The 72,089-nt window shown below is 35.6% G+C and overlaps 3 protein-coding genes across 3 annotated transcripts; 1 reads left to right on the plus strand and 2 right to left on the minus strand.

The window, feature by feature from the left end:
- Window positions 1-13,941: 13,941 nt before the first annotated feature.
- LOC141673278 (protein ACCELERATED CELL DEATH 6-like) lies at window positions 13,942-16,478 on the minus strand. The gene is made up of 3 exons (XM_074480012.1): window positions 15,807-16,478; window positions 14,711-15,243; window positions 13,942-14,538 (listed from the first exon to the last, which is right to left on the minus strand). The coding sequence occupies exons 1-3, from the start codon at window positions 16,408-16,410 to the stop codon at window positions 13,942-13,944; spliced, it is 1,734 nt and encodes a 577-aa protein (XP_074336113.1). The 5' UTR covers window positions 16,411-16,478.
- Window positions 16,479-20,428: 3,950 nt separating this feature from the next.
- On the plus strand, window positions 20,429-21,439 carry LOC141673281 (uncharacterized). The gene has a single exon (XM_074480016.1). It carries the CDS (start codon window positions 20,429-20,431, stop codon window positions 21,437-21,439), a length of 1,011 nt encoding a protein of 336 aa, XP_074336117.1.
- Window positions 21,440-25,203: 3,764 nt separating this feature from the next.
- On the minus strand, window positions 25,204-28,967 carry LOC141672452 (protein ACCELERATED CELL DEATH 6-like). Its single transcript, XM_074479057.1, has 3 exons — window positions 28,248-28,967; window positions 27,240-27,778; window positions 25,204-27,113 (listed from the first exon to the last, which is right to left on the minus strand). The coding sequence occupies exons 1-3, from the start codon at window positions 28,936-28,938 to the stop codon at window positions 26,445-26,447; spliced, it is 1,899 nt and encodes a 632-aa protein (XP_074335158.1). The 5' UTR covers window positions 28,939-28,967; the 3' UTR covers window positions 25,204-26,444.
- Window positions 28,968-72,089: the final 43,122 nt, after the last annotated feature.

Below are 72,089 nucleotides of genomic sequence, written 5' to 3' on the forward strand. Positions count from 1 at the left end.
GGTGTGATGAGTGGATTTTATATCTACTTGGAATGATTCATTACAGGCTTAAGTTGGTGTTTTGGACTCAATTTGTTGGTATTTTTGATGGGGTTTTGTGTTTGTGCATTTCAGACATCAGTTAAATGAAGAAAGAAGCTTTTTAAAGAAATATGCTGAAAAGAGATCAGAATTGTAAGCCTAGGACATTCTCAAGTTGTATAGAATCTCGTTAGCTTCGCGTGAGAAGTTGAATCGCCAAATTCTGACGAGTAGAACTCAAGATACAACCAAAAGAAGAAGTGTCAGAATTTTTCCAAAAGGTAGGCGCGGCTGCACTTGAACCAGCACGCCCGCGCCGCTGAAATCACTATTCCAGCACGGCCGCGCCCAAACACAGCACGCCCGCCCCCTGTTTCTGCCCCAGAATCCTGATTTTAGTCGAAATTGAAGATTTTGAGAGTCCTGGTCATCCTGGAGCCTATATATATTAATAATAATACATTTTTAACAACAATGAGACCTGGGAGAGCAATAAGAAGACCTAGAGAGCACGAGACAACTACGAAGAAGAAGACTTTTATTTTCTTTAATTTAGGCGATACTTATATGCTTGTTTTCGATTTGTGTTTGAACCCCAGTACTCTTATATTGTTTATTATCATGCTTTCATTGGAACCCATGGTGATGATGAGTTTGATTATGAACTAATCGTTATCGTGGGGTTCTAGCAGATTTATTTAAGGATTTCTTTAGTTAAATTGTTTTGATACCTTAGTGTGTGGTGATTATATGATAACCTAGTATTGGTTGTGCTTATTCGTCTTATGTGTGTAGCTAACATATAAGATAGCGTGTTAATCTCTATTGAAGCGAAAGTGAATATAGAGATTTAGAACTTGTCATGCTAGCATAGGTTCATATGTTATTGTTATGCATGAGTCGTAGGTAATTTTAACCATCTTACTTGCCCTATGTAATCACGATAGATAACTCGCGCATTAAACCGTTATGTTTTCAATTCTTATAGACATATAAGGACTAAGCATAATTGGTGTCTATTCAACTTCTATCTCTTTTGTGGATGCTTGGTAGTAGGGTATTCGTACAATGAAAGTTGGCGTTTACTAGTTTCGTGTTATCTGATTAGTGTCATCACCATTACGTGCTAAGGTTAAGAACAAAAAGGTTATTGAATGAATTATTTAATGAAGTTAGGATCCCATATTTTTCATATATATTAATTCAACCATTCTTGTTCTCTTAGTTATAATTGTTAGTTTAATTCTTAGTTATAAATAATCTCAACTTGTTATTTATCTTAGCATTGGATAATAACCATATCATTGTTGCATAGGTGCATATTCTTAAATTAACCAAAGAGTCTCTGTGGGAACGAATTTGATCTAAATTTTATACTACTTGCGAACGCGTATACTTGCGTGTATTATTAGCGTGTGTTAACGTCCTAACAATAGGTCAATCCAAAAGACATTACTAGAAATTCATAATGACTGTACCTAGTTCTGAAAGCCGTCTTCAGTACGTTCTCAGGTTTAATTTTCAATTGGTAATACCCGGATCTCAAATCAATCTTAGAAAAGTACCTTGCTCCTTTTAACTGATCAAACAAATCGTCAATTCAAGGTAACATATACTTGTTCTTGCGAGAAAGCTTGTTGAGCTCCCGATAGTCGATACATAATCTCATGCTTATATCCTTCTTTTTAACAAATAATACCGGTGCACCTCATGGAGATACACTGGGTCTAATCACTCCTTTTTCCAATAATTCTTGCAATTGTTTCGCTAATTCCTTCATTTCAACTAGCACCTGGTCTGATACCACTATCTCAGAGGAGCTGATGGGAGGAACTAGAATCTGGCACTGCCTAAGACAGAAGGGGGTCTCCTAGGCATCTGTAATATATGAATATATAAAACATTTTGCAAGGGTGAGCGATCAATCGCTCAGCAGTACCACTATATGAATAACAAGTAAAACAGTTTATGATAAAAAATTATAGGAACAACAATCATAACTCGTTTATAAAAACAAGTAAAATAAGTATAAATTGGATATCAACAATTAGCATGCTCTATAAAACAATTACACCAGTCGTGTGTTGTGCGAATACCAGAGTCCAATTTTAGCATGCTGGTTTCATTTTCGAATCACATGTTCCATTACAGGAACCACAAAACCATTTATCCTGTTACGGGGAGCCAAAATCAAAAATCATTCGTTCGGTTACAGGAATCACAAAATCTCGCTCAGACATACATATTGGATGATTAGTGATGAGACAGCTGATCAGGCTATCATCATCGGACAACTCCATCTTCCATCCCACAAAGTTTGTTCCGGAACTCAGAGACTAGCTAAGTCTCTGTCACGCTAGACTAAGTGGTTTAAATAGGGTGCGCAACCAACTTAGCCTCTTACGACATCTTCCTGGCCGTTACAGGCCCTTGCGCACGCTCATCCAATTATCTGATCTATTTTATCCAGTTTTCAACCACTTATACCTATCTTTTTTTATAAAACAATTCTATCACAACACATTTTCCAAAACCTTTCTAATTTATTCACAATTTAGAGATAGGCATTTTCAGAAGTTACTTTTCCCTATGACATAAGTTAACAAAACATTTTTAAACACAGGGGATACGTAACTCAAAATGTTCTGTTCCAGTACGTAATTTAAATCAACAGTTATTCATATATTACTGAACCATAAAAGATATGGTCAGGGGTACTTGCCTCAATACACTTTAACAACAATTATTGTTTGGCCTTGCACCGACCGGGATGCTCGGGATCTCGATTGGAACCTACAGAACCGAAATACCCTAAATTAGACTACCGAATATGCTTGACATATCCTCGCTAACTTTCTGCCCATACGATATCAAAGCCCAACTCGTATTTATACACATTATTGTATTACACGTAACAATTAGGGTTCACGTCCTTGAAAGTCGGTTCGGTATTCATTTTCGAAAAATACATACACCCGTCATTTTTGGAAATTAGGGTTATTGGGTATTTTCGGCAAAATATTTCACCACGACGTGCAATCAGATTTCGTATAAAGTATATATATATATATATATATATATAAAAAAAAATTCGACGTTCCCGATGATTAAATGATACGTTCATGTATTTCCTTATTTTGATTTCTCGAAAATCGGGCAGTGTTTCCTCTATTTATCGGACTATCCTGTCGAAACATAATTGACGTCAATCACAACAATAATCCACAATTCCGCAATTCCCAAACACTGATACAAATTCAATTATTAATTACTATTATTCATATTTTATGTTTTTATTCATATTTTTATATTTTTATTCGTAGGACTCAAAAATATTCATCACCGTCCACCGTCGGCTCACTGACGCGGTAAAATTCGCGGGTTCCCGTTTATATCAGGCGTCCACCGATTAATTATTAGTAATTTCTACACGCAAAGAAATTGATCTCATGAAATTGCTCAATTATTTTCTACAGAAATAAAAATAAAATACAATTAATAAAATCTCAGTCCTTACTATTGGAACCAGCCCAGATTCGGTGCCTCCTTCTCAGTGTCAACTATATGGCCTAAGTAAGCTTTGAATCCTTGTCTTAACAGTTTCCTCACCTTCAGTATCGAAAGAAATTTCTTTTCTTGCCCCTATCCTTGATAATTTACCATAGTACATGTGATGGCCTCAACCCCGGGGTCAAGAGATCACGTCACTAACACATGAAATCACAAATGTAATACAACTAACTCATTCTTATTTCAATATAAACACAACCCCTTCACAAGATCTTTTCCAGGTTCAAGTATGATTAAGGTTACACAACTAATACAAACCAACTTATTAAAATAACTTAACACTACTAACTTTCTACAACAACTCACAGACCACACCTGATCTGACACCACTATCTCAAAGGAGCCTGATAGGAGGAACTGGAATCTGGCCCTGCCTATGACAGAAGGGGGTCTCCTAGGCATCTTAAATATATGAATATACAAAACATTTTGCAAGGGTGAGCGATCAATCGCTCAGCAGTACCACTATATGAATAACAAGTAAAACAGTTTATGATAAACAATTATATGAACAACAATCATAACTCATTTATAAAATCAAATAAAACAAGTATAAACTGGATATCAAAAATTAGCATGCTGATTTTAGCATGCTGATTTTAGTTCCAGCCACCTCTATAAAATAATAACACCAGTCGTGTGTTGTGCAAATACCAGAGTCCAATTTAACATGCTGATTTTATTTTCAAATCATCAGTTCCATTACAGGAACCACAAAACCATTTATTCCGTTACGGGGAGCCAAAATCATTCGTTCCGTTACGGGAATCACAAAATTTCGCTCAGACATATATATTGGATGATCAATGATGAGACGGCTGATCAGGCTATCATCATCAGATGGCTCCATCTACCATCCCATAAAATTTGTTCCAAACCTCAGAGACTAGCCATGTCTCTGTCATGCTGGACCAAGTGGTTTAAATAGGGTGCGCAACCAACTTAGCCTCTTATGCCATCTTCTTGGCCGTTTCGGGCCCTTGCGCACGCTCATCCAGTTATCTGGTCTATTTTATCCAGTTTTCAACCACTTGTACCTATCTCTTTTTAAAACAATTCTAACACAACACGCTTTCCAAAACCTTTCTAATTTATTCACAATTTAGAGATAGACATTTTCAGAAGTTATTTTTCCCCAAAACATAAGTTAAAAAAACATTTTTAAACACAGGGGATACGTAACTCAAAACGTTCAGTTCCAGTACGTAATTTAAATCAACAGTTATTCATATATTACTGAACCATAAAAGATATGGTCAGGGGTACTTGCCTCAATACGCTTTAACAACTATTATTGGTTGGCCTTCCATTGACCGGGATGCTCGGGATTTCGATTGGAACCTACAGAACCGAAATACCCTAAATTAGACGACCGAAATGCTTGACATATCCTCGTTAACACTCTACCCATACGATATCAAAACCCGACTCGTATTTATACATATTATTGTATTACACGTAACAAGTAGGGTCCACGTCCTCGAAAGTCGGTTCGGTATTCATTGTTGGAATATACATATACCCGTCATTTTTGGAAATTAGGGTTATTGGGTATTTTCGGCAAAATATTTCACCACGACGTGCAATCAGATTTCGTATAAAGTGTATATATATATATATATATAAATATATATATATATAAATCTGTTCGACGTTCCCGATGATTACAGGACACGATCCCGTATTTCTGTAATTTGATTTCTCAGAAATCGGGCAATGTTTTTTCTATTTATCGGACTATCCCGTCGAAACATAATCGACCTCAATCACAACAATCACAACAATAATCCACAATTCCGCAATTCCCAAACACCGATACAAATTTAATTATTAATTATTATTATTCGTATTTTTATGTTTTTATTCGTAGGACTTAGAAATATTTATCACCATCCCCCGTCGCTCGCCGAGGCTCATCGCCGACGACGGTAAAATTCGCGGATTCCCGTTTATATCGGGCGTCCTACGCGCATTTCACCGATCAATTATTAGTAATTTTTGCATGCAAAGAAATTGATCTCACGAAATTGCTCAATTATTTTCTGCAGAAATAAAAATAAAATACAATTAATAAAATCTCAGTCCAACCGAGAAACACGCGCGAATATAACTAGCCGAAAAAACACAGCAGAAATCGGAAAAATCAACAACTCAGGCGGCAATCCCAAACACACACACGCAACATACACAATACAAACACATACGATACACACACACGCACATATATACACACGCAACTGAGCAATCAAGAGTCGAATAAATGGCGGTACCAGAGGCACGGCGACGACTTTCCGGAAAAAAAATAAGGGCAGACGAACACATAGAAACAAAGAAGAAACGGGAAGGGGAGAGAGAATAGAGAAAGAGAAATAGGGAAGAAACAGAAAAAAGAGATTGAGGAGGAACTAACAGAGGTTCGTGAAAGAGATTAGAGAGAGAGAGAGAGAGAATTGATGTTCAAGGATAGAGAGAGACAAGGGATTGAATTGGGGAGGAGATGAGATTGGGTATACTTATTGGGTTTTTTTCCTTATTATCTGTATCTGACACACATTGTTTTGATTACTAACGATACACTTCCCGGATAAAATAAATTGAAATAATTCCAAATAAACTTCAAAATTCCCAAAATATTTAAAACTAATAATATACAAAAAAATTATAATTTTTAAATCATTTTTGGAACGCATATCGGACCTGCATTTTACGATATAATGAACCAACGTGCGGGTGAATAAAAGACGAAAAATTTCCAAAATTTTTTTAAAATTCTCGAAATATTCCAAAGTTAATAAATTATGAATTTCATGATTTTTGAAATATTCTGGAATTTAATACTGAATTTATACTAAAATACAATCAAATAATCATTCAGGGATAAATAATCAATAAAATATTGATTTCTAAATTTTATAAAATCCCAAAAATAATTATTGAAATTATAAAATCATAAAAAAAAATTTAGAGACAATACAAATATTTATGAAAATAAATCTTCAATAAAACCATTTTAAAAGTGAAAACAAAACAATGCTGCTCAATAATTAATTATACAAATAATCCCTACACACCAATAATCATGCATAAATAATAATAAAATAACACACAGTTGACAGAACCCATACACATATTTTTTTTATTTAATTATTCAACCGTTACACTTTTAAATATTACCAAAAATATATGAGTCGTTATAAATTCTATTGGTTTGGTTTAGATTTAATTTGGAATTGGTTTGGAATGGATTGATTATTGGGTTTGATTTGAGATTTGGATTTTGGTTGCAGATGTGGTTTAATTCCAAAGTTGTTTTATTTGGTTATTGGATGGCATGAATGACTTTTGTTTTCTAGGTGATTGATACTATGTTTTCTCTTATTTTGCGGTTGCATCTTTACTCTTGTTTTGCTGTTGCTCTTGTTTTTTGGTGATGGGGCTTTGGATTTGCTTGACTAGGTAAATCTGTTTTTTATTTGACAAACTTTCAATTTACGATCGTGGTTTGAGGGGATGTTAACATTATATAATTGTTGGATAGTTTCAATATTATAATATTCTTTATTATTATTTGGTTGTTGGTTATATATGTCCATTTTCTATTAGAATCGAAAACAAGTTTTATTATAATAAAAACTACTTTATCTTTTCTCCATACACTTTATCAATTATGAATGATTAGTTAATTGTTTTTGACTAGTTGAAGGATTGACGTAGGATTGGATTACCCTAACAAAATTAAATATTACTGATTAGTGACTCCTAAAATGGACTAAATAATATTTTTTTGCATAGTTCAATTTTTAATAAATAATTTGAATGAGTTTACAACCCATTTTATTTGCGGTATTACTTAATTATGAAAATTATTTAAGGATAATGGTTTGAGACCTAACAAGGCCTAATTTTACAAGATTTATTAGAAAGTTTTTTAAATGAAAATTTATAATGTGAGATCTATTTCTTGTAGGGTTAAACGTTAGAAAGATCAAACTGGCAAATGGGTCATTTAATCCAAAAAACTTGCATTCAAATTATTAAACTATTTAAAACTTTTAATCAGATTCCTGCAGTTAGAAACCGTTAAAAATAAATGAATAAGTGAAGTGTAATGCTGATGTGGCTCACATTCAACAAAAACCCGTGTAAATGGGTAATCAAAATAAAAAACTTACAATCAAGTTATTATTTTATTTTATTTTTTTTCAATTAAAATACTTGTTTTGATTATGAGACAACATTAGTTTTATAAGAATAATAATGCATTTAATATATATAATTAAAATATAAATTTTATTGATAATAATTTGCGCCAATAGTGATTGTTAAGAAAATTAAGATTATATACATGAATTTTATGATCTTTTTACTATATCGAGTAAAATTTATATTTATGCAAAAAGAGAAGGTTTAAAAAATTTTTGGCAAAAAAATCACATGATATTCTTGAAAAATAAAATTAAATAATGTATAACATTAAAAAAATTGTTATTAACTTAACCAAAAGAAAATTACATTTATACTTATTGCATATGTTAACATTTGTAATAAAAAAAGAATTTAACTCACGAGTTTTGAATAATAAAAAAGTTATATCGATTTCTTTTAAAAATACGTAGAAAATGACATATATTTTTAAATTTATATACATTTGTGAATTGTCATCCGTTTCTGTTAAAATTAAAGTGAACCTGTGCAAAGCTTGCAATAAGTCAAGCCAACTATTTATAATGAATCGTACACACTGATACAATCTCTAATATAAATCATGTAACCGTATTCACACCAACGAACTAACTAAATACTAATGCAATCTATAATAAATATAATACAATTCATTATTACATCATTCATAGGAAAACAACACAATATTGTTTAAAAATATAACTAAATAACTATAAATCTCACAAAAAATGCTATGCTTCTTGAAATTAAATTGTTACAGAGTTTTTCTTGAAGAGTTTGTCTAATAATCACTAAATTTTATACATTTTTGATAATTTAACTCATTAAAATTGGTGAAAATATTTGTATATATAATAAGTCCATCACAATAAAAATGACCAAATCAAATTTTACCGTTCAACTTATTAGTGCATGTCCTCGACCCAAAACGAAAAATCCTAAAGAAGTAGAGCAATGCTAGAGTTACAAAAGAAAATTACAAAAAATTGTCACAAAATTACATGACATGGGTGATGTGATAAAATGAAAAAATTCAATTGGTCATATTAATATAACTGCAGGGGAGTCCATTTATATTTAGCCAACCAACATTTGACCTGTGACATTTTTAACTATTTTAATAACTCATTTTATATTTCTAGCATTTTCCAAATAAGAATACACAAGTCATCACATTGTGCACTTTTTTTCAACTATTTTCAATAGGTATTTGACAAAGTTGGTTTGATGTTATGATGTACAATGACATGTTGTGTAGCTTGCTCAATCACCTAAATCCCCAAAACGTGTAACACCCACTCCCTCTAAATTAAAATACCCTCCCAAAATAAGCAAAACCAAACTGTCCAACCGCGTATTCTCTCATATAAGTCTCCGTCTTTTACCTACACACACTTCTCAGTATATTTACACACACATACATACAAATAACACCATTTTCTCATTTCCCTCGAAGCTTCCTCCTATATCAAGCACCTTGCTTTCACACCACTATTACCCTTCTTTTCAACTCCCCATTTCCCTATACATATACATACATACTTTTGTGCGTATATGTTTGATAAACCCAGCCGAAATCTACACTTGTCTTTTCATTTGTCAACTTAGAAACTGACGCGTTCACACTTTTTTTCGTTCAGACATTTGGTCGAACATTTCAACTGCAACTACTTTTATTACCAAATTTTCAGCTTTTTTCTATATGAAACTCCCAGCTTTCTTCTCAGAAACTGATTCTTATATCTATAACTTGTTGAGAGATACATCATTGGGTCAAATGAATGAGAATAGTGTGGAAAATAAGAGGCAAAGAAGAGTTAATAAAGGGAGAGATGGAGGTGGTGATGGAGGTGGTGGAGGTGATGATAATGGAATTGGAGGAGATGGGGTTGTTGGGGAGAGTGTAAAAACAAAAGGGTTGAAGGAAATTATCACAACTTTGTTGTTACTTGAGGATCAAGAAAAAGGTGATAACCAAGAAAGAGAGAAAATTAGGGCTCAGGAAAAGGAGGTGTTTGAGGAGAATTTTAGGAAGAGGAGTGAGGTTATGATGGAGTATTATGATAAGGTTCAAGGGTTTGATGGAAATTTGGAGAATTTTGATGGAGTTCGTAAAAGGAAGTCGAGAAATGTTGTGGCTGCTGCTGCTGTTGCTGTTGTTGGTGAGATTGGAGGTTCGAGTGATGTTGCGGGTACTAGTGGTGGTGGGGTTGGGAGTGGAGGTCCGCAGAGACGGTTGTGGGTGAAGAATAGGTCGAAAGCATGGTGGGATCAATGTAACAGTGCTGAGTTTCCGGAGGAAGAGTTTAAGAAGGCGTTTCGGATGGGCAAAGATACGTTTGAGATGATTTGTAATGAGTTAACTTCTGCTGTGGCGAAGGAGAATACTATGTTGAGAGATGCTGTTCCGGTTAGGCAACGTGTGGCGGTTTGTATTTGGAGGTTAGCGACTGGGGAGCCACTTAGGCTTGTGTCCAAAAGATTTGGATTGGGGATTTCGACATGTCATAAGCTTGTTCTTGAGGTTTGTTTGGCTATTAGGACTGTTTTGATGCCTAAGTATTTGCAATGGCCTGATGACATGACATTGAAAAAGATTAAGGATGAGTTTGAATTGGTTTCGGGGATTCCTAATGTGGTTGGAGCAATGTATACTACACATATACCTATAATTGCACCTAAGATTAGTGTGGCGGCTTATTTTAATAAGCGCCATACGGAGAGGAATCAGAAGACTTCTTATTCGATTACCGTTCAAGGTGTTGTTGATCCAAATGGGGTGTTTACTGATGTGTGTATAGGTTGGCCTGGATCTATGCCTGATGATCAGGTTTTGGAAAAGTCCGCTCTTCATCAGAGAGCTAAAGGAGGGCTTTTAAAGAATATGTGGATTGTAGGTAGTTGTGGGTACCCTTTGATGGACTGGGTGCTGGTCCCTTATGCACAGCAACATTTGACTTGGACTCAACATGCTTTCAATGAAAAAATCCGGGATATCCAGATGATATCAAAAAATGCATTTGCACGGTTGAAAGGAAGGTGGACTTGCTTGCAGAAACGAACAGAAGTGAAACTTCAGGACTTGCCTGTGGTGCTCGGTGCATGTTGTGTTTTGCACAATATTTGTGAGATGAGAAATGAGGAGATGGATCCAGAGTTGATATATGAGCTTGTTGATGACGAGATGGTTCCGGAGATTGGCTTGAGATCGGGAAGTGCAATCAAGGCAAGGGATTCGATTGCTCATAATCTTTTGCACCATAACCATGCTGGCACTTCCTTTTTGTCTTGAATACCTGTTGCTACATTCTGTACCCCGTAACTTATACTTTGGTTTTTGTTGTTGCTGTTTTACATCATGTAGGACTTTATTTTGCACTAGAATGCATACACAGATTTTACCTTAGTTCCTATACTTAAATTAACAACTGACTTATCGAAATAGTATTAGGAATTATATGTATTTTTATCATTTTAATGAACATCATTTTATTTATTGATTTTAAATTTATGTCATGTGTGTTATTAGCTGTTTAATCTCTATTCTGAGACATTACTGACTGAATGTGGATACTAATATTGTTTATAAGAAATTTAGATACTCAAGCACATATTTGTCTACATTGAGGTTCAAATTTTCGACCTTTGGGGTATGAGCAGCCTTGCGGATTCTGATATACTTGAGATTTGAGAGCTTTTTATGGGGGTCACTTGGTTGATTTCACAAAATAAAAGATTACTAAATTTGTTTCTGTTAGATTCCAGGTTTTGTCCATCTTGTTGATTTGGAGATACAAGTTATGTCTATGTTTTTGTATAACATCACTATCGGATTCAATTGCAGATAAACAGTTTGCAAATTTGGGTAATTCATGCCTGACATGCATCCCTTTCACACTAGACTAAAATATATTGCATTGAACTTTTTAGATGTTTTAGTAAGTTTAAGAGGGGACTTTGTGCAGTGTGATTTGAGATGGACAAGAAGTGAAGATATTAGATATCTCAAGTCTGTTCATGTACACATTAATATTAAACCAGTTGAATAAAGTTTCCTGTTGGCTAATTCTTTATTTATTTTTAAAAATTGATATTTTTCGTATTTTGGAACTTGTCGGTTCTTGTGAGAGATAATGACTGGATGACTACTTTGATATTTTAATTTATTGAATATATATATTTTTTTATCAATAAAGAAAATACTCTTTTGATGGAACACAATAGTACCAAAGTATAAATTTTTTAATAAATGAGACTTCACATTGCCCCATCTTTCTGGTGTCTTTTCCTTTTGATTTGGTCCTACATCTCTATCAAAAGTCAAGAGGGATTGTTTTTCATGCCACTTTGTCAAAAATAGTGAATGCAACATTTGATCTCTTCACCCACCACATTGTTATTCCTGTCTGATTGATCTAGAACATTCTCCTTATTCTCATCAGCACACAATGCAATGTTTCTTGTCGCTCTAGGCTTCCCAGGTGGTCATGGTCACTTTTCACATACTCCGTAGAAAACTTAATATAAAAATCACAAGAAGTAGCTAGAGACCTACGAGGGAATTGAAGCAGAGTTGAGAAGTACAGTTAAACTTAGGATAACATATTCTGCTAATTAGAAGCCCTCACACTGAATACTACTTGAATCTGAGACTGTAAGTGTAAGTTTTCCAAACTATAACCATGACTACCAAGTATTACAGTGCGGAGCAGATATGTAGTCCTATTCTCTGATAAAATAAATGGGTTAAATGGCATTTTGGTCACTCAAGTGACCAAAAAATTGCAGTTGGGTCATTCAACTCAAAAAAATTTCAGCCACGTCATTTTATTTACAGTGGCATGGTTCAGTGACTTGCTTAAAAAAATTCACAGTGGCATGTACAATCACATGAAACAGTATTTTGGTCACTCAACTGGCTCAAAATTTGTAATTTATTCATTAAACTGAAGAAATTTTCGTTCAGGTTACTGACCATTTCGTCCATTAAAAAACTCAAAAGAAAACTAAATGAGGAGGTTTCCGACAACCCCTATTTTCTCTCTTAAAATATGTTTGCTTATTTGTTCAACCAAGATCAATTAAGAGCTAAATTTTTAATTAATGAATGAAAAAATTGAGATGTAGGTAAAAATATTCATGAGGGAATAGTTAGGGTTTCTTCAAATTTAGGGAATGACTCGACACTATATTATAAGTATTTTTGTATAACTTTCTTAAAGTTAAATTGGAAAGCAAAATAAGATAATTTTTTGACATTTCGACTAGCTCTAAACAGATTTAGGGAAGATAGATTAGAGAAAATATAAATGATGATGTTCTTATACTGGTTATAATTTAAATTTAAAAATGCAGCGTGCAAGGGTTAGCTTAGTTGGTTAAACAGATGATAACTATCCTCTTGGTCACAGGTTCGAAACCCACGGGAGGAACGGAATGTAACGGCGAGTGATCTGAATGAAAATTTTAGGAGTAAAATGATGTGAATAAAAGTTTTTTGAGTGGGATAAGCGAATGCAAGTTTTCAGTCAATTGAATGACCAATACTCCATTTAACCCTAAAATAAATGAAATCCATGAAATGCAGGTGGATGCAATGCAACGTTCTCCAATATAAAATTCTTGAACTTACAGTAATTTTGAAAAAACTTCCTGGTATTGCAGTCACCGGGCACCTTCAGTACCAGATATGAGCATAAACGAAAGTGTGCAAAGTAGATGCTCAAAATCAAGAAGATATGTCAAGGAAGCCTGTTCATAAATAACTTCAAATTCATTTCACCACTTCTTGTGTTCCATGATCATACTCATCAGTCCGAGCAAGTTGAATGTACAATTTGTAGGTAAATATGGTCATCATCAAAATTCATGATTCATGTAACAAAAATAATAGTGTCATTCACAACATAATATAATTCTTAATTAACTACTGGCATCTGTAGTCACAAAAAATCTTAAACATGCACTGAGTACACTTTGAACAAAGAGACTTTTTGCGTTTTAAGTAATTTCGTTAAATAGCAAACACTGCAAGAAGAAAATAAGGGTCAACCATTTATTTATAACTGGACAAGGCTAAATTTTGACTAACAGCAGTCAAATTTGTTTTCGCACAAATTAAATCGGTCATATTTATTTTTTTAGGACCTCTCGTGAATTAATAATAACCTACACATCAGAATCAGATTCGTCCTTGGAGAAGTCCACAAAAAATTTAAAGCATACATAAAAGACAAGGAGAATGAATAAAGAAGAGATGACGCAAACACTAATGGTAAGACCTAATGAGTGAGAAAGCACAGCAGAAGTCCCTGCAATGAAAGCCACCATTACTGCTATAATCGACACCACATTGAGAATTACAGAAGTATAGACCAGGTCTTCTATTACCCCCGTCCTATCATTCAATGGTGCTAAGAAGTAGAAAAACAATGAACAAATTGAGAATAGAAGGGCAATGGTATCGGCTACCATAAATGTCTTAAAGGCCGGCTTCCTTAAAAGAATTGCGGAACCTTGGTTGGGTCCTTCATTTCCATCAAAACCACCTGGCATGGCGAATCCTGCTGTCAAGGCTACTGTGGTTATGAGTGCAGCCACTATCATATGAGTGTTCACCATTTCTTTCAACTCTTTTTTTCTTTCTTCATCATAATCTTTGTCTTCAGTGTCGGGCTCTGGCTCTGGCACTGGCAGTTCGCCTTTAATCCAATAGTCCCAGGTGTGTTGAACCTGGGTTCTATCAAGCGTTATTCCAACAAGCGCCTGTGAGATTGTTCAATCAAGGTATGTGCATGAGACACAAAGTGCATTAATTCGGGATACCTAGCACTACTCATTACATAATTAGTGTATAATTTAAAATCTATAGACATCAAAAGAATGTATTAGATATATTGATATATTAATGATAATTGTTGTCTCAACACTCACGTACCTGATCGATTAGAGAACCAGTCTGTTTTTCATGAAACATATCTTTAGGAGTGAAATTTGTGTCGTTCACCATATCCCAGTCAGCATTCCAGTTACCTGCATTCTGGAGTTCTTCAGTATAATATCCTAACTTGGCAATAAGGTGAAGAGGCGTACTTCCATCAATGTCCCTTTGAGAGAAAAGAGTGGTCTTCATATCTTTTGACAGAATGAAACTGATTACTATCTTTTGCTTTTGTTTCACCGCAATATGCAATATGTTTTGACTATTCCCATCCACACTCTCCCAAGCATCTGGCAAATATTTTAGAAGTTCACTTAACACAACCGTGTGTCCCTTATATGACGCTATGTGAATAGCTGTTCTCTTATATTTTTTATCTGCATAATATGCCACAGGTTTATCTGCATTCACTAGATCTTTAATTGAAGCCCACAGATTATTATGTGCTGCAAAGTGAAATGCCGTCCATCCATTATTATCTGCTACCTTTGGAAGATCTTCATTCTTTTCTAATAGAAGTCTCATGCATTCTGACATCATGACCAACATAATTGTTAAGACAGAAGTCATGTATGCAAGCCAGCCAGGAACATGGCCAAAAGAAAGTAAAATTCACATTTAAAGAAATAGTTAGTTCTGTAAGTAGAAAGTTCACTCAACTAACTTGTGCCTACTTTAATTTCATTACCACTCAACAATTTAAGGTCGTGTTTAGCATTATTATTGCCCTTTTCGATGAAAAAGAGCTAAAACAAATGTTTGATAAAGTTTAAAAGCGGTTTTTCTTGAAAGTGTTTTTGGCCAAACTGCTGTAAGAGAAAGCATATCACCAAGATTTTTATAACAAGTAAAACAACTACTGAGTGTATAAATTTGATTCCTTTTAACTAAATAATTTAATAGCATTTATTTAGTAGGCATAATTATCATATTCAATTTTTTACAGGTATCAATTTAATATTTCATACTAATATTTTTCTATCGATCTCTGTTTCGTAGGGATTACGAGGTTCAATTCTCTATAAATACTAATTTGAAATTTTAATCTCTACCGGATTAATAATAACATAACAATTTTAAAATTAATCCGTACCATATCCGTCGGCACTCATTAGTGCAGCATGCAAAGCCGTTCTTCCATCAGGACCTCCAAACGTTGGCGATTCACAATTGTCGAGAATTACTTTGGTCACACCAGCGTAACACCTAACTGCAGCAAGGTAGAGTGGAGTTTCCCTATACTTATTCTGAGGATATGCATAACTTGGATCTTCCTTTACTAATAGCTTAACCACGTTCTCGTTATTGTATCGAACTGCCACGTGCAAGGCAGTTTCAAGTTCCAAGTTGGTAGCTCTAATCAGATTTTGTAGGACTGTAGATGCTCTGTTCTCTGGATTATTAGGCCGCGGAACCGTAGACTTGGCCTTATTAGTGACTGCTTCAACCACAGCGCAGTTACCCTGTCTTGCTGCTAGGTGAAGAGCAGTCTCACCTCTTGAGTTCATCTGCAATAGTAGTGATTCATCTGCACGTTGTAAAATCTCTTTCACGCACTTCACACTCTTGAGTTGGCATGCAAGATGAAGCACTGTATTATTTGCAGGTGTCAGTTGATTACGTACCAGAAGCCAGTCCTTCCCCTTGAGGACATTAACGTCGTCTTCACCGAGAGCTAAGTACAAGTCACAATCCATATGATTTGTTGTTTATATGATTTTGTATATGATCACCAAAATTGCAGAAGGATGCAAGGAAGAATACTTGCAAATATGTAAATGACCGGTGCTTATACCTAACTAATTAGCAACACTTGATCAATTGGTCTTTAAAAATTAATTAGTATATTAAATGTCTATTAGTAACATTATGATTGATTGATTTCAACTCTTTCACATGATCAGGTGTGAAGTCAACTTATGTTTAATAAGATGTTAGTAATAATTGTATTTAAAAATTTACTCCCAGATCTAAACAGTTCTCTAGAGTAGGGATGGCAAAATAATCCGATCCGACGGATACCCGATCCGAAACCCGAAATTTTGGATTTACCGAACCCGATTTTTTAGATTTGGATTTGGATATGGATTTAATTTTTAAACCCAAAAATTTTTGGATTTGGATTTGGATTTGGATATTAGGTATACCGATCTGAAACCCGATCCGAAATGCGAAACTCTATCCGAACCCAATCCGAACCCGAAATCCGGAAAAAAACCCGAATTATTATATATATATATACATAATATTAGAATTTTATATATTACACATTATAATATTATAATATTATAATATATATTAATAATATACATTATACATATTATTATATGATTTTTAGAACATATATTTTTATATTTATGTTAAAAATTAATTAATTATAAAGTTTAATTAAATATGATTATTCAATCATTTATACGGGTGAAAATATTTATAAGGTTAACAAAATATCTTTTAGTAATAAATCTAAAAAATTGGGTATCAATTGAGTTGATTTTTTATATATTAGCTATACATAAAATAACACAATTAATGATGTGGTGTAGTGGTTGAAGATGACACGTTAAAACTCTTTCTCTATAAATCTTGTGTTCGATACCAATCACTTGCAATATCAATAATTATACAAATTTTCAGATTTCGGATTCGGGTTCGGGTATGAATATCCAATTTAAAAAATTTCGGGTTTCGGGTATACCCGAATCCGATCCGAAATCCGATGGATCGGGTTCGGGTATTCATTTTCGGGTATTTTCGAGTTCGGGTATGGATAAAATTTTCGGGTTTGGATATGAATTCTGCAATACCCGATCCGATCCGACCCGACCCGATTGTCATCCCTACTCTAGAGAGCAAATTGCTGCAGCAACCAAACGGTACTGAACACCACCTTAGTTATTAGTCAAGTAAATTATACTGGTGAAAATAGGACATGCATTAACAAATTATAATACTTACAGAAGCCAACAAAATATTGATGCAGTGGTTGAGTACGTGTTCCCCTTGCGGGAGATCACGAGTTTAACTCTTAGGCGTGCGTGTGTGATTAATTATCAAAGAAAATATAATAATTACTGAAAATTGGAAGAAAGTGACATATATTTGTAAAGGGATTAAATTTCAAAATTATCACTCAAGTGAATATCATATAGCACTTTAGGTTAAGAGTTTGAGCACAGATGTTGCAGGAGACGCTCTTGCAGGCTCTTGGTAAACAGACACAGTGACATAAACAAGCTGACAAGATGCAAATACGTAAAGTAACAATGATCGTGACAGCGTAAACGGTATACCTAACCAGTAATCAGTGGATCGAATTATTTATGTAAAGTTGAAGTTAATTTACATGTTATCTGCGTAGCTAAGCAGTAATTAGTCAACTTACTTAACAACATTATACTTCAATTGTCACCGAAATCACAGTTGTCTTTCTTTCAACTATATGCAGCAAGAGCACTAGTTAAATCTTAACAAATTGTTAATACTCCTCAGTACAAGCAAGTTGAGAGTACAATTTCTAGGTATATAGTCATCATCATCATCATCGAAATTCATCATTCATGTTAGAAAAATAATACTTTCATTTATAACATAATACAGTTCTTAATCATCTGCCAGCACTTGTAGTCACTAAAAATCCTAAACATGCCCCGAGTATACTTATCAAAAACACTTAAAGTCTAGAAACTGAAGTTAACCTTTGTAGAGCTAACAGAGCAGTTACAGCGGACCTGGCATGTGTAGACTCATCTTTGCGCATCCTCCAGGTGAGACAATCCAACATTATTAGCAAAAGGGAACTTCACCAGTGAAGCTACTCTGCCATTATTGGCTCGTATAGTACGCCTTTTGGCATATTTGCATTATCACTTTTGATCTAAACTAAAATCTCCTTGTGACAGAGGGTGGGAAAAAGATCGCTACAAGTAATATTCTTAACACGAGGAAGGGCAATAGCTGTAATATGTACAAACATTTTACTTCAAACAGAGAGACTTTTCTACATACTTGAAAGTTTGTTACATAGCAAAATGTAAAGTAAAATTTAAATATTGTGATTTGCAGCAATCACGTGCCACTTATTGATGTACCTATACAAATTTGGAAAAAATCTAAAGCTTACAAAAATGGCAAGGGGAGAGATTATAAGAGCAATCATACAAAAACGAATAGTAACATAAGATGAGTGAGGTAGTACAGCAGAAGTCCCTGCCATGAAAGCCACTACCATTGCCATAATCGAAACAAAGTTGAACGTCATTGCAACAGTGAGCGTGAAAAGTAATAACCCTTCAGTAATATTGAATTATATCAAGAAGAAGAAAACCAGTGAAACAAGTGACAAAATGAGGGCATATGCATCGGCTACCATAAATATCTTAAAGGAGCTCTTTCTTACAAGTACCGCGGAACCTTGGTTGGGTCCTGGATTGCCGTCAAAACCACCTGGCACGCAAATCCTGCTGTCAAGGATACCGTGGTAATGAGTGCAGCCACTGTCATATTAGCATTGACCACTCTTCTAGCAATTTTAAGCCTACTCTCGGAAGGAAGTTGACTTTCTAGCGTGGCCAGAGATAGACGTTCAACTTCTTCTTCTCGTGCTTTATCTTCAATCCATTGGTTCCAATGGTCTCGAACGCCAATTCTATCCACTGTTACTCCAACCAGCGCCTGGACGATTCATAAACTTAGGGATAATTATATTTTTAAGTTTTATTACTACACAGTTTACTACTACTTACAATGTGAGTGCTAATGGCATATGACTGATATATAAGGAAGATTATGATTTATGAGTTAGCTCATCTAGACTAGCAAAACGTACCTCCTCGCTTTGGATTCCTGTCTGTTTTTGCCAAAGCATATCTATAGGAGTGAAATTTGTATTGTTTGCTGCATTCCAATCAGCGTTCCATTTATCAATACACTGGAGGAAAGGAAAATAAATCCAAACTTGCCAATTAGGTGAAGAGGCGTATTTCTGTCACTGTCCCTGTGACTAGCAAGACCGCTCTGATCATTTGACAAAATGAATTCAGTGACGGACTTATGATTTTGCATCACACTGATATGCAATATATTCTGACCATGTCTATCTGCACTCTCCCAAGCATCTAGCATATATTTTAAAAGTACTTCCAACACCATCATGTGTCCTCATGTGTCCTTTATATGCTGCTACATGAATAGCCGTTCTCTTGTGTTTTTTATCAGCTAGATACACCGCAGATGTATCTAAATTCATTAGAAATTCAACCGACTCGTAAAGATTGTTATGTGCCGCGTAGTGGAATGCCGTCCACCGGTTATCATCTGCTGTCTTAATCAGATCAATGTTCTTTGTTGGGATGGTTAATCTAAACTTATTCACTTTCCTTCCTGTAGATATCTGATTGCCTTTAATTGTTGCTTGGCCAGGGTGTCTGATTATTCTTAGTTATGGAATGATTGCAGGAGAATAAAATAGTAATTGAATATCTATAGGACTTTTGTGATTTGATTTCCTATTTTGTAGGCATCACACCAGACGTGATTTGCCAATTTTCCTATATATGTAATAGTCTCTCATATCAATAAAACACAGCAGTAGTTGAACGTGCATAAACCTTTGTGTTTCTCAGTTTCTTGTTATTCATACTCACATCTGCAGAAGTAGCTCTAATAATCTGGTATCAGAGCCTGGTCAATCTGTGGATGCCAAAGTATATGCCAAGAATGGCGACTGATAAAGGCAAAGAAGGAATAGTTACACTGAATTACCCTATGTTGACAAAATGTAATTACACTGCTTGGGCGATGAAGATGCGTGTTTACATGCAAGTTTATGGTGTGTGGGAGGCAATAGAGCCTAAAGATCCCAAAGCCAGTGTCGAGGATAGACAGGACAAAATGGCGTTAACAACAATCTACCAGGCCATACCCGAGGAGACGTTGTTGTCCCTTGCAGAGAAAAAGACCGCAAAGGAAGCATGGGAAGGCATAAAAATTCTGTACCAAGGTGCAGAGCGAGTGAGGACAGCCAAGATCCAGACACTGAAAACCGAGTTCGAAGCCTTAAACATGAAAGAAAATGAGTCACTCGATGATTTTTGTATGAAAATGAACAGCCTGATAACTAACATCAGAGCATTAGGTGAGGAGATCGTTGAAAGTTATGTGGTTAAAAAGCTTCTCCGAGCAGTACCATCTAAGTTTCTACAAATTGTTTCGACTATTGAACAATTTGGAGATCTAGAGAAGATGACAATCGAAGAAACCATGGGTTCACTTAAGATACATGAGGAAAGACTGTGTGGACAATCTGAATCCAATATAGGCCAACTATTATTAACTGAAGAGGAATGGCTAAGAAAGGACAAGGAAAAAGGAAAGTTATTACTTACCAGAGAAGAGTGGATGAGACGAAGTAACAGGGGAAACACTGATTCAAGCCAAAGATTTCGAAGTGATAATCGTGCTAGAGACAATGGTGGACGTGGTGGACGTGATAGAACAAGAGTCAGATGCTTCAATTGTAGTGGGTATGGACACTATGCCACGGAGTGCAGAAAACCGCGCAGAGATAAAGAACTGAAGGAAGAAGTTAACTTTACCAAAATACAGGATGACGAACCAGCCTTACTCTTATTAGAAAAGGAGGAACAAGCAATGCTCCTGAATGAAGAAAAAATAGTACCAAAGCTGAATAAAAACAAAGCAGAAAACTACACTGAATCAAATGTATAGTATCTAGATAACGGGGCAAGTAACCACATGACGGGACAAAGAACCAAATTCAAGGAACTAAACGAATGTGTGACTGGTCTGGTAAAATTCGGAGATGGATCAACAGTGCAAATAAAAGGGAAAGGCTCGATTGTGTTGAATTGCAAGGATGGCGGTGAACGAATCTTAAGCGAGGTATATTACATCCCTAATCTATGTAATAACATTATTAGCCTTGGACAACTTGTAGAAAATGGTTACAGGGTCATACTTAACGGAGATTATTTGTGGGTATATGAAAGTCAAGGAAAATTGCTTATGAAGGTAAAAAAATCGATGAATAGATTGTACAAAATTCTTATTGAAAGTAACAAACAAAGCTGTATGTTATCAAAATACGACAATCCTTCTTGGTTGTGGCACTCTCGATTTGGCCATATCAACTTCAAGGCCATGTCTCTTATGTCCAAGACTCAGATGGTGAGGGGTATGCCACAAATCGTTCCACCCAAGGAAGTCTGCACCGATTGTTTGATGTCTAAGCAAACACGAAGACCTTTTCCGTCTCACACTGTCTACAGTGCAAAACGAACATTTGATCTTGTGCATGGTGACCTATGCGGACCGATATCTCCAACTATAACTGGTGGTAATAAATATTTTTTTCTACTGGTGGATGATTTTAGTAGAATGATGTGGACCTATCTATTGAAAAGCAAAGATGAGGCTCTCGATGCTTTTAAAAAATTTCATATGCAGGTTGAAAATGGCCCGGAAAAAAGGATTAAAGTACTCAGAACTGACAGAGGTGGAGAGTTCAATTCTAAAGCATTTCAGACTTATTGTGAAGACGCTGGAATTATGCGGCATTTCACGGCTCCCTACTCCCCTCAACAAAACGGGGTAGTAGAAAGACGTAATCGCACTATTGTTGAAATGGCACGTAGTCTTCTGAAGCAAATGGAACTACCATTAACATTCTGGGGCGAAGCTGTTCGTCATGCTACATACCTTCTCAACAGGCTACCAACATAAGCACTTTCAGGAGTTACACCCCACGAGGCATGGTCTGGAGAAAAGCCTCATGTAGGTCACATTCGTGTATTTGGTTGCACAACACACGCAAAGATCTTAAAGGGCCATGTTTCAAAACTTGATGATAGGAGTAAAAGCATGGTGTACTTAGGCAAAGAACCCGGTACAAAAGCCTTCAGATTATATGATCCAGATACAGAAATGATACACGTTAGCAGAGATGTAGTGTTTGAGGAATCGAAACCCTCGTCATGGAACTCTGATACAGAACCACAAGGGGAACAACTGCAGACTTTCTCAGTATTACAACAATTTGCACAACAAGAGAATGAGGCTGTTGTGGAACATGAACCTGTTACACCAAGCGTTTCCAATGTAAGTAGTGATACAGACCAGGACCTGGAGTCCCCCTACTCGACAGGTTCAACATCTGAGAACCAGAATTCAGATTCAGATTCGAGCAGTGAATTTCACAAGTACAGGAGACTAAGTGATATCTACAACAACACTGAACAAATTAAACTCGAGGATGACGAGTTATATTTAATGGGCATTGAGGAACATCAAACTACTCTCAGGCTGTTAAGGAAAACAATTGGAGGAAGGCCATTGAAAAGGAAATGCAAGCCATCGAGGAGAATAAAACTTGGACCCTGACAACTTTACCTCCAGGACATAAAGCTGTTGGCTTGAAGTGGATATACAAGATCAAGAAAGGGCCAACCGGAGAAATTATAAAATATAAGGCGCTTATTGTGGCAAAAGGTTATGTACAACGACAGAGAATTGACTTTGAAGAAGTGTTTGCTCCAGTCACTAGTCTCGAGACTGTTAGACTGTTACTAGCTCTTTCAGCCATGAACGGATGGCAAGTTCACCATCTCGATGTCAAAACAGCTTTCTTGAACGGAGAAATTCTTGAAGAGGTATATGTTACTCAACCAGAGGGTTTTGTTAAAGCAGGCCAGGAGCATAAAGTTTATAAGTTACTCAAGGCCTTGTATGGTTTAAAACAAGCATCGCGTGCTTGGAACGCCAAGCTCAACAAATGTCTCGAAGAATTTGGCTTTAAAAAATGTCCATACGAGCAAGCTGTGTTTATAAAATGTGAGAACAATGAAGTAATAATCATTGACGTGTACGTTGACGACATACTGATAACAGGCACAAATCTTGCAGGCATAGAAGATTTCAAACGAAAGATGAACAGCAAGTTTCAAATGAGTGATCTAGGTAAACTTTCGTACTACCTTGGAATCGAAGTAGAACAAGGAACAGATTGTATAGAGCTTAAACAAATGGGATATGCAAGGAAAATTCTTGAAAAGGATGGGATGTCAGATTGTAACCCCACAAGATTTCCTATGGACCCAAAGGAAACTCTCAGTAAAGATGAAGATGGAAAGCAAGTTGACTCAACCCTGTTCAAAAGTTTGGTTGGGGGGCTGAGATATCTGGTACACACTCGCCCATATATTGCATTTTCGGTTAGAATTGTGAGCAGATATATGGAAAGACCCACATTTTTACACCTAAACGCTGCAAAACGAATACTCAGATATATAAAGGGGACAATCAACTTTGGATTAGTCTACTCGAAGAATGGTGAAAATTCTCTGTTATCAGGATACTCAGACAGTGACCTGGCCGGAAATTTGGACGATCGTAAAAGTACTGGAGGAATGGTTTTCTATCTTAATGAGAATCTTATAACCTGGGTTTCACAGAAACAAAAGTGCGTTGCTCTGTCGTCATGTGAGGCAGAGTTCATGGTTGCCACTGCTGCGGCTTGCCAAGCAATTTGGCTAAGAAATTTGCTGAAACAAATATCTGGGAAGTATGATGGTCCAGTGGTGCTATTTATAGACAACAAATCGGCCATTGATCTTACCAAAAATCCGGTATTTCACGGACGTAGTAAGCACATCGACATCCGTTATCATTTCATTCGTGAATGCGTAGAGAAAGGTGAAATAAGTATCAAGTATGTGTGTTCTGAAAATCAGAAAGCAGATATCATGACCAAGGCACTTACAATTTCAAAATTTGAAGCTATCAGGAAGCTACTTGGTGTTAAGAGCCTGAACAAACAAGTTTAGATTACAGGGGATAATGTTGGGATGGTTAATCTAAACTTATTCACTTTCCTTCCTGTAGATATCTGATTGCCTTTAATTGTTATTTGGCCAGGGTGTCTGATTATTCTTAGTTATGGAGTGATTGCAGGAGAATAAAATAGTAGTTGAATATCTATAGGACTTTTGTGATTTGATTTCCTATTTTGTAGGCATCACACCAGACGTGATTTGCCAATTTTCCTATATATGTAATAGTCTCTCGTATCAATAAAACACAACAGTAGTTGAACGTGCATAAACCTTTGTGTTTCTCAATTTCTTGTTATTCATACTCACATCTGCAAAAGTAGCTCTAATATTCTTTTCCAATAGGAGTTTCATGCATCCTGACATATCATCGTAAACAGATTCATAATATTGTTCTCTTCTAATAGTAGTTTCATGCATCGTTAACAGATTCATAATTAGTGAAACAGACAGAGGTACATACAAGCTCAGTCACAGCAAATAACTTTGCCAAACAAGTAAAAGAAATTAAATTCAAGTTTCAAAATTGCCTATTAGTACTTTTTTCTATCCTGGAAAAAACAAAAGTTAACGGACATAAGCTTGTGTGCATGTCATGAGAAACATCATTTTATCTGAATTAGAATACGAGTACAAAAATTCCATTGCAACGCAACATTAAAGAGAAATAAAAATGAATAATGATCAACACTAAAGCAGAATGACTGTAATAACAAGTGCTGAGGAATTGTGAGATGTATATTGTAATATGCGCGTGCTGTACGTACCGGATCCTTGCTTATTCATTAGTGTAGCATGCAAAGCTGTTCGTCCATCGGGACCACCATAAGTTGGCGATTCACAATTGTCAAGAATTAGTTTGGTTAAACCCTCGTAACACCTAACTGCAGCCATGTAAAGTAAAGTGGAGTTTCATTAAACTTATTCCGAGGATATGAATAACTTGGATCTTCTTTTACCAAAAATTCAACCACTTTCTTTTAATTGTGTGAAACTGCAACGTGCAAGGCAGTTTCGTGTTCCATGTTGGGTGCTCTAATCAAATTTTGGAGGACCGTAGCTGATATGTTTTCGAGATCACTAGGTTGTGGAACCATAGACTTGGCCTTTTTAACGAGTGCTGCAACCGAAACACAGTGCCCATGTCTTGCAGCTACGTGAAGAGCAGTGTCATTTCTTGAGTTGGTCTGTAATTGTAGTGATTCCTGGACACCTAGAATCTCTTCCACACATTTTATGCTCCCGTATCGACATGCAACATGGAGCACCGTATTATTTGAAGGTGTGAGTTGATCGCGGACTTCAAACCAGTCCATCCCTTTAAGCACATCAATTTTATCATCATACATGTGTCTATCTATGTGTTTTTGGACAAGGTATTAAATTCTTTGGTTGTCTTTGACAACATATTCATAATTTAATTATAAATCACCTGCAAGCATTTGTAGTCACTAAAACTTTAAACACGCTAGAGTATACTTAATGGAAACACTTGAAGTGAAAAGTTTGAACTTAACATGGTAGAGCTATTAGAGCCGTTAAAGCACACTTGCAATGAGTAAATTCATCGCATGTGCTAGGTGAGACAATCCAACATTACCAGCAAAAGGCCAAGGCGCCCTTCAGCAATGAGGCTACCCTGCCATTCTGAAATTTTGGTGGCACAAATAGGTAACAGAACCGTATGACATGAAAAAAGTATTTAAATCTGACAGGCCATTTGCTGCGCAAAAAGACTGATGAACCTGGTAACAGGCTGCAAGGAGACTATTTCTTTCTCGTACAACTGAGCAAACAGATTATCTGAGAGCAACAAAACAGACCTTTTTAGAGGTATCCTTTTTCGATTGTTCTGGTCATCACATCCCAAATCTGGGTATTATGCACTACACATCCCAAAGTTGTTTATATTCCGCATAAGGGCCAGGCAGATTATCTACAAACCACGGGTGTAGCCGCTCAGGTAGGACAGATATCATTCTCCACATTATTCTCCTCGACATTCTCTTTAAAGGTATAATGCAAAAGGAACTGAGAAGGATAAGGAATAAAGAAGAGATGATTGTAACAGTTATAGAGAGACCTGATGAGTGCGATAGCACAGCAGAAGTCCCTGCAATGAAAGCCAGCATCATTGCTGCAATTGAAACAACATTAAGCACTATAGCGCTGATGAGAAACTTAAAAATTACTCCCGTCTTAAGTTTGAATGATGTCAAGAAGTAGAGAAACAATGAGGATATCGAAAATAGGAGGGCAACTGTATCTGCTACCAGAAAGGTCTTGAATGCAGTCTTTTGTGAAAGAACAGGGGAGCCTTGTAAGGGTCCTTGGTTGCCGTCAAAACCACCTGGCATGGCGAATCCTGCTGTCAAGGCTACTGTGGTTATGAGTGCAGTCACTATCATGTGGGTGTTCGCCATTTGTCTGTATCTCGTGACCTCTTCTCTAGGAGATTCTTCTACTGGATCATCTCTTTCTGGCCTTACATTAGATATCCATATGTTCCAGTGGAAATTAACGAGGCCTCTGTTTAGTGTTGCTCCAACCAGCCCCTGATTAAAACGATGACATGTGTTATTTGGGAACATTTTTAGGATTACTTTAGGTATATGTAGCACTATGTAGCACTCTTCTGAATTTAATACAAGTTATGGTTACGTTATATGTAACTTACGTACCTCGTCGATTAGGGTAGCCTTATGCTCTTGGTAAAACACTTCCGGTGGGGTCAAATTTGAGCTGTTTACTACATCCCAATCAGCATCCCAATGCTGCAATTCGGGAATGAAAAATTTATATTTGGCAATAAGGTGAAGAGGGGTATTTCCTTGGCTGTCTCTTTGAATGAAAAGGGTATTCTTGATATCAAATTTTCGAATTGTTTCTGACAAAATGAATTTGATCACGTCCTTTTTGTTTTGCATCAAGGCGATATGAAATATATTTTGGCCATTTACATCTACATGATCCCAAGCATCTGGCAAATTCGTTAAAAGTATCCTCAACACCAAGTAGTGTCCTCTGTATGCAGCTACATGAAGAGCTGTTCTTTTATATTTTTTATCCACTTGATACGCCACAGATCTATCTACACTCAGTAGATATTCAAGCCATAAAAACATATTGTTATTTGCCATATAGTGAAATGCCGTCCACCCATTATTATCCGCAACACTTATGATGTCTTTGTTCTTTTCCAGCAGAAGTGCAGCGCATTCTGATGTTTCTCATGAAGAATATCATAGTTAGTATAACACAGATGTATATATTAACTAAATGAAAATACTTTCATTCATCAAAATGAAAATATGAAGCCGGGGTTAAATATCAATTAGGTGACTGATTGTGTCAAAAAAAACTCAACTAAGTTAGTCATTCCAAATTTGACTCAAAGTGATCATCAATTAACTTAATTTGATCATTCACTTAAAGTTGATAATTGAATGAATTAAAGTATTCCGTTAACTTCAATTTTTTATTTAATCGAAATGATCAAATTAATTTAATTAATAATCACTTTAAATTAAATTTGTAAAGAGTGACTTTTTTGGATGCAGTGATTCATCTACTTAATATTTAATATTTAACCCTACGAAGTAGTTGAGAGTGATTCGGTAAGTAATTAGCATCAAACACAAATGAACAAAGATCCAACTTTAGCATGTAAATAGAAAACGTGTACGTACCTCGGCCGCCCTCATCCATTGCTGCAGCATGCAAAGCCGTTCGTCCATCAGGACCACCATAAGTTGGTGATTCACAATTGTCAAGAAGTAGTTTCGTTACACCCTCGTGACGCCTAACCACAGCCAAGTAAAGTGGAGTTTCGCCATACTTGTTCCCAGCATATGAATAACTTGAATCTTCTTTCACTAATAATTCAACCACTTTCTCATGATTGTATCGAACTGCCGTGTGCAAGGCAGTTTCTAATTCCTGATCACTTGCTCTAATCAGATTTTGGAGGACCGTAGATGATGTACTTTCGAGATCTGGATCCCATGAAGACTTGGCCTTAATAATGAGCGCTTCAACGACACCGTAGTGTCCTAGTCTGGCTGCTAGGTGAAGAGCAGTCTCACCTCTTGAGTTGATTTGTAATAGTGGTGATTCATGAGCATCACAAAGAATGTCGTCCACACATCTTATACTCCCATATTGGGATGCAAGATGAAGCACTGAATGATCTGTAGGTGTCAACTGACCACGGACTTCAAGCCAGTTCATACCCTTAAAAACATCAATGCTGTCATCAAGGAGAGCTAAACACAAGTTACTATCCATATCATTCATTGTGTATATGAGAATTATAACTTCTACGTATATGATCTCCAATAATAATGCAAGGCAAGGCGAGGAAGAACAATTACTGTACATTAATTTATAGACTGGCTCGATCTCTTCAATCTAGATGCACACAAGCAAGGTGCATTTATGTAGATGACAGTGGTTGTTAAACCCTAACAATTACTTCCAGAAGACAAGCAAGAGCAATGCATGGGTCCTAAAAAGTAACAAACGATTACATGCATGCTGCCACGTATATGTTCCGTGGACATTACGTGTTCATGCCAACTCTGTGCAAGGATGACCGATGTCAAGGCCTTGGCCCATTTACAACTAGGAGCTCCTTGTTTTCTGGACCCATTTATTACATGTCAAATAAGCTTCAAATGATACCGGTCATACTGCTCCAAAATATAGGGAAAAATTTGGCGTAAATGAGCCAAATTGTTCGTAGCTACTCGAGCTCGACTTATAAAAAATTCGAATTTATTTTGAAAATAATCGAGTCAAGCTTGAGTTAGAGCTTTTCGAATTTTTAACCGAGCCGAGTTTGAGCTTTAAATTATTCGGCTCGTAAGGTTCGCGAGCCTTATCGAGCCTCTATTATTTTTAATTTTTTATTATAAATATATTTTTATGTAAATATTTAATATTTAATATTTATCATATATTATTTATTTTTTATCGAGCCGAACTCGAGTCGAACCGATCATATTTCGAATTTTTGTTAATATTCAATGAATTAATTTGAGCTTTTGAGCCGAACTCGAGTCTACTGAACCTTTTACGAGGCGAGTTTCGAACTTGAAATTAAAGGTTCGGTCGAGCTCGAGCTCGAGTTCGAACTGTTTTAATCGAGCTCGAGCCGAGTCTGACAGTATTCGACTCGGCTCAGCTCAATTACACCCTTAGGGTCAATTTCTGTTTTTTTTCAAATTTAATAAAAGCAGGGAAATTCGTCACCAAAAATTGCCAACCTATTTAAATATAAATTCGACTATATTCGGTTGAAATTAATAAATATGACTGATTTTTATTGAATTTATATTTTTCATATATTTTAAAAAACTATTATGAATTATTTAATTATCAATCATGACAAACAAATAAAAATACCAAAATAACATACGTCATATGTAAAGTTTTAGTTTCCGCAAAATTTTACATAAACTTTTCATATATTCATAAAATATTGAATTCTCATTAATTTAATACTTTTATAAATATTATTTTAATTTGTAAAAATGTTTTAAAAAATATGATTATGAGAAAGGCATATTACATTTAATAAAAAATATTCGAGAAAATAATTGTTGATAGAAAAAATGAATCTTGCTAGCTAAATGCATAAATGATATAGTTGATGACGATATGCCATTTAGGGTTTGGAGTTTGGATTACGGTTTAAGTTTCTAACTATATTGCATTTTTTTATTTATATCCAATATTGTAAAAAGTAAATAGTGTAGGTAAAAATTCAATTAATTCATATATTTAAGTGTTAATTATTTGACAAATATAAATCATCTACACTAAATTCGACCACAAACTCTATTTGGTTGAATTAGTAAGCTAAGTTCGGCTAATAAGAATCAAATATAAACTTAATTCTATTAAAATTGGTTGAAAATAGTAAATTTGACCATTAACTATCAAATTAAGTAAATTTTAGGAGAAGGCAATTTTTTGATGCCATTCATCATGCTTGTATTGTATTGGTTCACAAGCAATGATCGCTATTTTATAAACATCTCAACCTTGTTAAGTAACATAATATTGTTATTGGATAGTATCACTGTTTTACACTATATGAATATCGGATAAAAATGATCAAAAAAATTTAACTGAATTTAATTAAAACCGACCAGATCCAATCATTTTTAATTAAAGTCGACCGAATTTCAAATTGTCGTATTTAAGTGAGTCGAAATTAAATAAGCAGTCGTACTTAGCTATCAACCACTTTCAACCACTAATAATTCAACCACTTTCTCATGATTGTATCGAACTGCCGTGTTCAAGGCAGTTTCTGATTCCTGATCAATTGCTCTAATTAGATTTTGGAGGACCGTAGATGATGTACTTTCGAGATCTGGATCCGAGGAAGACTTGGCCTTAATAATGAGCGCTTCAACCACAACGTAGTGTCCTAGTCTGGCTGCTAGGTGAAAAGCAGTTTCACCTCTGTTGGTCTTAATCTAAACTATTTATTATTTCCCATATTTTATTTTAATTATTAGTCTGAGTTTAGTGGCTTAGTTGAACTGGTCTTTCACGTTGTTGAGAGATTGTAGGAGGAGTTCTAATAAACGTTAGGTGGTAGAGTATTTTCAGGAAGTCAGGTGCTGGTTTTTAGCCATTATCTTGTAAGCCAACTTCTATTTAACTTGTACTGTTTCATGGAATAAACTAAGAACGTTCAGAGTCATCTTTTGTTTGTCCAGTTTACTAAACAAACACCTATATCTATATTTACTTATATGATTAGATTCTGGGTTTAAGCAACATTTTGGTATCAAAGCAGGTTATTGCGGTGAATGCCAAAATATATGCCCAGGTCTGTTGAGATGGAAAATAGTAAAACAAAAGATGAAACGTTTGGTTTGAGTTATCCTGTGTTGAACAGAGGGAATTACACAGCTTGGGCAATCAAGATGAAGGTGTATATGGAAGCACACGGAGTGTGGAGTGCTATAGAGAGTGACGACCCAAAAGCTATGACAAAGGACAGAATAGACAAGATAGCGCTCACTGCAATTTACCAGGGGATCCCAAAGGACATTTTGTTGTCCGTGGTAGATAAGAAGACTGCGAAAGAGGTTTGGGAAGCCGTAAGAACCATGTGTTTGGGAGCCGAACGTGTGAAGGCTACAAGAATTCAGACTCTTAAGGCAGAGTTCGAAGCATTAACTATGAAAGAAGCAGAGCCTCTTGATGATTTTTGTATGAAATTGAGCGGTTTGGTGACTAATATAGGGGCTCTTGGTGAAGAGGTTAAAGAGGCATACGTTATGAAAAAACTATTACGGGCAGTCCCCACAAAATTCTTGCAGATAGCATCAACTATCGAGCAGTTCGGTGACATAGAGAAAATGACCATCGAGGAGACAGTTGGTTCACTGAAAGCTCATGAAGAACGATTACGGGGTCAGGTTGAGACTGGTGGCGGGCAACTACTACTGACTGAGGAAGAATGGTCAAAAAGAGAAAAAGAGGAAGGCAAGGTACTATTGACAAGAGAGGAGTGGTTGAGACGCTCGACGAAAGGAGGGACAGATGTGTCTTTCGGACAAAAACCTCGAAGCAATAGAGACTTTGGTCGAGGTGGTGGACGCGATAAAAGCAAGATTCGATGTTTTAATTGTCAAGCTTATGGTCACTATGCTATCGAGTGTAGAAAGCCAAGAAGGGAAAGAGAACACAAAGATGAAGTGAACATAGCCTAGATAAAGGACGACGAGCCTGCCCTGTTGCTAGCAGAAAACACAGAAGAAGGCGACAAGATGATGTTAATCAATGAAGAGAAAGTACTACCAAAACTCAGTCAAAGCGACGTTGGTGCGCAAATAAACTCGAACATGTGGTACTTAGACAATGGCACTAGCAACCACATGATGGGGCAATTGAAAAAGTTTACAGAATTAGATGAAGGGGTGAAGGGACAAGTAAGATTCAGAGATGGGTCTGTTGTGCTCATAAAAGGGAAGGGAACAATCTCATTGAAGTGCAAGAAAGGAGAAGAGAGACTGCTAAAAGGTGTGTATTATATTCCTAAGCTATGCAACAATATAATTAGTCTCGGACAATTGTTTGAAGAGGGTAATAAAGTTATTCTGAATGGTGCAGATCTCTGGATTTACGATAGAGGAAATAATTTGATTGTGAAGGTAAAGAGGTCCAACAATCGTTTGTATAAAATCATCATTGAAAGTGGTAACACAGAATGCTTACTGTCTAAATATGATGGAGAGTCCTGGCTTTGGCATGCCCGTCTTGGACATGTCAGTTTCAACGCTATGAACTTGATGAGTTCTAGAAAAATGGTACATGGCTTACCAGAGATCAAGATACATAATGGAGTCTGCACAGGATGTTTGATGTCAAAACAGACCAGGAGCTCTTTTCCGCGACAAGCAAGCTATCATGCAAAGAGGGAGCTGGAAATTGTACACGGTGATTTATGTGGACCGATTTCACCTGCTACTAGTGCCGGAAACAAATATCTCTTCTTGCTGGTAGACGACTACAACCGAGTAATGTGGGGTTACTTGTTGAAAAGCAAGGATGAAGCGTTCGATGCATTCAAACGTTTTCGAGCACAAGTAGAAAATGGGAAGGACAAGAAAGTGAAAATCTTCAGAACAGACAGAGGTGGTGAGTTCTCATCTAAGCGATTTAATTCTTACTGTGAAGAAGCAGGTATCGCGAGACAATTCACAGCACCATATTCACCTAGCAAAACGGTGTTGTAGAGAGGAGAAATAGGACAGTGGTGGAAATGGCAAGGAGTTTTTGAAAGAAAAACAACTACCTTCGATGCTCTGGGGAGAGGCTATTCGTCACTCGATTTATGTCTTGAATCGGTTACCCACTCGAGCGGTCTCTGGAGTGACGCCATATGAGGCATGGTTCGGGAACAAACCTAACATTGGACACATTAGAGTGTTCGGTTGCTTGGCTCATATGAAACTCCCACCTGCTCACACAAAAATACTTGACGATCAAAGTAAGTTGGCGATGTGGTCTTTGAAAAAGATAAAGGTTGGCCCTGGGAGTATGAAAAGGGAATGAAAGAAGAGCATATGGAAACCTTCAATATTTTTGGTTCAATAACAGGGGAGTCAAGTGACAATAGGGAGGTTGAAGAATCATATAATTCTCAGAATGAAGGTTCAAGCTCAGATGGAGATGTCTCAGGGGCTGCCTATACCCCAAAATCGCAATCAATAACACCACAGTCCTCTTCGACAAATTCATATGCTGATACAGATAGTGAGCCCAGGCATTACAGGTCGATAAGAGATATTTATAACGAGACTCAAGAGACTGTACTGGAAGTTGAGGAGCTGATGTTCATTGGAGTAGATGAGCCTACAAATTATGTTAATGCAGCGACTGATTACAACTGGAGGCAGGCCATGGAGCGAGAGATTGAATCTGTTGAAAGAAACAATACATGGCAGTTAACCGAGCTCCCTCCTGGACAAAAGGCTATAGGACTGAAATGGGTCTTTAAGTTGAAAAAGGATCCAAGTGGGAAAATAATTAAGCACAAAACAAGAATTGTGGCTAAAGGTTATGTGCAACGTCAGGGGATAGATTACGAGGAAATTTTTGCTTCGATCACGCGCCTTGAGACTGTCAGAATATTGCTGGCTCTCGCTGCAAAACAAGGCTGGGTAGTGCATCATTTAGACGTGAAATCAGCGTTTCTGAATGGAGAAATTCAAGATGAGGTTTACGTTGCCCAGCCCGAGGGTTTTATCAAAGAAGGCCAAGAACAGCTCGTGTATAAGCTAGTGAAAGCACTCTATGGTTTACGACAAGCACCTCGTGCTTGGTACGCCAAATTAAATAAATGTCTTGAGGAATTTGGTTATGAAAGGGGCCCCTATGAGCATGCGGTATACACTAAGAAAACAGGAGATGAGGTTCTGATTGTCGAAGTTTATGTCGACGATCTTTTGGTGACAGGCACAAGCATCTCGAGTATAGATGAATTCAAGGACCAAATGAACAAAAGATTTGAGATGAATAATCTCGGGACATTATCATACTACCTGGGTCTGGAGGTGAAGCAAACAAGGGATAGTATCGAGTTAACACAGACTGGTTACGCACGAAAAATATTGGAAAAAGCTGGAATGTGGGAGTGCAACCCTACAAAACTTCCCATGGACCATAAAGCATTATTGGCAAGGATGAGGGAGGAAAACGTGTAGATGCCACTCAATTTAAAAGCATGGTCGGAGGCTTGCGTTACTTAACTCACACGAGACCTGATATATCTTATTCAGTGGGAATTATAAGTAGGTATATGGAGAAACCCACAGTGATACACCAGCTAGCAGCAAAGCGTATCTTACGTTATGTCAAAGGTACTATGAATTTTGGGTTGGTTTATACAAAATGAGGAGGTATTGAGTCATTAACAGGTTACTCAGACAGCGATTTGGATGGTCATGTCGATGATCGAAGAAGTACTGGTGGAATGGTGTTTTACTTGAACGAGGGATTAGTGACGTGGGCTTCACAGAAACAGAGATGTGTGGCTCTCTCGTCATGTGAAGCGGAGTTTATGGCAGCAACCGCCGCTGCATGTCAGGCAATTTGGCTAAGGAATATGGTGAGCCAAGTGACTGGTAATCTTGTTAAACCAGTAGTGCTGTACATAGACAATAGGTCCGCTATTGATTTGGCGAAGAATCCAGTTTTTCACGAATGGAGCAAACACATTGATATCCGCTACCATTTCATTAGAGAATGTGTCGAGAATGGTGATATTATCATCAAGCATATTTCTACAGACTTACAACGCGCAGACATTCTAACGAAGGCTCTGCCAACTGCTGGTTTTGAGAAGATGAGATCGTTGTTGGGTGTGAGAGAGCTCCAGGTGATGGTTTAGATTAAAGGGGAGAATGTTGGTCTTAATCTAAACTATTTATTATTTCCCATGTTTTATTTTAATTATTACTCTGAGTTTAGTGGCTTAGTTGAACTGGTCTTTCACGTTGTTGAGAGATTGTAGAAGGAGTGCTAATAAACGTTAGGTGGTAGAGTATTTTCAGGAAGTTGCTTTTTAGCCATTATCTTGTAAGCCAACTTCTATTTAACTTGTACTGTTTCATGGAATAAACTAAGAACATTCAGAGTCATCTTTTATTTGTCCAGTTTACTAAACAAACACCTATATCTATATTTACTTATGTGATTAGATTCTGGGTTTAAGCAACAACCTCTTGAGTTGATTTGTAATAGTGGTGATTCATCAGCATCACATAGAATCTCGTCCACGCATCTTGTACTCCCGTATTGGCATGCAAGATGAAGCACCGAATGATCTGTGGGTGTCAACTGACCACGGACTTGAAGCCAGTTCATACCCTTAAAAACATCAATGCTATCATCAAGGAGAGCTAAACACAATTTACTATCCATATCATTCATTTTGTGTATGAGAATTATGACCTTCTATGTATATGATCTCCAATATGCAAGGCAAGGCGAGGAAGTAGAATAATTACATAAATTTATAGACTCTCGATCTATTCAATCTTGATGCACACAAGCAAGGTGCATTTATGTAGATGACAGTGGTTGTTAAACCTAGGAGCAACTTATCCAAGCTTTAAATTGAAATTTAAGAAATAAGGATCAAAAGCATATATACTTTAATAGTCTCTCTTAAATCACTAAACACCATCTTTTTAAGTATTCTCTAAATATTATTTTAGACTATATTATGTATATCACTCTCTCTTTCTCTCTCTTTTATATTATATTTAAATTAATATATTTTTAATAATAAAATATTTTTTAAAAAAGAAGTTTAAAATATATTATTAAAAATAAACAATTTTTTTCATATCTTAACTTATTAAAAATTATTTTTTTATACTATATGTAAGAATTAAGTTAACATCCTCTTCTACCAACTACTTTTAGAAGACAAGACTCAAGAGCAATGCATGGGTCCTAAAAAGTAACAAACGATTACATGCATGCTGCCACGTATATGTTCCGTGGACATTACGTGTTCATGCCAACTCTGTGCAAGGATGACCGATGTCAAGGCCTTGGCCCATTTACAACTAGGAGCTCCTTGTTTTCTGGACCCATTTATTACATGTCAAATAAGCTTAAAAAAAAGGTCTTTCTAATAAGGCCCAAGGGCACACAATAAGCGCTAATTCTCGTGAGTTTAGTACATTTTTATTGGTGGAGTTGTTGTAAATGCAGGGATCCATCAATATTTATGATTAAAGAACCAATCAAAATACACCAAACTCATGGGAGTTAGTGCTTATTATGTGCTCTTGGGGACATATTAGAAAACCCGTAAAAAAAATTTTAATTTTGGATATTTACGAGAAAACACCAAACCAACGTATTTAAGCAACGAAAGTTATTTTTTATTTTTGATATTTAAAATTCAAAATTCAAAAAAAAAAGGAAAATAGTTAATTGAGAATAGAGATGCACAAAAATCCCGGGCCCGAAAATCTGACCCGACCCGATCCGGTCAAAACCCGGTCAAGTCCGGCCCGGTCAAAACCCGAACCGGTCCCGGTCCGGGCTTCGGGCCTCGACGAGCCCTATATTTTTAGGCAAAACTCGGCCCGACCCGGTTAAAAGCCCGGGCTTCGGCCCGGCCCGACCCAATTAAAAGTCCGAAAAAGCCCGATTATAACATGATTATTCTAATATATTTTCTTATATATTTATAAATTCACATTTACTATAAATATAAATAATACTTTAAACACATATATATTTACATATTTGTGATTAATAATATTATTTATATACTTTATTGCATACATAGTGAAATAAGATATAATAAGCACACTATATATATTTGGATATCATTATTATCATAATAATGATAAAACATATTATTCTATAAACATGTTTATTTTTTGCCGAATTTAAATGTTTTCAACGAAGTAATGTTTTCATAAAATATTCCATGTAAACTAATACATTGTAACGATGATCTAGTTGCTAACATATGTATTTTTCGGAATCTCTAATAATACTCGATCAGATTTAAATTTGAAAAAAACTCGGTCCGATCCGATCCGGCCTGAAAAAAAAAGTCTGGTTAGACCCACCTCGAGGGCCCAGACGGGCTCTGACATTTTCGAAAAGCCCGGCCCGGCTCGGCCCGGTCAAAGTCAAAGCCCGAAAAGTCCGGCACGGTCAAAGCCCGAGTTTTTTAAGGTCCGGTCAAAACCCGGCCCGGTGGGTCTTTTGTGAATCTCTAATTGAGAAGCATCAACTCAATCCTCCTCGCTTCTCTTTCATATATTAAATAAAGCAGACTCCTGCACAATATTTTAAAATTGTTATTTAAAAAAATACTATTACTATTATTTCAACTTAACTTAAATTGAATTTTTTTTTGTTAACTTAAATGATTTTTTTTCCAATAAATTTGAAGCTAAAAAACTAGTTTGGTTTTTCTAAATTGTAATTTCTACTGAGTTGGCTATCTAATAAATATATTTCAATATTTTATTTTCTACTACTTAAAAAATTTCATTGTAATACATTTGAAACGGTGAAATATAGTTTTGACTTTTACAAGTTTCCTTTCAACATATTCAAAACTAAAAAGGTGTAGTTTTTATTTTATATATAAGATATAAGATATAAATATCCTAGAAAAATAGACGGGGGACAATTACTTGAGGATATATTATCTAATATAGAATTTCTAGACTACCTTCCAATGACTGTAAAAGAGCTTGGTAACATCCAATATAGAATTTATAAAATTCCTCTCTACTGAAAAAGACAGTTGCAAAAATATATTTATCAAGGAAAAAATATTAAAAAAAATAAAACTAAAAAAAACTATAATACTCTGACAATCCCTTTTTCCTAACAAATAGTATATATATAGATCGATGATTTGGAGTAAGTCTGATGTGAAATACACTCTCTGCTAGCTACATTCCTTTTAAGTTGTCCATTTTGCAAAAAAAAATTGTTCCTAAATAGTTGTTCTATTAAATATTTTAAAGCAAAATTTTCACATATTTTCCTAAATTATTCATGCACTCTCCAAATTCCATTATTTGACTTTTCTTTTATCGTAGATAACCCGCAGCTGCTATCTTCGGGTGCGTATCGGGTAAATCCTACGGGCTCACGCAATAACCTGCAAATCACGTGAACCAACTATATTAACCCAACTTATTAATACCGTCTATTTTCATTATTTTCATTGTTCAACTCTTTGACCTAAATCCTTTATGTAATCGCATTGATCTATGCAGTAATCATAAATAAGCATGAAAATAGATTTTTTAATTTAATGTAATAATCATAAATAAGCATGAAAATAGATTTTTAATTTAATGTTAATAGTATACAATATGTGCGATGTACGGTCGTTTTTATCATTATATATACTAAATTATAATTGTAATAATATATTACCTTGCAGGATTCGATTTTATATCATTTAAATAATAATATTTAATATTATACATAACAGTTTTCATGAATTTAATATAACTGCTCTAAATTGTGTGACTAAGGATCAACAACCAAAATTTTAATATTTCGTTTTTAATATAATAATATAAATTTAATATGGGTTTTTGTAAACTACACCACTAAAAGGGGAGGAAGAGATTTATTTTTTTGCAAAACGATTACTATCACAGGACAGACGGAGTCAAAAGAATAAAAACCAGAAGGTGCACGACAATCAATGCGACATTTGACAGAACTTCTATTAATCACACTGTGATAACGGGACATCACGAGATATATGTTATAAATAAAATATAAACTATAGAGTAAGAAATGGAGAAAGAAAGAGAGATCTTAAAAATATTATTACTTTTTCTGTATTTGTTCAAGTACAAATGACTAGGCAAAGTTTCTATTTATAATAGAGTTTTATCAACTATACTAAGAAAACTTAATTGTTAAATGTGAGTTTTTCAAAGATTGTCTGCCTCGTTAAAACCTTGCAAAGAAAAACTCGGTTGAATAAAAACCTTGACCAAGGAAAAAGAGTACAGTCTTCCCCTGAATAAAATATATCACATATTGACATCTTGATGTAATATGTTCTTAAATCTTCGCATTCCGATGTTATTTCGTAACTTTTCAAATGTTCATGTCGGTAGTGACTTTGTAAGTATATCCGCCAGATTATCACATGATTGAACTTGTTGTCCCTCAATATCTCCATTCTCTTGTAATTCGTGAGTGTAGAAGAATTTTGGTAAGATGTGTTTTGTTCGATCACCCTTGATATATCCTTCCTTTAACTGTTTAATGCAGGCTGAATTGTCTTCAAACAAAATAGTAGGTCGTATGTGATATTTGATAATCCACATGAATGCCGAATATGTTGGATTATAAATCGTAGCCAGACACATTCCCTACTTGTTTCATGGATTGCTAGTAACACTACACCATATATGGCCTCTCCCAACACTTTTTTTGGTGTTACAAGCAAAAATGTTACCTTACATCCCCCAAAATTGATCTAAGCTAACATATTTTTTTAGCGTTGCAGTAAAGATTATAAAGTGTTACCATAGACATGAGTAAATTGCTATTGTAACATAAAAAAAATGTTAGCATTGATATCAAAAAATGTGTTACCATAGAACTGAAATTTTAGGCGGTTCTTTTTTTTCCCCTTTGGATAGCATTTAGGCGGTTCTTTTTGGGACCAAATTTTTGGGTGGCCCAAAACTAACTAATAGCCCGCTCATTTATTTTGTCCTAAATATTAAAAACACATCTAAAAAATACACACAAACACTCTCGTCACTCTCTCACACATCAAAACACATACAAATAGTTGGGTTCATTGCTATTGTAGAAGATGAATTAGGGTTCAGAGTCTTCTCAGTTGGGTTATAGTTGTTAGGTCTGAACTGGGCTTGAAGTGAATTAGGGTTCAATAATTGGGGCTTTTCTCAGTCGGGTTTAGGGTTTGATTAATTGGGCTTTCTTTTCAATCGAGCTTTTCTCAGTCGGGTTTATTCTTGTTTTATTCAACATTTAGTCAAGTATGCCCTTATTTTCTTCTCTTATTTGCTTGTAATAAGGATTTGATTTATGTGCTTTTATTTTTTCTTGTATGCTTTTAGTTATCTTGTGTGTTTTTCTTTATAGAAGATGTACCGCGTATGAGTGTGTGTGTGTGTTGTATAGTACATGTTACAGGTTTGGAAGTTGTATAGTACTGTTGATCAGTACTTATACTGGAAGTCAGGACTTAAGGATATCAGTACTTATATTATCTAGGAGATAATCATCAGAAGATAGATATCAGAACTTAAGTGCTGAAGGACAATCAGATAAGGACAGTAGCTGATTAAAGGAAAGAAGATCGAGATAAACATAAGAAGAGATATGCATGAAGAAGGAATTCTGTGAAGAATGGAATACTTGGAAGAAAAGATATCTGATTGATATATTTTAGGAAGCAGGATTATATTTCATATCAATTAGCGATTATCTTGTAACTGTGTAGTATATAAACACAGACATAGGGTTTACACTATAAGTGTTATCATTATTAGAAAATATTATTCATTGTAACCCTTGCAGCTCTCGTGATATTTGTTCATCACTGAGAGGTAACAGTTCCATACTGTAACAGAGTTTATTGTTTCAATAAAGTTTGTTTTCTGTTACTTAAGTTCTTAAAGTTCGATTTGAGTGTACTATACACTGTATTCACCCCCTCTACAGTGTGTGTGTGTGACCTAACAATTGGTATCAGAGCCTATCTGTTAACATACATACAGTTAAAGATCCAAACACAATCATGTCGGACACAGAAACTCCAACTAAGCCTACCACAACTGAGGAACCACCAAAGACACAAATTCAGAGTCGGTATGAGACCATCGGAGTCCCCATACTGAGACCATCTGAATATCCCATATGGAAGGTAAGGATGACCATGTTCCTGGAAGCAACAGATCCAGAATACCTTGATAGAATCAAGGAAGGTCCTCACAAACCAACCAAACTCGCTGTTGCAGTTGCAGGTGAAGCAGCAAAGACCGTACCAAAGGAGAAGAGTGATTATACTGCTAAGGACATAGCATCAATTGCTAAGGATGCTAAGGTACGACACTTACTGCATAGTGCCATTGATAATGTAATGTCAAACAGGGTAATCAACTGCAAGACTGTTAAGGAGATATGGGATGCTCTGGAAACAAGGTGTCAGGGAACTGACACAATTAAGAAGAACATGAAGACAATACTCACTCAAGAGTATGAACACTTTGACTCAAAGACTAATGAGTCATTGAATGATTTATATGATAGATTTGTCAAACTTTTGAATGATTTGTCATTGGTTGATAAAGAGTATGATCTTGAAGATTCAAACCTTAAGTTCCTGTTAGCTCTTCCTGAATGCTGGGATTTGAAGGCAACGACAATAAGAGACAACTACAATCTTGATGAAACAACTCTTGACGAAATCTATGGAATGCTCAAGACTCATGAGCTGGAGATGGAACAAAGAAGCAAGAGGAAAGGAGGAAAGTCAAGGACAGTTGCTCTTAAGGCTGAAGAAGAATTCCCCAAAGCAGCTTCCTCAAAGAAAGACAAGGGTAAAGCTCTTTTCATAAAGTCTGATACTGAGTCATCAAGTTCTGAGAGTGATGATGACTCAGATTCTGAAAGCTTGCCTGAGACTGATGCAGATGAGGAGATGATGAAACTGTGTGCTCTTAAGGTGAAAGGAATCACAAAGATTGCATACAGGAAGTTCAGGAAGGGAAATAAGTTTTCCAGGAAAAGCATAAGTTCTGATAAGAAGAATTTCAGAAGATCTGAAGGCAGAGGAGGAAAGTCTGATAGAGGAGATTACACCAATGTTAAATGCTATAACTGTGGTGAGAAAGGCCACATATCTCCTGACTGCAAGAAGGTAAAGGGTGACAAAGGCAAGGCTCTTGTCACAAAGCAGAAAAGCTGGACAGACACCTCAGACTCTGAAAGTGAGGAGAACTATGCATTGATGGCAAATGCTGATAAAGAAAGTGCTGAGAGCAGTTCTGAAGCTGCTGAAACAAAGGTACCTCAGACTACTTATGCTTTTCATACTGATAATATTAATGAGTTGAGAAGATATCTTAAAACCATGTTTGTTAGCTATAGAGATCAAACTTTAACATGTGAAAGATTAACTTCTGAAAATCTTACATTTAAGAAAAGGAATGATTTCTTAGAAAAAGAGTTAGTCATGTTCCATCAAACTCAGAAGGATAGAGATGATGCTTTTTATGTTAGGAATGAAGTGCTAAAATTAAATGAATCTCTAAAAACTGAGTTAGAAAAGGAAAGAGAGATTATCAGGACTTGGACTAACTCTGGCAAAACAACTCAAAATTTGCTAAGTAGTGGAAACTGGAAAGAGGGCTTAGGTTATGGAGAAGATAAGAATGATAAAGGAACTGAAGAAATTAAGCCTGTTGTTAAGCAAAAGCCAAAGTTTAAACCTATTAAGTTTGTAACTGTAAAGTCTGAAAATGAGAAATCAGAAGTTAAAGAGGAATTAACTTCTGACAAACTAAAACATGAAAAGACAGCTGAAGTGAACATAGGCTTAATGACAAAGAAGCAGCTTAAGCATAAGCTGAAAGATGTCAAGAATGCAAACAAGGTAAAATCACCTAGGAAAAATAGGAATGGAAAGGAAGGTGTGAATAAAAGCAATGATTATAAACCTGTTCCTGATGCTCCTAGGAAAACATGTCATAACTGTGGAAGTTCTAACCATCTGGCTTCTTTTTGCAGGAAGAATAAGAATATTAACTCCTTACCTTTAAAATCAGGAGTTAAGAGTCAGTCTGTTAGATACAAACCACAAAATCCTTGTTTTCATTGTGGTAGTTTATGGCATTCCATTTATACTTGTAAGGAATATCATAGTTTGTACTATGATTATTATCAAATAAAACCTTCTTTGAAGAAAGTTTCCATTGTTCCTTCTAGTGTAAATTCTGATTCAAAGTCTGATAGTGTAAGTTCTGATAAGAAAAATGTTAACATAAACTCTGATGCTAAATCCGCTGCAAATGTTAACAAACTTAATAAGGTCAAAGGATCCAAACAAGTCTGGGTCCTTAAAACTAATAATTAGTGGTCTTTGTGATTGCAGGGCAACAGGAAAAATATTCTAGTTCTGGACAGTGGATGTTCAGGACATATGACTGGAAATAAGGCCCTGCTATCAGACTTTGTGGAGAAAGCTGGCCCAAGTGTTTCTTATGGAGATGGCAACATTGGAAAAACATTGGGATATGGCAATATCAATCTTGGAAATGTCATAATTAAACAAGTAGCTCTAGTCTCAGGACTTAAACACAACCTACTGAGTATAAGTCAAATCTGTGACAGAGGTTATCATGTTGATTTCTTTGAAGAACACTGTGAAATTGTGAGTAAATCTAAAGGCAAAGTTGTTCTGAAAGGATACAGACGTGGTAACATTTATGAAGCTAAGCTTTCAACAAGTACTGATGGTTCTGCAATCTGTCTGTTAAGTAGAGCATCAATTGAAGAAAGCTGGAATTGGCATAAGAAACTCTCTCATTTAAATTTCAACAATATAAATGAACTGGTCAAGAAAGGTCTTGTGAGAGGATTGCCAAACACAGTATTTGCTCCTGATGGTCTTTGTGATTCATGTCAGAAAGCCAAACAAAGAAAATCTTCATTCAAGAGCAAGACTGAATCATCAATTCTTGAGCCTTATCATCTTATACATGTTGATCTATTTGGTCCAGTAAATGTCATGTCTATTGCAAAGAAGAAGTATGCGTTGGTCATAGTGGATGAGTTCACCAGATACACATGGGTGTATTTCTTGCACACAAAAAGTGAAACTGCATCTATCTTGATTGATCATGTCAAACAGCTGGATAAAATGGTTAAAGATTCTGTGAAAATTTTAAGGAGTGATAATGGCACTGAGTTCAAGAATTTTATAATGGAAGAGTTCTGCAAAATCCATGGAATAAAGCAGGAATTTTCTGCTCCTGGAACTCCACAGCAAAATGGAGTTGTTGAAAGGAAGAATAGAACTCTCATTGAAGCTGCACGTACAATGCTTGAAGAAGCAAAGCTTCCAACCTATTTCTGGGCTGAAGCTGTGCAGACTGCTTGTTTTACTCAAAATGCAACACTCATTAACAAGCATGAAAAAACACCATATGAGATGGTGAAGAAAAAGAAGCCAAATCTGAAATATTTTCATGTATTTGGATGCAAGTGTTTTGTTCTCAAGACTCATCCTGAACAGCTATCAAAGTTTGATCTAAAAGCTGATGAAGGAATCTTTGTTGGATATCCACTTTCCACAAAAGCCTTCAGAGTCTATAATTTGAGAACAAAAGTGGTCATGGAATCTATCAATGTCTCTTTTGATGACAAGAAGATCACTGGTCTTAAAGATTTCATTGACCATGATCAGCTGAGATTTGAAAATGAAGACTCATATTCTGATACTGAAAATCCTGACAGTCTAAGTCCTGATACTGCAAACTCTGATGGATTAAACTCTGATGTTATTGAAACTGTGGTGACTACGTTAAAGGAAGATGCACCTATGCAGGGGGAGCATACTCAAGATCCTACCACATCTCAAGAAACATCAGAACATGCATCTGGCTCTTCAAGTTCTGATTCGTCAAGTTCTGATAAGCCAAGTTCTGATAGTGCTGAAAATCTAAATACTGAAGAATCCAACTCAGAGAGCATAGTTTCAGGGGGAGCATCAGAAAATGAAAATGAAGATAGCATGGATCATGGGGGAGCATCCAGTTCTAGAGAAAACCTTCCATCTGCAAGGAAGTGGACAAAATCACATACACCTGATTTGATAATTGGAAATCCTGATGCAGGTGTCAGAACTAGAACAGGTACTTCAAATGAGTGTCTTTACAATTCTTTTCTCTCTCAGACTGAGCCAAAGAAAGTGGAAGAAGCTCTTCAAGATGCTGATTGGGTGCAAGCAATGCCGGAAGAGTTGAATGAATTTGAAAGAAACAAAGTCTGGACCCTAGTGCCAAGACCAAAGAATAGATCTGTTGTTGGTAGAAAGTGGGTATTCAGAAACAAAACTGATAGTGATGGCATAATTACAAGAAATAAGGCAAGGCTGGTTGCAAAAGGATATTCTCAACAGGAGGGAATTGATTATGATGAAACATTTGCACCAGTTGCTAGGTTAGAAGCCATAAGGATATTTTTGGCTTATGCTGCTCATAAAAAGTTTACTGTCTTTCAAATGGATGTGAAAAGTGCTTTTCTCAATGGAGAATTGGAGGAAGAGGTATATGTTGAACAACCTCCAGGTTTTGTAGATACCAAACATCCAGATTGTGTCTACAGGCTTGATAAAGCACTTTATGGACTTAAGCAAGCTCCTAGAGCATGGTATGAGACTTTAGCTCAGTTTTTTCTGGAAAGTGGATTCAACAGAGGGACAATAGACAAAACACTGTTCTACCTCAACCATGGAAAGGACTTACTTCTGGTCCAGATTTATGTTGATGATATCATTTTTGGATCTACAAATGACAAACTTTGCAAGAAGTTTGCCAAACTAATGCAGTCAAGATATCAGATGAGTATGATGGGGGAACTTAGCTATTTTATGGGCCTTCAAGTCAAGCAGAATGAGGAAGGCACTTTTATTTGTCAAACCAAGTACACCAGAAACTTGCTAAAGAAATTTGGAATGCAAGATTGTTCAAGTGCATCCACTCCAATGGCCACTGCGACAAAACTGGATAAGAATACCGGTAAATCAGTAGATATTACTGACTACAGAGGTATGATTGGCTCTCTACTCTATCTAACTGCTAGTAGACCTGATATCATGTATGCTACCTGTCTTTGTGCAAGATTTTAAGCAGATCCAAGAGAACCTCACTTAACAGCTGTAAAAAGAATATTTAAGTATCTTAAAGGAACAGCTGCTCTGGGATTATGGTATCCTAGAGAATCAGATTTTAAACTAATAGGTTACTCAGATGCAGATTTTGCAGGTTGTAAAATTGACAGGAAAAGCACAAGTGGAAGCTGCCAATTTCTTGGAGGCAGATTGGTTTCTTGGTACAACAAGAAACAAAAGTCAATTTCCACATCAACTGCAGAAGCAGAGTATATTGCTGCAGGAAGCTGTTGTGCACAAATTCTTTGGATGAAGAATCAGTTACTGGATTATGGGTTAACATATTTCAAAATCCCTATTTACTGTGATAATCAAAGTGCTATTGCTATGACAGGTAATCCAGTTCAACACTCAATGACAAAGCACATCAGCATCAGGTACCACTTCATCAGGGAACATGTGGATGAAGGTACAATGGAATTGCATTTTATTCCCACAGATCAACAATTGGCAGATATCTTCACAAAACCATTATGTGAAGCTACTTTTACAAGATTGGTAAATGAACTTGGAATGGTTTCAGGTTCTTTCTCTAAATCTGCTTAGACTTGTTCTGTGTTATCAGACTTTATGCTCAGTATTTACAGAATTAATCTCATTGTATATTCTGTGCTTAATTGATAAATGTCTTTAAGTACTGACTGTTGTCTGATATATGTTTCTAAACGCTGATAAGTGATATGTTTGTTCTAGTACCTATTCAATCCTATGAGGATAACTGTGCTAGATAACTGACCTAGTAGTCTTCAATAAACAAATGCTTCCATGTAAGAAGTAATTATTTCGGTGGAAATCTTATGACACTAGCAAATTCTGATAATTGAGCTTAGTTAAGTTTACTTTGTATATCTTATTACTAAGTCACAAATTAGAATAATGCTACTCATCTGTTAAGTTCTGATACTAGTAAAACTGCTGAATGTACTAAGTGCTGATAAACCTCTCTTATCAAAAGAAAAAGCAAAAAGATCAAAGAATAAAATCAGGTACTCCTTTGAGATCTAGAGTAAAAATGTGGAAGGGACGACCCAAGTGCATTGCTGGTATTAAGTAAATATGCATTAGAAAAGCAAAATATTTTCTTGGTGACTTTTCACACTCTAAGATTACTGGAGAAATACTCTGAAAATAGCATAAATTCTGATAAACAGTCGTGACTCACTTACACTGAGAAGCCACTGTAAAATAGAATTGCAAAATATGCATAAAATTAGCACAAAACAGTTGAGATGGACTCAAGCATGAACTCATTCATCAGTAGGTTTCAGGACAATGACAAATCTTTAGCAAAATTTTAGTTATGCCTTATTTCTACGATGTACTGAAGTGAATCAGACTTTACTCTTTGTCTGTTTTTAGCTTAATGCACACACTAATCACTCCATCTGAATGATGAAAATTTCTGTGGTGGTCTATGTTATTTTAGATAAATAGTCATAGTGTCATTATTGCACAAATTCTGAGGACAAGTTCTAAGTTACACGTTCTGATGATTAAGTTCTGACGTCCATAACTCAGAATTTGTATGAGTATTTATTAAGATGGGCATTCCTTTTTCGAGTTAAGAAATTATGTTCTGATGACTGTTAAGTTCTGGTATAGGTCTAAGTTCTGATTTCTCAGTCTAATCCTTTACTTGGCTTATCTGTGAATAAAATTTGATAACAGTCTCAGTTCGAACTAGAATATGTTGAAGTGGAAGATTAATAGTCACTATGATTAGGATTAATGGTATTTGTACTTGAACAGTCCACTGTTTCTTGTGTCTTGTGCGGTCTAGACCATGATTCCTCTTTCCAATGACTGTTATTCTTTTTCAAAGTCTAGGGAGACGAGGTAGAATTAATTCTACCTGTCAGCATTAAATATCTTTGCGTCTCTTGGCATTCTCTTGCCTATATAAGCAACCATTTCACATCAGTCTTTCCATCACATTCTTCTCACACACTTATCCTCCTTTTTCTGTCAAAAACACAATGGTCCGATACAACATGTTTTTGAACTACCAAACCTTCAATATGGAGCTAAGTTGTGCCGAGTGGCAGCAGGAGTGGCATGTAACAGCCATTCCTAAGGAGATCTGGGATTCTGTCCCACAGGAGGTGTTGACTCACCTTCTATTCTTCTATATGGATTACCATCGCCATCTGGAGTGATTGGAGGAGGAAAGGCGGGAAGCTATCCGTCAGCAAGAGCGAATCATACGACTCGCCATCTTGTTCGTCGAAGATAGGAAGAGGAAGATGACTTAATCTTGTCTTCTTCCTGTTCTTCTTCATCCTCAGCTTTGTCAGGCTTCTTAGCTAGGACTAAAGCTGTTGATGTTAGGATTAGGAGCTTAGAGAAAATCTTGTATAAGTATTGATGTAATTTCCATTTCATAAATGTATTGTCTTGATATATTAATGAAAATTGTTTTTACTTCAAGATTTTGTCTCTGAGTTATTTTATCTTGTGTTGATAAATCCTGATTGATATTCTGATGACCATATAACTTTTGTTTTATATTAAGTTCTGATTCATTTTCAGCACTTACATATCTAATTTATCTTGGTCATTTTCATGTGATGTATTTTCAGAATTTCAATGATGCAGTGAAAAATAATTCAATCAGTGCTAACGGTTTAAATTTTGAATTAAAACTGTTTCTCTTGATAAATGGAACGGTTTTTCCTTGAAACTAGGCAACTGGGTAAGTAATGATTCCTGTTTTCTCGAGCCCAGTAACTGTCCGTTATTACTGCATGTCTGACAGGTGTCCAACGGTAACATTTTTGTTCAGAGTATAAGTACAACAGAGAGAAGATTTCTTTAATCTTTTATTTTCTTTATACTTTATCTCTCTCCTTACTTTTACTCTCCTTCTCTTCTTTCTCACGTTGGTTTTTCATACAGACATTATCTCAAACACCTAACAGGCATACTTGAATCTCAATATTTTTTCACATGGCACCAAAGGATTTAATCATTGATGGAGCTAAGTTTGTTCCAAACAACTATGCTGCAATTCTTGATCATGCTGAAGCTCCATCTGAATTACATTGTGTGCAAGATCTTCTTGCACACAGTGAGATTGGGTACGCATTAACACAGCCTGAAGTCTTTTCGAGTCAACAAGTTCTGACGTTTTGGCGGACTGGGCACTTTGATGATGGTGGTAAATATGGCACTCCCAGTATTGTTTTTGAAGTGGGTGATTCATCTTATGTAGTCACTCCTGGTACAATACGCAAAGCTCTACATCTCCCAGAAAATTGTACTTTTTCAACTCCAGAGGAATCAGCACTTCAGGAGTTAATGGCTGATTTGGGATATAAAAAGAGTTTGGCAAAGCTTGGGCAGTTAAAAAGGGCTAATATCAGAAGAGAATGGAGTTTCTTCTTTGACTGCATCACCAAAGCTTTTGGGAACAAATGTTCGAATTTTGATGCTATCCCAATTCTGAGTCAGCACATAGGGTATGCCATTATTCATCAAACTCATTTTGATTTTGCAACTGGAATAATTGGTTTTATTGGGGATAGGATGACAGAGAATAGAAATATTGTCTATTTTGCTAGATTCTGTCAACTTCTATATACTTTTTGTACTGATGAACCTCAATTAGTCAGTTCCTCAACCCCACCTTTTAGAGTTGCAAAACGATACTTTAATGATCTGATAAATGCTGATACAAAGAAAAAAGTGGTTAGACCATTACAGATTCCTCAGTCTGTAAAACAGATCCTAGTAAATGCTGATCCTGATACTTATAGATCTGTTTACTTTGATTTCCAACCAACCACAAACACCCAAAAACCATCTTCCTCAGCACCTACCACTCATTCTACTCAACCTACCCTCAGAACTTATCTCAAATCCTATCTCTCCACTTCACAGACTGCTCAACCTTCTTCTTCAGCACCTACTGTGAAGCCTACATCCTCTAAGCCAAAGAGAACAAAGACTGTTCCTCAAATACCTCAAAAGAGGAGGAGAATTACTTTGAGAGATGAATCAGATTCTGAGGAACAGATTCCTTCTTCAGAACCTGTGGTAAATGAAGCTGAGAAAGCAACTTCTCAGAAGGATTCTGAAATTGGGGGTTCTAGGCTTCTCAAGAGGCTTAGACGAATGATAGTTCCTGAAACTCCCAAAGAATCCAAATCAACAAGGAAGTACAAGAAACAGAGGGCACAAAGGCCAGTTTCAGATGATGAGGAGGAAGCAGCTAAGGAAGGGGATCAGGAATCTCTGATCTCACAAGATAAGGAATTTGCTCCAGTCACTTCTTCTCCATCAACTCCATCTCAGGAAGCTGTATCTGACAAGGCTAACTCACCATCTGTGTCTCTTGTTGATCCAGGCATAAGTGCTGAAATTGCTATTCAGAACCTGGTTGTGCCTGAAATACTTTTCTTAGAAGCTCCAACAGCAAATAATCCTTCCACAACACCTGTTACTGATGCTGTTCAAACTCCAGAGTTATCAACAACACCTTCTCTGCATCAAGATGCTGATGATCAGATTTTAGGTGAGCATCAGGATATGGCTGTTGATCAGAACTTAGTATCAGATCAGCAATTAGAGGATGCTGAAGCCTCCATTGCTACTCACATTGTTGTCTTATCAGAAGATACTGATTCTTTAAGTTCTGATGCTGCAAATATTAGAGATACTGGTGAATCTGCTCCAACTGTCGATGCTGATGAAGCAGGTCCTTCAGGACATACTCCACCACCGACTCTTCCTAAGTCTGAACTGGTAAAGGAGTTTGTTATCAGGGATGCACCAGTGCCTTGTAGTGAAACTCCTGCAGGCCAGGAGTGGACTAAGGAATGGAACTCAGTTTCATGTGTTCCAAATGCTTTACATCTTGCTGAGCACTTGACTAAAGATGATGAAATGTTAAATTCTGATGATTTTAAAACCCAGCTTAGAGTCACTGCATTGAGTACTAAACATCTACAAGGTCTTCATTCAACTACTCATGCAGAGCTACACAAGATTCAGGAGAACTTTATCAAACAGGAACAAGTTTGGAAAATTGATAAGAAAAAGTTCTTTTAACCTACCATTGACAGGATTGCTTATATTGAGAAAACTCAAGAGAAACAACAAGCTCAGATTGATCAAATTCTGACAAATCAAGCTTCTCAGCAATCGCAACTTACTGAAATCCAGACCTCAGTGGAACTACTTATCTCTCTTTAACTACCTGCTGATGCCAAAAAGGGGGAGAAGGTAATTAAGTCCAAATGCAAAACCAACAAGACACTGCAAGGAAAGGATGATGGAAAAGATGACCAAGGAAACTCTGGAATGGGTAGTGGTCATAGTCAAGGTAGAAGGTTTACATCAAGACAAGCTAGTCACAGAACAAGTTCTGATACTGGGAAAAGAATAAGTTCTGCTGCTGGTAAAAGGATAAGTTCTGATGAACTTCTAGATCTTGATGAGGAAATGTCAAGACAGTTATTTCTTCAAGAAAATCCAGGAATGGACTTCGAAAGTTTAAAGGAAGCAGAAGCCAGACTTAAATAAGAGAAAGTCACATCTAAATCTGAAGCTTCTGGTAAAAAGTCACTTCCAAAACTTAAAGGTATTGTGATCAAAGAAAGAACACATACTGAAGCAACATTGGCTAGATCACAACCACAGATAGATCCAAGATCCAAGGGTAAAGAAAAGGTTGGTGAACCTATCAAGGCTTATGTACCTCCTAAGGAAGAAGAAATTGCTGATGAAAAAGATGATCTTGCTCTGACTTCAAGAAAAGTTCTTAAAACAACCTCTGACATGGCTCAAGTTATTCAGAGTCAAGAAATTGTAAGTTCTGATATTCAGAAGAAGCCAAGTCGAAGATCTACAACTGCTTAAATTCTGATATTTATACAGATTGAAGTTGTTATCAGAAGTTGAAATTGGTAAAAACTTTAAGGACTGTAAGTTGTAGTTATCTAGTCTATTTCTCATGCATTTGTACTTAATGTTTTTGACATCATCAAATATCTGTTAAACTTGTATATTTTGTTAATTTACAAGTTGGGGGAGATTGTTAGATATATTTGACAATGTCATGGCTAATATGTTTTATGTTTAGCTTTCAGATCTTACGTGAACAGGATAAATCAGTACTTAACTGTTGATCAGTACTTATACTGGAAGTCAGGACTTAAGGATATCAGTACTTATATTATCAGGAGATAATCATCAGAAGATAGATATCAGAACTTAAGTGCTGAAGGACAATCAGATAAGGACAGTAGCTGATTAAAGGAAAGAAGATCGAGATAAACATAAGAAGAGATATGCATGAAGAAGGAATTCTGTGAAGAATGGAATACTTGGAAGAAAAGATATCTGATTGATATATTTTAGGAAGCAGAATTATATTCCATATCAATTAGCGATTATCTTGTAACTGTGTAGTATATAAACACAGACATAGGGTTTACACTATAAGTGTTATCATTATTAGAAAAGATTATTCATTGTAACCCTTGCAGCTCTCGTGATATTTGTTCATCACTGAGAGGTAACAGTTCCATACTGTAACAGAGTTTATTGTTTCAATAAAGTTTGTTTTCTGTTACTTAAGTTCTTAAAGTTCGATTTGAGTGTACTATACACTGTATTCACGCCCTCTACAGTGTGTGTGTGTGTGATCTAACATTACACATATCTTTGATTAGTATAGTTAGATTTGTAAAATACTGGCTTGCACTGAGAAGTGTATTAATTTGAACTTGAAAATTAGTTGATTTGACTTTACACTCTTAAATGGGTCATTTGTTATCTAAATCTTAGCCTGGTTGATTGCCATGTCTAAGTTTTGTTTATTTACATAGCAATATAGATGTCATTACTGGATTTAGTAAAGAAAATTCACAATCAATTTTGGAGTTCATGAAATTTGCTGTTGATTTGGCAAAATCTTTTGCTGGTCTGGTACATATCAACATTTATTGTGAATGTCACCTGTATAACAGATTCTTAGGTGCCTTGCATTTAGCTTGATTATGTTCTTTATCAAAAGAGGTTTCCTTTATTGCTTCAAATATACTAAAATATGTGCAGGATTTTAATTTTTAACACTCATCTTGTTGCCAACAGTTAAAGCTTGGGTAGCCTAACCTAGAAGATCTTGGATATGCTGATTCTGTTTCAGTGGAAGAAATCGGTGGTGCCAGGGTATGAAAAGCATTGTTGCTTGTGTTTCTGTTTCTCTTTTCTCTCCTTTTTATCCTTATTGCCGTTTTGTAAAAGGTTACTGTTGTGAGAAATGAATAAGGGGGGAACTCAGTATCCACTGTACTTCTAAGAGGTAGCACTGATAGTATATTGGTTAATCTTGAGAGGGCTGTTGATGATGTGTAAATACTAACAAGGTGATTTTTTGGTGTTGTCTAGTAAAGCATTTTGGCACAATGATTTAACTATTAAGTAAGCTTCTACCACAGTAATATTCTTTGTCAGAAACCTAGATACTGTTTTTGCTTAGTTCTCAAATGTCTATTTTCTAATCTGTTGTTGGATATGCCTCGATAATTTTCAACCACATATGAATTTGTGAAAAAATTAAATGAAAAAGCTCTTGATCACACAAACTGTGACCATAATTATGCATTTTTCTTGTAAGATTTTAATTTGATTGTCATATTCTACACCTCTTTTGAGATAATACCAGTATTTGACAAAATAAAATTTTACTTACACGCCATTTTGTTGAAAGGAATATGTCCTAAGTCCAATCAGGTATTAGGATTTAGGAATAACTCTTTATGTAATCTGTTTTGATTTCATTGATATTAATAAAAGACTTGTTTTGTTTTTATTACGGGCTCTATCTATTTAAGTGTTTAAATAAGATATACCATAGTTTAGAGTAAAGATTTTTATGGATTATGATGAGATCATAATAGTGAGACCTAAAAGATGATAACTCTAAACTTAAATAGTTCCTGGTCATAGGATTACTAACTGGTAATTAATAATCCGCAAAGATCGGTACATACTATGCTTGCTTTATTATGAAGGATGTCTGTTCTCATAGACATTTGTGTGGTGACACTATAGCTAGTATGTAGGTGCTTATTATAGAATAAGTTCAATGAACATGACTCGCACAGCTGAACAACTGATGGAGTTCACTCACGTGTCAGCAGTTGTTCACATAGTGATAGTTGTACAAGTATCCTTAGACTTGAGGTTATCATAGTCATCTTGTGTACACTGAACTATGCTTTGGTTTAGTTCTTAGTCTCCAGGGACAATTATTAGGGCTCTTCTGGGTATAGGAATTTGTACACGAAGATAGTGTATGATCAATAAAGGATCTACCCCTTTCAGTGAAGGAAGCGAATGTTCAAGGCTGATCCACTTATGCTAGTTCAGGAATCTCTGGCCAGAGTGAATGAAATTAGAAAGGAGTTTCTAATTTGCATAGAACTACGCATAGGAAATGGTAAGCAAGTGATTGAATTAGATAGGCTTGACACGAGATCCATGCCTTGTATTTAATCGGGATATTGTAGGGTAGAAGGAGTTTATTGTACGGTAACTATTCACTGACAGGTTCTTGGTATTCTAAGCAGTGAATTCATATTATCCGGATAGTCGCGATATGTTGAGAAGCATCACTCACGATGTAGAATAAATGTGATTAATTAATTAATCATATTTAATAAATTAGAGAATTTATATAAATAATGATAAAATAGTTTTATTATTATTTATTTCTACTACAGGCTTAATATTGAACCTATAGGGTCACACCATAAAAAGAGAATGATTTATTGGTGGAGGAATTAATTAATAATGGCTAATAATTATTTATTTGTGAAATAAATAATTATTTGGCAAATTTAATAATTGATTAAATGAGATTTAATTGATTATAAATTAATTAAGAAAAGTTTTTAATATTATTAATTAAGGATTTAATTTTTGGAAATTAAATTAAGAGAGAGAATTATTTCTAAAGTGTTTAGAAAAAGGATTAATGATTAAAAGGTGTTTTAATTATTAATGAGAATAATAAATGGGATAATAATAATAATATTTATGGGAAAATTTTAGCTGAAAATTTTACATATAAATATACTATTATAAACCCTAATTTTATTCTAACTGCATCGAAACCCGAAAACCCAAAAAGTTTGGAAAACCAAATTCTCTCCACCTCCTTCCTCCTCCTTAACATCGTTTTCTTGGTGGATACCGGTGGAGTGCTTCACACTTGAGGAGCAACTGCTAAGGATCTCTGAACGTTGTCTCCGAATTATTTTAAAAGGCTAGATTCGATCCCTCGAATTTTTATTCACGATTTATATGCTTTTATTTGGATTTTATATGTGTAAAAGTGTTTTGCCATGACCCCGCTGCGTTAAAAATCCAACTCTGGTATCAGAGCGTAGGTTGTATGCATATAGATCTGTGGTAAAAATTTCAGAATTTTATGTGCTTGTATGAATTAATTATGATTTTTACAAGTTATATCATGAATTAATTTTGTATGAAGAGAAATCGTTTCTCAGAATAATTTTGAATGTTGATCTGGGTTCTACAAGTGTTGTAGATCGTCTGGGTATTTTTTTGATAATTTTATGATGTATAGATTTTTTATTATGAATTTTTGAAGTTGTTTCATTTAAAATTCGTAATTAAATAAATCATATATATATAAATTGTTTATAAGTATGTATATATATCTGTACAACATCTGTATGTTGTCTGTGTTTATTTGTGTCTGCTGCACGGAAGAAACAAGAAAAGCACAGAACATGTAGGTCTGACATGCACGCAGTTCGAGGAGGGAAAAGGCGGTTGCGGCTACAAAAAAAAATATAGGGGTGTAACGCATTCCGGGAATGCGTTACACACCTGTGGCGCATTCACGGAATGCGTTACACCCTTTAATGGCTTAAAAGGGGTGTAACGCATCACCGGAATGCGTTACAGGGCTTGTAACGCGTTCCTGTAATGCGTTACAGCCCTCTATTGATTTTAAAATTGATTTTCTGGGAGTTTCGTAACTCCGTTTTAGGCGTGCAATATACCGTTGGATTCATTTTTTCGAGACGGATCTAATGGAGTGATCAATTTTAGTTTATATAAAAGTTTTGAACTGTTTATATTCCATGAAGTATTTTAAAGCTGTTTTTGATCGTTTGAATTGATTTTAAATGCTTCATGTGATACATAGAGATGTATAATGCTTAGACTAATGTGCTAGATGATGTAACATGCCTACCTTGATGTTTTTTCATGTTGATATATGTGATATATGCTTAGTTTATCATGCGATGATAGATTTATGTGAACTTAAATAAACATAAGGCGTTTGTTAGACAACCTAGTATAGTGAAATTGTTTCATAACCTTAATAATAATATTATGAATACAATCATGAGATTCTTGTGTTTATGAAACACGTAATTGAATATGAATTTTCGATATGAGAGAAAGGATGATTCTGTCAACAACAGATTTCTATCTGTAAGAAAGGGTTATTAAGTGACGCCTCTTGACAATGCTCCACCCGATTTGGAAATCATCTGATTATTGATTATTGATTTGAAATATTTAATTTAAAAGGAAGAATTTCTTTATAATATGATTATGATTGTAACGTAATATAATCCCTCTAAAATTAAATAATATCAAGTAGTAATTGGCCAATGACACAACGGGCTTGTGTCGGTCATAGCCTTCCAACATGATAGAAAAGTAGTTCTTATTTTTGAATCATTGTCGGTTCGTGCTACAGCCGAGGGCTTTGATTTCGAAATAAGAAATACTTGTCTATTACATAGAGATGTGTACATTGAATAAGAATCTAAAGGTCGGTACGTGCTACAGCCGTGGGCCTTTGGGGACTGATTCAACTGTACGGAATGTTGGGTTAGACTTGACTTAGAATATTGAGTTTGTCGTGCTACAGCCGAGACTCAATTATTCAAGAGGCTAAAGTTTGATTAGGGAATAACATGAGATGTAATTGACAAGAGTTGTCTGCCTATTGAACATTGCATGGCGGTTCGTGCTACAGCCGGGGTTGTGTAATGGAATGTAGGATCCCTATTCCCACTAGCATTATGAATGCTTAATTTTTCATGTAGGGGGTTGAATAAATTAGGAAAACTAGTGGGAGCCACTTATGAATAAAGACCCGATTCATATAGTGTTTTGAAATGAAATCGAATATTTGCTAAGTGTTGTTATGTGTTTATCATTTACAGATTTACTTTGTACGTTATGTCTTCTGCACTATCACTTAGGAGCATACTGGATGCTCACAAATTGACTGGTCCTAATTATGCTGACTGGCTTCGAAACTTGAGAATTGTTCTCAGGATTGAGAAGCTGGAATACGTGATTGACTCACCTAAGCCTACTGAACCTGCTAGTGATGCATATAATGATGAACATGTTGTGTATCGTAGGTGGATAGATGATGCAAATGTTGCTCAATGCATCATGCTAGCTTCCATGAACATTGAGCTACAGAAGCAACATGAGCATATAGATGTTCACACTATCTTCATGCATCTACAAGAGTTGTATGATGTGGCGGGGAGGACAGCTCGATATGAGATATCGAAGGAGCTGTTCGGTTGTAGGATGTCTGAGGGATCATCTGTGAATGACCATGTACTTAAGATGATCAATTTGATTGAACGTCTTGGACAACTTGGTTTTGCCATGGATGGGGAGCTGAGCCAAGACTTGGTCTTGCAATCGCTTCCGAGTTCATTCTCGCAGTTTGTCGTGAACTTTCACATGAATAAGTTGGAAGTCAGCCTGCTTAAACTCCACAACATGTTGAAGACTGCGGAATCGAATTTTCCCCCTAAGAAGAGTTCTGTTCTTCTAATTGGTGAAGGTTCCAATCCTAAGAAAAGGAAGAGGAACTCTTCCAAGAAGAAGAAAGTAGGTGAGAAAACGCCGGTTCCACCAAAAGCTGAAGACCCCAAGAGCAAAGTTGTTTGCTTTCACTGTAACAAGGTGGGGCACTGGAAGAGGAACTGCAAGGTTTACCTTACAGAATTGAAGAAGAAGAAGGGTAGTGAGACTACCGCTTCTGATTCAGGTATGTTCATGATAAAAGTGAATATGTCATTAAATCAAACTTCTACTTGGGTATTAGATACCTCCTGTGGTTCTCAAATCTGTAATTTGTTGCAGGGACCAAGGAGAAGTAGGACTCTTGAGGAAGAGGAGGTGATTCTACTGATGGGAAATGGAGCAAGAGTTGCTGCTGAAGATGTAGAATCCTTTCATTTACATATGCCTACGGGCAAGACTATTGTTTTAAATAATTTTTATTTTGTTCCCTCGATTGTGAGGAATATTATTCCCAAGTTAGACTTGGATAGATTTTCATTTATTATTGAGAATAATGAATGTTCTATTCTTCGAGATAATATTCTTTATGGACGTGGTGCTTTAAATAATGGTCTGTATATATGTGACATAATTTACTTCAGATTGAACAAACTAATAAAAGAAAAGGGATGATGAAAATCTCACTTTATAGTGGCACTGCAGTCTCCATTTAGTAGACATGGAGAGATGACTGCAAATTTGCTAGGAATGGTACACACAGATGTATGTGGACCAATGTCTAAGCAAGCCATGGGTGGATTTTCATACTTCATTACTTTCATAGATGATAGATCTATATTCGGATATGTGTTTGATGAAACACAAGTCTGAAGTCTTTGAAAAGTTCAAAGAGTATAAGTATGAAGTGGAGAAACAAACCAAACATAGTATTATAATTCTTCGATTAGATCGAGGTGGTGAATACTTGAATGGATAGTTTCTAGATTATCTCAAAATAAATGATATAGTCTCCCAGTGGACTCCTCCAGATTGGTATCTGAAAGGAGAAATCGAACTTTGTTAGACATAGTTCGGTCCATGATGAGCTATGCAAATCTTCCAATATTCCTATGGGATTATGCATTGGAAACCTCAGCATATTTACTGAATAAGGTGCCTTCCAAATCTGTTCCTCAAACTCCGTATGAGATATGGAAAGAAAGGAAACCGAGTCTTAAACACGTTAAGATTTGGGGATGTCCAGCTTATGTCAAGTAAGTTGACCCAGATAAGCTGGAATATCGATCCGTAAAATGTAGTTTTGTGGGATATCCTAAAGAGACTTTAGGGTATTACTTTTGCACCGATCATCGGGTGTTTGTCTCCAGACATGCTACCTTCTTGGAAAAGGAGTTTATCCCTGAAGGAAACAGTGGGAGCAAAATTGAACTTGATGAAGTTCAAGAAGCACAAACTACTACGGATCAAGTGGAAACACCTGTTCTGACTGAACAACCTTTTGTAGAACAGCCCATTCGTAGGTCAGGGAGAGTGTCTTGCCAACCTGAGAGGTAATATGGCCTTGTCATTGAGAATGACAATGAGTTGTCAATCATTTGATGATGACGACCCTGTGACCTATAATGAGGCTATGAGTAGTGTTGACTCAGAGAAATGGCATAGTGCCATGAAATCCAGAATGGAATCTATGTATACGGTATACAAAAGATAGATTATAGAAGATGGCCAGGTGGAGACCTATAAGGCCAGGCTTGTGGCAAAAGAATTCAAACAAAGGCAATGGATTGACTTTGATGAAGCCTTTTACCTGTAGCCCTATTAAAATCAGTTCGGATTTTGCTTGCGATTGCTGCTTACTACGACTATGTGATCTGGCATATAGCCAGATGGTTTTCTTTCCAAGGGAAATGAAAACCTAGTGTGTAAGCTACTGCGAACCATATGTGGTTTAAAGCAAGCTTCTCGTAGATGGAACATTCGTTTTGATGAGACAATCAAAGAGTTTGATTTTATCAAAAACGTAGATGAACCATGCGTCTACAAAAGGGTTAGTGGGAGCGCGGTAACATTTCTTGTATTGTATTGAAATAGAGTTGACACACATAACAACATAGCAGACCCACTCACAAAGCTACTTTTTGAAAGTCACTTTGATCGTCATAAAGATGAGATGGGTATTAGATACCAGAGTGATTGGCTTTAGTACAAGTGGGAGATTGAAAGGAATATGTCCTAAGTCCAATCAGGTATTAGGATTTAGGAATAACTCTTTATGTAATATGTTTTGATTTCATTGATATTAATAAAAGACTTGTTTTGTTTTTATTACGGGCTCTATCTATTTAAGTGTTTAAATAAGATATACCATAGTTTAGAGTAAAGCTTTTTATGGATTATGATGAGATCATAATAGTGAGACCTAAAAAGATGATAACTCTAAACTTAAATAGTTCCTGGTCATAGGATTACTAACTGGTAATTAATAATCCGTAAAGATCGGTACATACTATGCTTGCTTCATTATGAAGGATGTCTGTTCTCATAGACATTTGTGTGGTGACACTATAGCTAGTATGTAGGTGCTTATTATAGAATAAGTTCACTGAACATGACTCGCACAGCTGAACAATTGATGGAGTTCACTCACGTGTCAGCAGTTGTTCACATAGTGATAGTTGTACAAGTATCCTTAGACTTGAGGTCATCATAGTCATCTTGTGTACACTGAACTATGCTTTGGTTTAGTTCTTAGTCTCCAGGGACAATTATTAGGGCTCTTCTGGGTATAGGAATTTGTACACGAAGATAGTGTATGATCAATAAAGGATCTACCCCTTTCAGTGAAGGAAGCGAATGTTCAAGGCTGATCCACTTATGCTAGTTCAGGAATCTCTGGCCAGAGTGAATGAAATTAGAAAGGAGTTTCTAATTTGCATAGAACTACGCATAGTAAATGGTAAGCAAGTGAATGAATTAGATAGGCTTGACACGAGATCCATGCCTTGTATTTAATCGGGACATTGTAGGGTAGAAGGAGTTTATTGTACGGTAACTATTCACTGACAGGTTCTTGGTATTCTAAGCAGTGAATTCATATTATCCGGATAGTCGCGATATGTTGAGAAGCATCACTCACGATGTAGAATAAATGTGATTAATTAATTAATCATATTTAATAAATTAGAGAATTTATATAAATAATGATAAAATAGTTTTATTATTATTTATTTCTACTACCGGCTTAATATTGAACCTACAGGGTCACACCATAAAAAGAGAATGATTTATTGGTGGAGGAATTAATTAATAATGGCTAATAATTATTTATTTGTGAAATAAATAATTATTTGGCAAATTTAATAATTGATTAAATGAGATTTAATTGATTATAAATTAATTAAGAAAAGTTCTTAATATTATTAATTAAGGATTTATTTTTTGGAAATTAAATCAAGAGAGAGAATTATTTCTAAAGTGTTTAAAAAAAGGATTAATGATTAAAAGGTGTTTTAATTATTAATGAGAATAATAAATGGGATAATAATAATAATATTTATGGAAAAATTTCAGCTGAAAATTTTACCTATAAATACACTATTATAGACCCTAATTTTATTCTAACCCCATCGAAACCCGAAAACCCAAAAAGTTTGGAAAACCCAATTCTCTCCACCTCCTTCCTCCTCCTTAACATCGTTTTCTTGGTGGATACCGGTGGAGTGCTTCACACTTGAGGAGCAACTGCTAAGGATCTCTGATCGTTGTCTCCGAATTATTTTAAAAGGTTAGATTCGATCCCTCGAATTTTTATTCACGATTTATATGCTTTTATTTGGATTTTATATGTGTAAAAGTGTTTTGCCATGACCCCGCTGCGTTAAAAATCCAACATTTGTCACCTCTCAGAGCAGTACTTTAATTGCTCCGACTACAGAAGAGTCTCCAGGAGCATAGCTTATCAGGTAATCAAAAATTTTGATTATTAATCTCTTAGCATGTAATTATATTTATGTTAACAACTTGTTTCAAGTCTTTGGCTATAGAGGTTCATGTGTTTTTCACCTCTTTGAGATAATACAAGTATTTGATAAAAGAAAATGCCACCAACACATCATTTTATCACCTCTCAGAAAATCAGTACAACTTTAATTGCTTTGAATACATAATATTGTCTCCAGGTGCATAGCTTATCAGGTATTCAAAAACTGTATTATTAATTTCTTAGAATATTGTATTTTTTTTCTTGATCTTCTAACTTAGTAATATGAATACTTTATTTATGTCCATACCAAAACAAATACAGGGAATACATTAATCTAAAAAACAAGTATGAATCCCTATAGCCATATCAAACGTAAGACCTCTGAAAAGTTCACATATATTTGTTAATATAATTGACCTTTAATTCCTAGGTAGTTACTATGACTACATTGAATCTAAAGTATTATATCTAATAAAACCACCCTTATTATATTTTTAGTAGGTTGAGATTATATTTTAAATTAAAATAACTCTAAATGGTGTTGGAACTTCATGTATATTTAAAATATAGATTAATGTAAGTTATAAAAGTAGTTTATTACACATATTTAAAATCGAGTAAATATCTCCAGTTATTTGAAGCACAAAATACAACAAATTTAGTGAAAACTTATATTAGTGCAGAAAGATAATTGCAATATAAGGAGTTGTTGGTTTGTGCAATTGCTGAGGGGGTGCACCTGCACTTGTTGAATTTCCAGTTATAATTATGTTGTTTTCATTTTTATAGCTGTCCTATTTTCTTAAATTCTTAATTTTGTATTTTGCATCAAACACATGTGGATATTTTGTTAGATGTTTATTTAATTACATAGCAGCCTAAAATTTCAATATGTTATGTTATTTTGAGCATTTGGTTGGTCATCACAGAATTTGAGCAGTGTGCTCAAGTGAACAGTGTTTAGAGGACGGATAATTTGTGTGTTAGTTTTTTCTCTTTGTATTTCTATACTAATCTAAATTGTTTATTTTATTGCGTTAGAGCTGTCAAAATGTATACCTCAAAAAGAAGATATCAAAGGACAATGGGCTTGAACCAACTGAGTTCGAGGAGTCTGTTGCCCAGGTGATATAGTTATTGTTTTGTTTGATGTATTTCTTGTGTTTTTTCTTCAGATTGTGAATTATTATGTCAAAATAGTTATTTCATGATATATATTATAATTACAATAATATCTATTTTAAATATAGTCCCAGACATTAATTATGCTACGTAAGCTAAGCTTTATGTATTATTTCACTTCTCCTTCCACCCTTTGTCCTTCAAGTCAAATAAGATGTTTTACTCTTTTTGCAGCCAAATTGATATAGCCAATCGCAAAGCTGTTGTGATCCATATTCCTTACAGGTTGAGAAAATCTTTTCGCAAGATTCATCTTAAGCTTTTTAGAGAACTGGAGAATAAGCTTCATAGTACAATTTTAGTAAGTTACTTTTCTCATATTACCAATCTGATCATGTTTGCAAAACATTACTAAAAAATTATTATCGTAGGAACTGAAAAGGAAGTATTCGTGCTGTAGAGTTCGACCTCTGTAAGTCATATGTCATAGCCTATTTGTATATTCGAGGATTCAACTCAACTCAAATAAGAATGTAATAAGTAAATAGTGGATCTACTGTCAGAGAGATCTCGCAAAGTAACATATGTCAAAGGATAAAGAAACATTGTTCATCTGCAGACTTGAAGATTCACTGGAAGAAGTTCAAGAATTTGATCATGCCTCAGTGATATAAATCAAGATCGTGGATTTAATCAAGTGACAGAGATCTCGTCAGAGTATCATTAATTACAAGGATTTAATCTGAAGAAAATCAAAGTGTCAAAGTCAAGACATGAAGAAACGTCACGGAAGTTAGTCACTCATGAACCAGACAGTACATCGAGTGTCAACGTTGAAGTGGTGGAATTGATTCATAATTCTCAGTGATTTTCAGAAGATATTCAGAAGAATGGATGCTGCTCAGGGTTAGTATTAATTCTCTATTAATTAATTAAGTCATATAATTTAATTAAGAAAATAAATTATATCTGCAAAGATTAATTTATTGATTAATTAAATTAATTGATTAATTAATTCAGAATTAATTTTAGGAATTTTCAGAAGTTTAATTGGATTAAATTCAATCTTAAATCAGCAAGACAATTGAAAATGAACTAGCATGACAATCTGGATTGTCATACCGATTGTCATGCCAGTTCAAAAGATTGTCCTACCGATAGTCATGCTGGTTCAAACGATTGTCTTGCTAGCTCAAAAGGATAGTCTCACCGATTGTCATACAAGCTTAAAGGATTGTCATTCCAATTCAATTAATTCGGCTGTTGATAAATAGAAGCAGAAGTCATTCAACTCAATGATCTCAATCATACAGAACATATTCAAGAACAAAGAAAAGAAAGCAGCCGCCTTGAAACATTTTATTTTCTTCTCTGCTTACATCAAGATCAAAATTCTAGTTTGTTAATGTTAAATCCAAACCACTAGAATTATTTATCTTGTTCTTGTGTAACAATCTAGCGGATCAAAATCCCTAGAACTTAATCTCAAATCGCGTTTAGCATTTGATTCTAATTATTGCAAAAATAGAAAAAGTTCATGTCGAATTTATTCTAGATTTGTGATAATTGATTTGAGATTAATACCTTGTAATCGATACAGTTGTTGTAACACCCTTCAAGTTTAATAATATTTTTATTTAACTTGAATTTTGTTTCACAATTTTTATTCCACATTTATTCGATTATTTGGTACTGTTTGTATTCAACCCCCCTTCTACAAACACATTGGGACCTAACAATTGGTATCAGAGCCTTCTGATTAACGTACAAATCTAGATCCTAGACTTTTGTGTTTCTTTCACTTCTTGAATTTTTTATTCACTAAAAAAAAATATATAATGACTTCACATAAAGTTGGAACCGTTAAAATTCCACAATTTGATAAAGAGAATTATATCATGTGGAAGAAGAAGATGCTATTATTTTTACAAGTTGCAAATCCCAAATATTCAAACTTGTTAAAGAAGGGTATAAAAACTCCGATGGTTATTGAACCGGAGGTAATAATAGATGGTGTGGTGACTACTAAAGCTAGAACCTATCCAAAAGAGCCCGAAGATTTTACTCCTGCTGAGAAGGAAGAAGCCTCCTTGGATGCCAGCCTTCAATTAATATTAATTGATTCCCTTGATCCCTTGATGAACAGACATGTGATGAACTGTAAAAATTCTAAACACATGTGGGAAACTATTGAGGTAATTAATGAAGGCACAGAGGAAGTTAGGGAGAACAAGTTGGAAATCCTAACCTCTGAATATGAACATTTCAAATCAAATCCAGGAGAAGGAATTACTGAAGTGTTTGAGAGGTACAATGCGTTGATCAACAACCTGAACATCAATGGAAAGTATTATTCAATCAGGGAGGTCAACAAAAAGTTCCTTTTAACACTGCCAGCTCATCTTGAACATAGAATCACTACCATTAGAGAAGCTAGAGATCTGAGTGAGATTTCTTTGGACAGGCTCTATGGAGTGTTAAAAACTTATGAGTTGGAGCAGATTCAACAGAAGGAAGTCTACGGGAAGGATAGAATGGTCAGCACATCTAATGCACTTGTAGCTGAAGGTCAACAACAACAACAATCTCAACAGTTAGAAAGAATGGTACGGTTTTCCAAGGGTGAGGAAAATGAGTTAGTAGCAGAATATGATCCTCCTACTACAAATCAATCAAGTGATGATTTTTATTCCTTGGAAGAGCTGGAGCAATTGGAAGATGAATCAATGGCCCAAATTGTCAAGAGATTCTCCCATGTCAGATTCAGGAGGAATCCCAAGCTTAAGTACAAGTCCAACTACAACAAATTCCAGAAAGGTGGATCTTCATCCTCTAACACCATCAGTGGTGGGTACAAAACATGGATGGTTGATCGGAGCACCATTAGATGCTATAACTGCAATGAGTTGGGACACTTTGCCACAGAATGTAGGAAGCCAAAGCAAGTAAGAAAGAACTCTGAAAGGGCTTATCTGGCAAAGGGAAGAAGCTGGGATGATACTGATAGTGAAGATGAAGAAGAAGGAAATCTTGCTCTTATGGCTATTGATGGAAAAGCTTCATCGTCAAGAAAAGAGGTAAAACTTTCTGATGCTGAAATGGTTTATCATCTAAGAGGTAACTTAGATTGTGCACGTCGTGATAATGAACTGTTAAGTTTACAGATCACAGACCTTGAGAAAGAGGTCAATGAATTAAGACTTGTGCACATTAATCAAGACAAATTAAAAGAACATGTATCTTTTCTAGAGAATAGAGTTGACTGTTATAGAAAACTCGAAACTATTCTCAAAGACAAGATCACCGGTCTTGAGACTAAGGTTAGAGCCTACTTCAATTCTTGTTCGAAGGCTAAAGAGTTCTACAGTAAGCAAGCTGTTAATCAAACATCTGGAATAGGTTATGATTACAATGCTGCTATTGGAGAATTAGGCATAAACTCCCCTCCTCATGTATGTGCTAAAGGGAGGGAAGTACCACATATGCTTAAGGGTGTTGATGAACCCCTCTATAAAGCATCAATTGCTGAACCATTTGATGCGACCTCTTCTGTTATTCAAGAAGAAATACGTGCTGAGGATCATGCTAATGAGAAGATTGTTTCCAAGTCAAGTGAGTCAAAAGTTCCAGTCAAAGTTGTGAAAGCAACTGAGACTAACTCAGACACACATGAGTTGGATAACAATAATGCCATGTCTACCATGCATAAATTACCTGCTGTTAATCACTCTCATAAAGCATGTGGTGTTGCTTATTGTATGTCTTGTGCTTTTAATATGATGTATGCTTATTTTAATGGTAAGCATGTGTCTAATGATAAGACTACTCCTCGTCAGCATGTGAATAACAAGAAGCATGATAGGTCTAAGACTGCTAGTCCTTCTAAGGCTAGAAAGGAGACATTTGTGCCTAAGCTTAAACAGAAATTTGTTAACGCTGTTTACAAGGTCAAATGTTCAGTCATTGAGAAAGTTGAGGCAATTAAAATTAAAAATGTTGTTTTGCCTGACAAAGGACAGTTCTACAAGTATGCCGGGCCCAACCAAGTTTGGGTTCCGAAGAAGGTCTAATCCATTTGTAGTGCAGGGCATTAAACAGGTATAACCGGTAGTGTGGATTCTTGACAGTGGATCATCAAGACATATGACCGGAGATAGAGCCCTGCTATCAAATGTGGATTGAGAAAGCTGGCCCCATGGTTACCTTTGGAGATAACAGCAAAGGTTTATCTGAGGGATATGGCTGTTTGCAAGCTGGGAATGTTATCATTGTAATTTTGTATATTGTGCTAGGTTATTATCAGGAAGCAGTATCTAACATATAGCACCAGTGACGAGACTTGAGAATATTACGACATATCAGACACCTGCTGCACATTACACTTGGAATTGTACTCTAGTAAGATGTGTACAAGTGTACTCCTGTTTGGTGAGTCAAAAGAGGAAGTCAGTGCACCACAGTTCATGGACTTTGCAGCTGCAGATCTATTGGACTATGCAATCTCTTCTTCACAATCTCACTTTAGGTTGGTATGAACTAGTATACTGCTCAAGCAATCATCAAGGACATGGTATGGCACTCTAACAGAAGTTGTAATTTTATATGAACTAGTAGAGTCGTCATATTTATAACTATTTTATCACTAGGCACAATCATATTGTTTTATATGTGCAGTGGTATATTGATAATGCAACATAACAATTAGTATCTAAAGTACTTGACAAGTATCGGTCAATGATATGTTGTTAACATTATGTTGCAGATATTTGTAAGCTTTTGACATGAATGAGAATTACTTAGACTTTACCCTAAGTGATCAATGTTTTATCAAAAACTCATTCATATTGAAAAACAAAATCAAACTTCTTTCTACATTAGTGATTTCTTATTTCATGTAAAATCTTTTGAAATCACTATTGTAAATCATTTTCTCTCTATTACCATATGTTCTGTGTTACAGGTTCAGTCTCCAATGACTTTCTTTCATTAACAGTCATGAGGTTGAAAACCCACAACGTCTATCCCAGACTGTAAAGACAAACACAAAAATAGAACCAACCAACACTCTCTTACCACTAAATGTAGTATGAATGAGCGTGAGGGAGATAGTGCCTTAGTGTACCACATAAGGAAGGTTCTGTAGTCAACCCAGTAGCTCTGTCTCATACATAGATGAGTAGTATTTAAACCGAGACAACTGCTAGCCCCCATACATCTTCTCAAAAAGATGTAATGGCTGAAAAGGCACAAAAACAGTTACTAGATTCATTCTCTCAACAGGGTGAGTCTATTGAATTTTGCCTGTCGGCCAAGGTATCCGATGTAGTGTCACCACTTCAAACATAATCAATTCTTGATGCACAAGGAGAGGTTACACACACAAAGGATGAGTTGACGGAAACAAGAGTTTCGACCATTTTAAGGTCAGATTCGATTGTTCAAGGTTCGTTAGTGGACCAATTGCCTTTACAGGTGTTAAAGAGGATACTGATCCAAAAGCCATATGTCAGTGGTTAGTGTCTACCTCCCGAGGCTTAAATCCCCTGGATGCATCTGCGGATAGTGGATCTGGCATAGGTGCAGATCGGCAACTTGTTGACAATGATTCAGATATTACCTGATAAGTCACAAGGAAATGTCTTCACAGACATTAGAAGGGAACTTTGATCTTTATGCTAAATTCGTTGGATCATTGTTTACCTTCCCAGAATTCAAATCTGGAACCCTAAAAGGGAAACTAGCAACTTGTAAATTATGACTCAGATTCATCTGACGAGTTTAACAAGGATGGGGATTTGTGAACTCCCATTGCACCACCTGTGACCTCCTTAAGGATGGCTAAGGTGATTTTCCTTGCAGGTACAGCTGGATTATGGAGCTATGAGAGAAGAGTGATACACTTGTGAGAATGAGTGTAAACACGAGTGGAGAGAAGAGTGAAACACATGTGAGGTACACTAAACAGAATCACACACTCACAGTGAGGTAGAAAAAGAAACTACTTGTTATTTCTTTTCCAACCAAGTGAAATATGAGAACTCCTTCAGACAACAGCATACATTCCTTCTCAAAGGGGGAGATAAAAGCTTAAGAAATAGTTTGGAGGATTCCTCAACTAAGGGGGAGAAATAGCAGGGAGGAAGAAAAAGATCCTAAAAATGTACACTACACCACACCATTGTTGTTTCTAACTACGGATCCTATTGTACGGGAGAGGTGGTAAACACAAGGTAATTTCCTAGTAAGGGAAGAAGCAGTTAGGGGAGTACCATTGGTTTTTATCTGCGGATCCTATTGTACGGGGAGAAATAGCAGGGAGGAAGAAAAAGATCCTAAAAATGTACACTACACCACACCATTGTTGTTTCTAACTACGGATCCTATTGTACGGGAGAGGTGGTAAACACAAGGTAATTTCCTAGTAAGGGAAGAAGCAGTTAGGGGAGTACCATTGGTTTTTATCTGCGGATCCTATTGTACGGGAGAGGTGGTAAAACGAAGATGATCTTCTTTAATCAGTTGATTCTCATAGGGGGAGAAGCAAGAGATATGGGCTTCTCAACAGGAAATGTGGTTGTACAAATGAAGACGGAACTACTTGAAGATATGTTCAGTCTAGAGGAGCATCTACTTGGAATCTGGAAAATGTTAAATCTCATCCAGAACTTTTCTGCTATTTACTTTGCATGTATGTTTATATCTTTTTCTTATTTGTTAGTTGAGTTATCCTCTAGGTATTTGTGTGTTATTGTCTAACAAACAAATAGGGGGAGATTGTAAGTCATATGTCATAGCCTATTTGTATATTCGAGGATTCAACTCAACTCAAATAAGAATGTAATAAGTAAATAGTGGATCTACCGTCAGAGAGATCTCGCAAAGTAACATCTGTCAAAGGATAAAGAAACATTGTTCATCTGCAGACTTGAAGATTCACTGGAAGAAGTTCAAGAATTTGATCATGCCTCAGTAATATAAATCAAGATCGTGGATTTAATCAAGTGACAGAGATCTCGTCAGAGTATCATTAATTACAAGGATTTAATCTGAAGAAAATCAAAGTGTCAAAGTCAAGACATGAAGAAACGTCACGGAAGTTAGTCACTCATGAACCAGACAGTACATCGAGTGTCAACGTTGAAGTGGTGGAATTGATTCATAATTCTCAGTGATTTTCAGAAGATATTCAGAAGAATGGATGCTGCTCAGGGTTAGTATTAATTCTCTATTAATTAATTAAGTCATATAATTTAATTAAAAAAATAAATTATATCTGCAAAGATTAATTTATTGATTAATTAAATTAATTGATTAATTAATTCAGAATTAATTTTAGGAATTTTCAGAAGTTTAATTGGATTAAATTCAATCTTAAATCAGCAAGACAATTGAAAATGAACTAGCATGACAATCTGGATTGTCATACCGATTGTCATGCCAGTTCAAAAGATTGTCCTACCGATAGTCATGCTGGTTCAAACGATTGTCTTGCTAGCTCAAAAGGATAGTCTCACCGATTGTCATACAAGCTTAAAGGATTGTCATTCCAATTCAATTAATTCGGCTGTTGATAAATAGAAGCAGAAGTCATTCAACTCAATGATCTCAATCATACAGAACATATTCAAGAACAAAGAAAAGAAAGCAGCCGCCTTGAAACATTTTATTTTCTTCTCTGCTTACATCAAGATCAAAATTCTAGTTTGTTAATGTTAAATCCAAACCACTAGAATTATTTATCTTGTTCTTGTGTAACAATCTAGCGGATCAAAATCCCTAGAACTTAATCTCAAATCGCGTTTAGCATTTGATTCTAATTATTGCAAAAATAGAAAAAGTTCATGTCGAATTTATTCTAGATTTGTGATAATTGATTTGAGATTAATACCTTGTAATCGATACAGTTGTTGTAACACCCTTCAAGTTTAATAATATTTTTATTTAACTTGAATTTTGTTTCACATTTTTTATTCCGCATTTATTCAATTATTTGGTACTGTTTGTATTCAACCCCCCTTCTACAAACACATTGGGACCTAACAACCTCCTTTACCTAATGATTCTCAAGGAACAGTTTCGGTTTGACAAACTTTGTGATAGTGGCTTTATACGTAAATGCATATAATATACATAAACGCTTATAAATTTTGTGATAATGGTTTTGTTGTCATCTCTCCCTCTTGTTTCTCTGTCAACTGTAACATTTTAAGTTTTTTTCTTTATAAATAGCTTGTAATTTGAGCAGTATACTGATGTCTGTTCATTTACCTTTTTTTCTAGGCTGTAGAAATTTTGGTTGATAATTATATGTAAAGGAAAAGTAATAACCAGGAAAAGTCATATACTATACTTTTACAATCTAAAGGTAATAATATGTTGTTGTACAGTTTGAGGTGCAGATGCTGCGTTCTCATATGGAAGCTATAGAATAGAACATCAAGTAAGGAGTCTTAAGGACCAAATCACAAGGATGGAAGCTGACCTCAAATCAGTTGAGCCCCTCACAGGGAGCTGTAGAAAACACCAGCGGAAGCACATGAATTATTTATGTCAAGGCAGTAACTTGTTGGAAGATAAATTTCATTTTAGAATATGAGATCATTTTTGTATATTTAGAAATGT

Source organism: Apium graveolens, chromosome 7 (assembly GCF_009905375.1).
Source record: "Apium graveolens cultivar Ventura chromosome 7, ASM990537v1, whole genome shotgun sequence".
NCBI classification, from domain to species: Eukaryota; Viridiplantae; Streptophyta; class Magnoliopsida; order Apiales; family Apiaceae; genus Apium; species Apium graveolens.

What these genes read in the sequence shown, in the direction of transcription:
- LOC141673278 (XM_074480012.1), bottom strand. Translation starts at nt 16,410, where the DNA reads ATGGATTGTGACTTGTACTTAGCTCTCGGTGAAGACGACGTTAATGTC. An exon ending in AATGAGTGCCGACGGATATG is followed by an intron (nt 15,244 to 15,806) that starts GTACGGATTAAT and finishes TCATGATGTCAG; the next exon opens with AATGCATGAGACTTCTATTA. An exon ending in CTGGTTCTCTAATCGATCAG is followed by an intron (nt 14,539 to 14,710) that starts GTACGTGAGTGT and finishes ACAATCTCACAG; the next exon opens with GCGCTTGTTGGAATAACGCT.
- LOC141673281 (XM_074480016.1), top strand. Translation starts at nt 20,429, where the DNA reads ATGGCGACTGATAAAGGCAAAGAAGGAATAGTTACACTGAATTACCCT.
- LOC141672452 (XM_074479057.1), bottom strand. Translation starts at nt 28,938, where the DNA reads ATGTACAGTAATTGTTCTTCCTCGCCTTGCCTTGCATTATTATTGGAG. An exon ending in AATGGATGAGGGCGGCCGAG is followed by an intron (nt 27,779 to 28,247) that starts GTACGTACACGT and finishes GAGAAACATCAG; the next exon opens with AATGCGCTGCACTTCTGCTG. An exon ending in AGGCTACCCTAATCGACGAG is followed by an intron (nt 27,114 to 27,239) that starts GTACGTAAGTTA and finishes CGTTTTAATCAG; the next exon opens with GGGCTGGTTGGAGCAACACT.